Source organism: Coffea arabica, chromosome 2e, assembly GCF_036785885.1.
Source record: "Coffea arabica cultivar ET-39 chromosome 2e, Coffea Arabica ET-39 HiFi, whole genome shotgun sequence".
Classification (NCBI taxonomy): domain Eukaryota; kingdom Viridiplantae; phylum Streptophyta; class Magnoliopsida; order Gentianales; family Rubiaceae; genus Coffea; species Coffea arabica.
This window is the reverse complement of record NC_092313.1, coordinates 52150632-52222720: the sequence shown is the minus strand read 5'-3', so window position 1 is coordinate 52222720 and position 72089 is coordinate 52150632. Positions and strand designations below refer to the sequence as shown.

The 72089-nt window shown below is 38.3% G+C and overlaps 2 protein-coding genes across 2 annotated transcripts; both read right to left on the bottom strand.

The window, feature by feature from the left end:
* Positions 1-32691: 32691 nt before the first annotated feature.
* LOC140036334 (protein ANTI-SILENCING 1-like) lies at positions 32692-40229 on the bottom strand. Its single transcript, XM_072077699.1, has 11 exons — positions 39845-40229; positions 38360-38528; positions 37688-37870; positions 37375-37541; positions 35048-35074; positions 34016-34108; positions 33817-33895; positions 33620-33710; positions 33161-33269; positions 32925-33041; positions 32692-32799 (listed from the first exon to the last, which is right to left on the bottom strand). Exons 1-11 carry the CDS (start codon positions 40196-40198, stop codon positions 32692-32694), a joined length of 1497 nt encoding a protein of 498 aa, XP_071933800.1. The 5' UTR covers positions 40199-40229.
* Positions 40230-58867: 18638 nt separating this feature from the next.
* On the bottom strand, positions 58868-69191 carry LOC140036333 (protein ANTI-SILENCING 1-like). The gene is made up of 13 exons (XM_072077698.1): positions 69175-69191; positions 68929-68984; positions 66021-66383; positions 64536-64704; positions 63864-64046; positions 63551-63717; positions 61224-61250; positions 60192-60284; positions 59993-60071; positions 59796-59886; positions 59337-59445; positions 59101-59217; positions 58868-58975 (listed from the first exon to the last, which is right to left on the bottom strand). The coding sequence occupies exons 3-13, from the start codon at positions 66372-66374 to the stop codon at positions 58868-58870; spliced, it is 1497 nt and encodes a 498-aa protein (XP_071933799.1). The 5' UTR covers positions 66375-66383; positions 68929-68984; positions 69175-69191.
* Positions 69192-72089: the final 2898 nt, after the last annotated feature.

The following is a 72089-nucleotide window of genomic DNA, read 5'->3' as shown; positions in this document are numbered from 1 at the left end:
TACGCTTGGGACCGGCCGGCTCGAGTTGTGAATTATCTTAAATGGGATTCTTGTGCCCGGATACGAAAGAGATGAGAGTTTAGGTTAGAAAGAATTGGGTGAACTAGAAATTGCGATTCTATGGATGACTTTGTATGTACCTGACTGACTGTTCGGTATACTTGTTGATCCTGTTATGTGTTCTCTGTATATGTGTTATGTGTTTAAATGCTCTACGAGAAAGTTGAGTAGTTAGTTGTTCTTGTTTACTTGTTCCTGTTTAGTACTGCAAAAAAGAGGGGTTAGGTGCCCTTTAACAGTATATTTATTTTGTGACCTAGATCGACTTAGATTGTATGGAAGGCACACGTAGTGGACGGGGGCGTGGGCACGGGAATAGGCAATCTACGCCAGACCGGGGTGTTGGGGAAACCTCCTCTGGACCCCATCCTGAACCTACAGATAGCTGCCGCTATGCAGCAAATGACAAACCTGCTGGCACAAGTGCTGCAGCAACAAGGCCAGAATCCAAACCCTAATCCGGGAAACCCTGGAAACCCTGGCAATCATGTCGAGAGCGAAGACAGAGCTCTCGAACGTTTTCAAAAGTTTGCTCCACCCAAGTTTATTGGGGGGCCAGATCCGGATGTTGCCGAGAGATGGCTCGAAAAGATGATCGATATTTTCGCTGCCCTGCACTATACCGAAGAACGGCAGGTGACTTTTTCCGTTTTCCAGCTGGAAGGGGCGGCCCGCTCCTGGTGGAATGTCATTCGGCAAAAATGGGAGCGGGAACAAATGCCCAGGACTTGGGTAAATTTTATGAGAGAGTTTAACGCGAAATTCTTCCCTCCTCTGGTTCAGGAGAGGAAGGAAGATGAGTTCATCCGACTCCGCCAAGGAGCTCAATCGGTGGCGGAATACGAGAGCCAGTTCACCCGCCTGTCCAAATTTGCGCCTGAGTTGATTGTGACGGAGCAACGGCGAATTAGGCGTTTTATCCAGGGCCTAAACGTGGAGATTCAGAAGGACCTCGCAGTTGCTCAAATCAATGCTTTTAGCGAGGCCGTTGAGAAGGCCCAACGGGTAGAGAGTGCCAGATTGCAAGTAAGAAACTTCCAGGCGAAAAAGCGAGGATTTCCTGGAAGTAGTTCGGGGCAGGAGAATGAGAGTACCCCTTCCAAGTTTGGGCGAGGAACTGCAGAAGAAAGGATGCTGGGAGTGTCACGAGAGAGCCCGTCACGAGGCGACCAAGTGGGGAGAGGCCAGAGAGGAGGCTCGGCTTCTGCAGTACGCGGAACCTGCGGGTATTGCGAAAAGTCAAACCACTCGGAGGACAACTACTGGAAGAAGGAGGGAAAATGTTTGCGCTGTGGAAGTGCAAACCATCAGCTCGCCACTTGTCCAGTCCTATCACGAGATGGAAAGGGGAGGCAGCAATCGACGAAAACTACTCCCGAACCGGCCAAGGTGGAAGGGACCAAATCCAAGGTAGCGGCTTGAGTGTATTCACTGGAGCCACAACAGGTCCCCGATTCTCCTGAAATTGAGGAAGGTATGATTTTGGTATTCCACCGATTTTGCAAAAATCTGAGTAGATCCCGGTGTTACTCATTCATTTGTCAACCCCAATTTTGATGGACGAAATAGATACCACGCCTGCTTGGCTACCCTACGACCTGAAAGTAGTATTCCTATGGGGAATCATCGTTTGAGCATTGGTATGGTTTGTAAGGATCGCAGCGTTTGGGTAGAAGGGAGAATAGTGTTCACGCGAAAAAAAAAAAAAAAAGAAGAAGAAGAAGTGGAGAAATCATGGGATAGAAGAGGCTACCTGGGAGGTGACAAAAGGAATACCCTGAACTGTTTGTGAGTTAAGGTGAGAAATTTCGAGGTCGAAATTCTTTTAAGGGGGAGAGAGTGTGAGAACCCGTAATTTGTTATTTTCTAGGTTTTAGTAATTTTCATGGCTTGTTTTCTGCATTTTCGTGATTAGAAACATTTCGAGATAATTTTAAGGAGCAGATATAGGTTTTAGATGATTTTTCTAGTATCAAATAGATTTTGAGAAATTAAGAGCGTATACCGTTTTGATGGACGAAATAGATACCACGCCTGCTTGGCTACCCTACGACCTGAAAGTAGTATTCCTATGGGAAATCATCGTTTGAGCATTGGTATGATTTGTAAGGATCGCAGCGTTTGGGTAGAAGGGAGAATAGTGTTCACGCGAAAAAAAAAAAAAAAAAAAAGAAGAAGAAGAAGAAGAAGTGGAGAAATCATGGGATAGAAGAGGCTACCTGGGAGGTGAAAAAGGAATACCCTGAACTGTTTGTGAGTTAAGGTGAGAAATTTCGAGGTCGAAATTCTTTTAAGGGGGAGAGAGTGTGAGAACCCGTAATTTGTTATTTTCTAGGTTTTAGTAATTTTCATGGCTTGTTTTCTGCATTTTCGTGATTAGAAACATTTCGAGATAATTTTAAGGAGCAGATATAGGTTTTAGATGATTTTTCTAGTATCAAATAGATTTTGAGAAATTAAGAGCGTATACCGGACGTGGGACCCACTAGTGCGAGAAGTTCGGAAAAAATTCGGCCAACTAGGTTAAGTTTTGAATGCTGGAATTAATTTACCGGGTGTTAAGAGATAAGTAGAGGGTGCTAAGTGGATTGGTATAAGAGAGACAAGTTAGGTAAGTATTTAATAAAAGGTGACAAGTGTCACCATTTGAGTGGGTTTACCTTTAAGACCACTATTCATGGTCTTACCAATTGACTAAATAAATCAAAAAATAACCAAAATTTCTCCATTTTGCTCTTCATTGTGGCCGGCTCTTTCTCTCAAAAAGAAAGGAAGAAACTCTTCAAGTTTTGCTTCCATTTAGCTCAAATCCATCCAACCAACCATTGAAACTTGCAATTTCTCCATAAAACCTCTTCCATTAGTGTTAGTGAGTTGATTTGTGAAGTTATTTGGAAAGTTAGGAGGACCTATTGCTCTCTCTCTCTTGTTTCTAAGGTGAGTTGTGAAGAACTACTCTCCTCTCTTAATTGATGCTTAAATCATGCTTAGTGGTAGTATGAGATGCAAGTTTATGGATTATTTCTTGATTTGTGGTTGTAGTGATGAAGTTTTATTATTTTTGGGGATTTTTCTGTTTTAATATGAGCATGATTGTGTGGCTATCTATGATGATTGGAAATGGTATATAATGACTCTAAGAGGTGGAAAAAGTTGTTAATTGCAAACAATTGCTGAATTGGAAGAAATTTTGGAAAGTTAGGTTTTGGTTAGGGAACATTCTGCCCGAATTTTTAGCTCCTAGTTAGAGGCCAAATTGGCCTTGGCTTAAAACATGAAAGTTGTAGGGAATGACATTTTAGAGGTGCCTACAAAATTTCAGGTCAATCGGAGTAGCGTAGAATGATAAAATTTGAAATTACCCTTGCTGTTCTGGTTTTACCCGAATGTAAGAATTGCGCCTGTAATTGATTGTTTTGGTTAGGAATGCTTCCGAATTGGTTGTTGAGGCCTTCTGATGAAATGTATCCCTGTTTCTTAGCTTTCAGATGGTTTTGGAATTTCTGGATTTGGACTTGGATAGCCCGATTTATGATGTTTCCGCTAGAATGCGTTCTGTGAATCTGTTTTTGTGATTCTGGTGTAGTATTTTGCATTTTTGACCTGGTTGCACTCAAAAATGGGTTGAGTGACCTTCTGTAATGTTGTATCCCTGTCTTTTAGCTTCGAAACGGTGGGTCTTTCACCTTCATCCGGTAATCGTAGTGCCTTGGGTGCCATTACCGCAAAAAGAGGTCAAAAACTATTTTTTTCAGGGCAAAGCTAATTCTATTTCCGGATTTTCTGGTTTCCTCTATTGCTTTTGTATGTTTAGGAAACCCTGTTTTGGTGGTATGTAGAATTGGTTTATGACTTGTAATCGAGTCTTATTGTGTTTATTTGAATAGTTTAGGGCTTGACTTTCATATCCGGTCATTTCCTAGCTAAATTTTGTACTTGAATGCCATTAAGCCTAGTGAACGGCTTTTGGGAATGAGATTATTTTTGTACGAACTGTTGGGACTGATTTGAGGAAATAATGAAGCCATGATGGCTGAAAAATAGGTAAACACAAGGGATATGCTGCCGAAATTTTTCTTGAAGGCTAGTTGGATTTACTTGTGATTTGAACGAAGGGCTTTTGGGTTGTTTGAGCCTAGGTCTTCATGTTACCTTTTCATTACCAAAAATCATGTTTTGCACCCTTGCTTTAGTAATTATTTGGCGAGGCATACGACTGGTAGTCGAGCCTCACATGTGCATTCTGTATACTCGACTTTGAAAGTGGAACCTTCAATTGTTTTCCTTGGATTATTTTAGGGTTTCTTGGTAATTAAAGCTCTCTTTTGGGAGGTATCTGCACTGACCCTGGTGAGTGTACTACTCACTTGTGAGTTACTAGATGGCTTTGATATTTGAACTTGATGAGTTAAATGTTTATTGTATCATTGATATTGATTGAAGTGAGGGTGTACTTTATCACTCTCACCTATTTCTCATGTTATTGGAATGTTACATGAAATGAAAAGTACTTGACTTGGTGGTTTGGACGAGTATCCAACGACCATGCTTGTTACCATTGAGCTCAACCCCATTGGTAATTGATTGAATCGAGCCGGCAAGGGCTTGGTCGTGACAATTAATGAGCCTTGGGTAAAGTTATAAGGAATCTTGTAGTATGAGAGACTCTCGATTCCGGTATACTCGAGTAATAGCACAGTGCAAGTGTTTGGAGTTCGGGTCCGGTAGGGGGATGTTAGGTGGAAGGAGTGGGAGTTAAGTGAAGTCTACGGTTGGTTACTTTTAAACATTGACGGAGAGTCAATGAGAAGATGATCTGATCAAGAATGCAAACGAGGAAAAAGGGCTCTTGAGAGCCGTCCGTATCCTTTTATCACCACCATTATTGTGTGCCTTTGTTCACTTTTGACGAATTGAAATGAAAGCTTTATGCTTACATGAACTTGGTTGCTTGAGTGATAGTCTCTCACTGGGCAAATAGCTCACCCCGTTCCTTTTGTTTTCCTTACAGGAATCTGACTGCTTTTGGAATGACTTTTGAATTGGTTGCCGAATGAACTAGATGAATATAGCTTTTGAAATGTATAGCTTATGAATTGAAACCCTAAATGTGCCTTTGAGGCCGTTTTCACTTTTATTATGGCAACCGTACATGTATTAATTTTTGAGTACCTTTCATATTCCATTTTGGCTTGTAAACGCTGAATTTGATGTTGTATATATATATCTTTGATGTATGGTTGGGTTCTGACAGGTCGGTTACTATTCATGGCCGACTCCGAATTTTATTTTATTTTTTTATTTTGGGTTATTTTGCCATTGTGACTTGTTTACGCGCGTTATAAGTTCCGGAACGCGATAGACCGCTCTAAACTGCACCGTTAGTCCTGGCGAGAGTTGGGCAGGCAGTCCGCTAACCCTTTGGTTCGCCTTAGGGGAAGGTGGGGCTGTCACAGGGAATCTGTCTCTGAATCTCTAAATACATTTTATTCTGGAATCCGGTATACTCGAGTATTACCCCCTCTATTTGCTGTTCGGACCCATAAGGGGTATGAATGGTGAACGGATAATATTATTTGTTCTTGAAACATTGTCAGAGTGTCAATGGGATTGGATCAATCTACTGCGACTGGAAATTTGGCTCCTGAGAGCCAACTGTATCCTTTTACTCTGTAAATTGTGGCACTCGTTTATCTCTCTAAGTGTTACTTACATGTGATTTTGCTTTCCATTTTATTGCTAACTGCGTGTCTTTGTGGTATCTCATTGGGCGAAAGCTCATTCCATTATCCTTGTTTTCCTATCAGGGGCGAAGACTTAGGCTGGTGATTTTGGGAAAGAGTTAAGCTAGGTTTAGATCTTAGGCGTTTTGTTTAAACTCCTCTGTATTAGTAAACCTCATATGTATTAGTATAAGATTGAATACTTTGACTTGTACTTTAAGATTGAATTGTTAATGACTCCATTGCATATAATTTTGGGTTGCAGTGTTTTAAAATTATGTTGTTCATTTTTGTGCCTATTAAGAATTTTGGATTAGTTAGTTTTGATAAGAGTTGGGCAGCCAGTCCGCTAACCTTTGGGGTACACCTTAAGGGAAGGTGGGACTGTTACATAGCCAACTACCGATTCAACCGATCGGACTAGCTAATTTAAAAACATAGCATACAAGTGTGAGTTCCAAACGGAATAACACCCTTCTCCAAATGAACAAAGATATACAATAACTGTAACAGAATGAATGCAGAGACAATACGCAATTAGAAGTGGTTAGTCAGAAACTACTGCACTAAACTGCAAAGGTAGAGCTTTCTCCCAAGAAATTTGAAAACAAATTTGCATAATATATATATATTGTGAAAACCTGAAAATTATTTTCATATCTTGTATTTTAACTTTCTTGTCTTGAATTCTTGATTGATTTAATGGTTGAGTAATGATTTTGTATCGTATTACCTCATTCAACTTGTTTGCATGTTGAGTTTCATAGTACGTTATACAAATGTGACCAACTAGTACGGTGTGTGCAATAATTTTAATGGAAAAGAGGGAGTTTTGAGCAAAAAAGATTTTATGGAAAAGAGGTGTTAAAAGACAATTGGAGAAAGAGACATATTTGGGGTGAATTAGATAGACATTATTTGCTTTCTTGTCATTTGTCAACCATCCACCTAAATTTTACCAAAATCAAGATTATTTCTTTTCACAACCAAGTTTCCATTTCATCAAAATTTTCTCTCTTTTTTTTCTAGGGCTGGCCAAAATTTAGGGAGAAAGAAAGAGTGAGAGAAAACAAATTCTGACCTTGATTTTTTGTCCAAATTTGTGAGAAAACAAAAGAGGAAAAATGTACCTCACTCCTTCAACCTTTGAAGCAAATTTGGAAGGGAGTTCTTGGAAGAAAAAATCCGTGAGTACTTTATTTTTTCTATCTTAGGTTTTGTGGGAAAGAAGATAAATTTGCTAGAAAACCTATCTTACTTCTCTTATTCTTGAGTCTACTTGATGTACGATACTCTATAAGCTTAAAGGAAAGACTTTTATGGAAGATTTCACTTCTTCTCAAGCCATGTGTAAAATTTTTAGCTTTGGTGCATTTAGTAAATAGCCTCAAATTGCTCCACATTATGTTTGAAACATTGATCTAACATGCACGTGATTTTTTCCCTTGATTTGAATAAGAAAACTTCGTGATTTTGGAAGCTATGTTAAAGGTTAAAATCTAACGATTTGTGTAATTTCTAAAGTGGGGGCTTTGAAACTCACATTTTCTCATTTAAAGTGGTTTGGAGATAGATTGTTGATGTACTGTATGATCACAGGACTCGAGAGTGACCAAGAGGGAAAACATGTGATTGAAGCGGAAAGATCGTGATAAGTTGGTGAGTGTTTCAATTGCATGTTAGGACTTGTTGCTTGATTAACATGTTATCTTGATGAAATTGTTGAATACTTGAAATGCTATCTTGATTTGATCGTTGATTGATTGAATACTAGTGAAATGCTAAACTCTCTTGAATTGATTTTGGTTGGACGAATGCATACTTTATCGCACTTACTCTAACTTGATTAAATTACTATAACATTGTTTACAAATAAAATGGTGTTCATGTGCATGACTTAAAAGTCGTTTGAATATGATATCCCATCAATTATACTGAGTGCTTTGGATCCCAAACCCCATTAGTTAGTTGGTCGAATTGAACCAATAAAGATTTGGTCGAGTAGATTAACCAACCATGGATGGTGTTTACTGTTTATTACACTGGTTTCGATATACTCGAATATTTTCCCTTCTATTGTTTTACATATGGTGTTCGGATCCGATAGGTGGATGATCGGTGGACAGAAACTAAAATTAAACAGTGATCCACAGGATATTGTTACTACATTTCTAAGGTTAACAGAATGTCAACGAATCCTTGATAAACTACCATTAAATTTGTTCGTGTGAACAAACTGTGTCCTTATACATGAAAGTGCTATTTGTTTATTTGAAATGTTTAGAACTTGTCTTGTTATCATTCACTTTCTTCGCTTTGAGATTTTTATTCATGTGATTGTTATCTTACCACTTTGATTTATGTTTTTTTCGAATCTTATTGGACGAAAACTCACCCCACCAATTTGTTTTCTTTACAGAGGGCGAGAACTTGAGAGTGTGAATCTGAGAAAGCAGGAGATACACAGTTGAATCTTTTGTTGTGTCTTTATATATATATACATACATATAATATATATATATATATATATATATATATATATTGAAGCTTTTGAATCTGTTGTTGAATCTTTCGAATGGACAATTGAGGTTAATGTGTGTGTGTATATATTATTGTTTTGCTATTGAGATTTGTGAACGAGTCCTGGCGAGAGCCAGATAGACGGCCTCTAAATCCTGGGCTACGCCCTAGGGGAGGTGGAGTCGTCACATATACAGCATGTACAAAAAAGTTATAGTTGCTTCCTTAAGATAGAGCTATGTATATTTGCTCGAAATTATATGCATAGATGCAGCCCGATCTACATTGACCAAAAATAGGTACATCTTCTAAGCACTTGTATATAACTTTGCTTCCTAAAGCCTGAACTATGTGACCAACTCTATGCGTGGGTGTAACCTCATATACTGTGCAAAAAAAAGGTACACCCATGTATGCTTTCCTATATACGGTAGCTGAAACAAATCTACCTGCAACGTTTAATGCACGTGTCATTAATGCTACTGCAATACATGAACCAGATAAATGCATGGTAATCAAAATCTGATAAATAGAACCTGGAAAGGGTGATAATTGTCCCTTAAGAAGTAAAAAGTTGTAAAAACTTAATGGAAACACTAGGTACCCTTGCTCGTTGGGATGATGAATGTGAGGCCCCAGTCCGTTCTACGTTGATATATTCATTAGCTGGGCGGTAACGTTTGGTTTTAGGAGTATTTCGAAAACCCTATGTAGGGATTAAGATTTAAAGCCCTACTATCCAATTATTCCATAATAAGTGCAAGTGAGCCTAGAAAGTAGGGTTTCACTCTTCGGTTTCAGCATTGGAGCAAAATTAGGGTTTTTGTGATTTTCGCCGGATGAAATTTTGGTACGGAAAAAGGATCAAATTTGGTGATTAAAAGTGACTTTTAAGTGAGAAATAATATGTAATTAGGAGCAATAAGATAAGATTAGTGAATAGGAAGTAAAAACCCTAGTACGTGTGTTTTAAGAAAAAACGGCGCGAACCGGCGGGTCCCGCGCATTACCGATTAAACGCACCAATTGACCACCACTTACTTGCCATGCAAGTTTACCACTAATAGAGCAAAATATCTTCCCCCCCTCTTAGCTTCTTATTGGCCGAAAATTAGTGGTTCAAAATGCAATAAGAGAGAGAAAATTGTGTGGTTGTGATTCAACCAAGTGTTAACCAAACTTGTGGCTAGAATTAATTCTTATTTTTTCCAACCTTCTTATAAGACAAATGAAGCTTAATCTTCCTCATTCTTTTCTCTCTCTTGGCCGAAATTCTCTCCAAAGGAAGAAAGAAAAATCTCTCTCAATTCCTTGTCCTAATCTTGCTCAATCTCATAAACTAACCGGTTAATCTTGAATTCCTTCCATAAAACCTCTTCATTTGGTATTAGTAAGTTGATTGGTGAAGTGTTTGTGGAAGCTAAGGTGACAAGCAACTCCCTCTCTCTTGTTTTACTAGGTGAGTAATGAATGAACTCTCTCCTTCACCTAATGAAGCTTAATTCATGCTTAGTGGTGTTAAGAGATGAAAAATTATGGTTTATATCTTGATTTGTGGATGATTTAGTGAAGTTTTATATTTATTGGGATTTTTCCTGTTTTAATATAAGCATGATTGTGTGGCTATATATGATGGTTGGAAATGGTATGTAATGATGCTAGATGGTGGAAAAAGTGGAAGATTGCAAGTGATTTCTGTTTTGAATGAAATCTGGAAAATTGGGGTTTCTTGGTTCTTCATTCTGTCCGAATATTTTGGTCCTAGATAGAGGCCGAATTGGCCTTGGCTTAAAACATGAAAGTTGTAGGAAATGACATTTTATAGGTGCCTGTAAAATTTCAGGTCAATCGGAGTAGCGTAGAGTGAGAAAAGTCGAAAATACCCTTGCTGTTCTGGTTTTGTCCGAATGTAAGAACTGCACTTGTAATTGGTGATTTTGGATAGGATTACTTCAGAATTGGTTGTTCTAGTCTTCTGATGAAATGTAGCCCTGTTTCTAAGCTTTCGTATGCCTTTGAAATTTCTGAATTTGGACTTAAGTAGGCTGAGTTATGCTGTTTGCACCAGGTTGCGGTTTGTTCACCTGTTTTACGATTCTGGTTTAGTATCTTACAGTTTTGACCTAGTTACACTCGAAACTGGGTTAAGTGGCCTTCTTCAACGTTGTAGCCTTTTAAGTGCTGAATCTACCTGTAAAATTACAGGTCAAACGGATTAATGTATTCCGAGTTATACACAAAACCCTCAGACCTGTTTTAGACGTCCGTTTGTGTACGTTTTGCATTTCAGTTTCTGCCGTGCATTTTTCCGTTCTGATTCCATACGATCTGGGTGTCGACTCCTTCATAAGAAATTTAGATCTTGGTCTCAGCTTCGAAACGGTATAAAGTACGTCGAAAACCGAGTTCCGTAGCTCCTGTTATGATCAAAACAATAACGCTCGTCAGAACTGCCTTGTATTTGGACAGTTCTGACGGGTACGTTGACACTCGATTTTCGTTTTGTTCTGAGTGGATTCAGGTCTTGGCCAAAACATCAAAATTTTAGCCTTATGTCTCAGCTTTCTAACGCCTTTGGAATTTCTTGATTTCGATTTCTGAGCCGTGAGTTACGGCCTTGCAAACAGGGCATGTTTGGTAACTTGCCATGAAACAGCTGGCACTATTTCGTGCCTTTTTGACCTATACCTATTGAGATCTGGGTTGAGATGTCTTCATGAGAATTGTAGCCCTTCCTCTTAGCTTCGAAACAGTATCTCGCTCACCTTGATCCGACACTCCTAGCCTAACTTTCGACCAAAACGGTTTAAGATGGCCGATTTGGCCGTCCCGTTTGCCGTTCCGCGCGTGCGCGTGTGCCCCTTTTTGCCGTTTTCGCACTTGCGCGTGCCAATTTTGCCGTTTTGCTTGTTTTACGTGTGTGAGTAGCTGTTTGTGATATATTGTGACACAATCTTCGATTTCAGACGGTGGTGAACTAGACGGAGCCGGTGGGGCCCACTACTAGCCAACCAACGAAGTGATTTCCGCTTTTGTACTACTTTTGTATTTGGAGTAAGTATTCAGGCCGCTTTTGTATGTTAGTTTCTTATGTGTTTCGATATGTATGAAGAGGGTACTTAGACGAGGGTGTACTTTATCGCACTCGCTCTAAACCCTAATTTGCACACATATTTGTACATGGCTTATGTATATGAGCAATTTTGGAACTAAAACCCTTGAGCTGGTGGCTCAGGGTGACTTTTGAATAATTTTGTGAATTTTGTGAGTTTGAGGTTGAACTCAATACCTAGATGGACTATTCGAGCCGGTTAGGGCTTGGTCGAAGTCAGTCCAACTTGGTTTGAGGTCACCAAGTTTGTGAACCCGGTTCGCTGAGTATGTGAACCAATTTTGTGACCCGAGCTTGTGACTCAAGCTCAAGTTTGTGATTTCGTTCGCCTGGGCAAGTTTGTGAGGTGACTGGCCAGTGAGGGTGATAAGGTGTTCGTTGGGTGTACAAGTGGAGTTCTACGGACCTTATGTATGGTCGACGGAGTGTCGACAGGAGGTCACGCATGGCAACGACTTGGCTTTGGAGCCACCTGTATCCTTATTATGTGATGTTACTTTTCTGCTTTTGCTTTACTCTTATTGAGTAACTGTGGTTACGTGACATTTACGCTTTTGCCCCTGTTTACTTACTAAGCATATAGCTTACCCCGTTCCTTTTGTTTTCCTTAGCAGGGGCCGACGCGGGGACTTATGGGCACTTACACTAGTATTGGTTTGTCATAGTTGGACAATTAGGATGTTTGTTTTTATTGTGGTGGTTTGTATAAGGACCCTCCTTAGGGTCTACCTTTTAGTTTTGGTTGTAATTATAAGGGTGTAATAGTTTGAGCAGGTACTTTTGGAGAATGTAATTATAACCTTTTTGGGATTTGTATATAGTATGTAAGGTACTCTTTTGGATTTTTTGGTTTTTATCGCTTTAAGGTTTGAGTCCTGACGCGAGCTAGGCAGGCGGCCCGCCGATACCCTTGGGTTCGCCCTTGGGAGAAGTGGGGTCGTCACAGTTGGTATCAGAGCTTAGGCTTCAGATCTCTGTAGTGTATCCTAGGCTTGAAGTTTAGGATGCCGGACTGTGGGATTTGATTTGATATGAAAGTTAAGTAATTGAGGGATAAAATATATAGCTGCTTCGCGTGGTCTCTGCGCGGAGTGAGCCTGGACTAAGTGGTGAATAAATATGAAGGACTAAGTGCTCGTTCGAGCATAAGCTGTGAATTGCAAATGTTATGGGCCTTTAATCTTTTCCGTGGTATTTGAGGATCATAAATAGGTACGTCGGGTAGGAATTTCGATTGTAGATAGTTTACTCTTGGGACTGGCCAGCTCGAGATGTGAATTATCTTATTAAGTATTTAATAAAAGGTGACAAGTGTCACCATTTGAGTGGGTTTACCTTTAAGACCACTATTCATGGTCTTACCAATTGACTAAATAAATCAAAAAATAACCAAAATTTCTCCATTTTGCTCTTCATTGTGGCCGCTCTTTCTCTCAAAAAGAAAGCAAGAAACTCTTCAAGTTTTGCTTCCATTTAGCTCAAATCCATCCAACCAACCATTGAAACTTGCAATTTCTCCATAAAACCTCTTCAATTAGTGTTAGTGAGTTGATTTGTGAAGTTATTTGAAAAATTAGGAGGACCTATTACTCTCTCTCTCTCTTGTTTCTAAGGTGAGTTGAGAAGAACTACTCTCCTCTCTTAATTGATGCTTAAATCATGCTTAGTGGTAGTATGAGATGCAAGTTTATGGATTATTTCTTGATTTGTGGTTGTAGTCATGAAGTTTTATTATTTTTGGGGATTTTTCTGTTTTAATATGAGCATGATTGTGTGGCTATCTATGATGATTGGAAATGGTATATAATGACTCTAAGAGGTGGAAAAAGTGGTTAATTGTAAACAATTGCTGAATTGGAAGAAATTTTGGAAAGTTAGGTTTTGGTTAGGGAACATTCTGCCCGAATTTTTAGCTCCTAGTTAGAGGCCGAATTGGCCTTAAAACATGAAAGTTATAGGGAATGACATTTTAGAGGTGCCTACAAAATTTCAGGTCAATCGGAGTAGCGTAGAATGAGAAAAGTCGAAATTACCCTTACTGTTCTGGTTTTACCCTAATGTAAGAATTGCGCCTGTAATTGATTGTTTTGGTTAGGAATGCTTCCGAATTGGTTGTTGAGGCCTTCTGATGAAATGTAGCCCTGTTTCTTAGCTTTCAGATGGTTTTGGAATTTCTGGATTTGGACTTGGATAGCCTGATTTATGATGTTTCCGCTAGAATACGTTCTGTGAATCTGTTTTTGTGATTCTGGTGTAGTATTTTGCATTTTTGACCTGGTTGCACTCAAAACTGGGTTGAGTGACCTTCTGTAATGTTGTATCCCTGTCTTTTAGCTTCGAAACGGTGGGTCTTTCACCTTCATCCGGTAATCGTAGTGCCTTGGGTGCCATTACCGCAAAAAGAGGTCAAAAACTATTTTTTTCAGGGCAATGCTAATTCTATTTCCGGATTTTCTGGTTTCCTCTATTGCTTGTGTATGTTTAGGAAACCCTATTTTGGTGGTATGTAGAATTGGTTTATGACTTGTAATCGAGTCTTATTGTGTTTATTTGAATAGTTTAGGGCTTGACTTTCATATCCGGTCATTTCCTAGCTAAATTTTGTACTTGAATGCCATTAAGCCTAGTGAACGGCTTTTGGGAATGAGATTATTTTTGTACGAACTGTTGGGACTGATTTGAGGAAATAATGAAGCCATGATGGCTGAAAAATAGGTAAACACAAGGGATATGCTGCCGAAATTTTTCTTGAAGGCTAGTTGGATTTACTTGTGATTTGAACGAAGGGTTTTTGGGTTGTTTGAGCCTAGGTCTTCATGTTACCTTTTCATTACCAAAAATCATGTTTTGCACCCTTGCTTTAGTAATTATTTGGCGAGGCATACGACTGGTAGTCGAGCCTCACATGTGCATTCTGTATACTCGATTTTGAAAGTGGAACCTTCAATTGTTAGGTGGAAGGAGTGGGAGTTAAGTGAAGTCTACGGTTGGTTACTTTTAAACATTGACGAAGAGTCAATGAGAAAATGATCTGATCAAGAATGCAAACGAGGAAAAAGGGCTCTTGAGAGCCGTCCGTATCCTTTTATCACCACCATTATTTTGTGCCTTTGTTCACTTTTGACGAATTGAAATGAAAGCTTTATGCTTACATGAACTTGGTTGCTTGAGTGATAGTCTCTCACTGGGCAAATAGCTCACCCCATTTCTTTTGTTTTCCTTACAGGAATCTGTCTGCTTTTGGAATGACTTTTGAATTGGTTGCCGAATGAACTAGATGAATATAGCTTTTGAAATGTATAGCTTATGAATTGAAACCCTAAATGTGACTTTGAGGCCGTTTTCACTTTTATTATGGCAACCGTACATGTATTAATTTTTGAGTACCTTTCATATTCCATTTTGGCTTGTAAACGCTGAATTTGATGTTGTATATATATCTTTGATGTATGGTTGGGTTCTGACGGGTCGGTTACTATTCATGGCCGACTCCGAATTTCATTTTTTTTTTATTTTGGGTTATTTTGCCATTGTGACTTGTTTACGCGCTATAAGTTCCGGAACGCGATTGACCGCTCTAAACTGCACCGTTAGTCCTGGCGAGAGCTGGGCAGGCAGTCCGCTAACCCTTTGGTTCGCCTTAGGGGAAGGTGGGGCTGTCACAGGTGGTATCAGAGCCACTTCGCGTGATCTCTGCGCGGAGTGAGCTTGGGCTAAGTGGTGTTATGGTCCTGCTTTTGGTGAAGGTGTCTAAAAGGGTTAAGTGCTCTTTTGAGCATAAGTTATGAACGGGGCATGTTATAAGTCTAAAACTCTTTATCATGAAACTTGAGGAGGATAGATAAGTATGTCGGGTAGGAATCTTGAATATGGATGATTTACGCTTGGGACCGGCCGGCTCGAGTTGTGAATTATCTTAAATGGGATTCTTGTGCCCGGATACGAAAGAGATGAGAGTTTAGGTTAGAAAGAATTGGGTGAACTAGAAATTGCGATTCTATGGATGACTTTGTATGTACCTGACTGACTGTTCGGTATACTTGTTGATCCTGTTATGTGTTCTCTGTATATGTGTTATGTGTTTAAATGCTCTACGAGAAAGTTGAGTAGTTAGTTGTTCTTGTTTACTTGTTCCTGTTTAGTACTGCAAAAAAGAGGGGTTAGGTGCCCTTTAACAGTATATTTATTTTGTGACCTAGATCGACTTAGATTGTATGGAAGGCACACGTAGTGGACGGGGGCGTGGGCACGGGAATAGGCAATCTACGCCAGACCGGGGTGTTGGGGAAACCTCCTCTGGACCCCATCCTGAACCTACAGATAGCTGCCGCTATGCAGCAAATGACAAACCTGCTGGCACAAGTGCTGCAGCAACAAGGCCAGAATCCAAACCCTAATCCGGGAAACCCTGGAAACCCTGGCAATCATGTCGAGAGCGAAGACAGAGCTCTCGAACGTTTTCAAAAGTTTGCTCCACCCAAGTTTATTGGGGGGCCAGATCCGGATGTTGCCGAGAGATGGCTCGAAAAGATGATCGATATTTTCGCTGCCCTGCACTATACCGAAGAACGGCAGGTGACTTTTTCCGTTTTCCAGCTGGAAGGGGCGGCCCGCTCCTGGTGGAATGTCATTCGGCAAAAATGGGAGCGGGAACAAATGCCCAGGACTTGGGTAAATTTTATGAGAGAGTTTAACGCGAAATTCTTCCCTCCTCTGGTTCAGGAGAGGAAGGAAGATGAGTTCATCCGACTCCGCCAAGGAGCTCAATCGGTGGCGGAATACGAGAGCCAGTTCACCCGCCTGTCCAAATTTGCGCCTGAGTTGATTGTGACGGAGCAACGGCGAATTAGGCGTTTTATCCAGGGCCTAAACGTGGAGATTCAGAAGGACCTCGCAGTTGCTCAAATCAATGCTTTTAGCGAGGCCGTTGAGAAGGCCCAACGGGTAGAGAGTGCCAGATTGCAAGTAAGAAACTTCCAGGCGAAAAAGCGAGGATTTCCTGGAAGTAGTTCGGGGCAGGAGAATGAGAGTACCCCTTCCAAGTTTGGGCGAGGAACTGCAGAAGAAAGGATGCTGGGAGTGTCACGAGAGAGCCCGTCACGAGGCGACCAAGTGGGGAGAGGCCAGAGAGGAGGCTCGGCTTCTGCAGTACGCGGAACCTGCGGGTATTGCGAAAAGTCAAACCACTCGGAGGACAACTACTGGAAGAAGGAGGGAAAATGTTTGCGCTGTGGAAGTGCAAACCATCAGCTCGCCACTTGTCCAGTCCTATCACGAGATGGAAAGGGGAGGCAGCAATCGACGAAAACTACTCCCGAACCGGCCAAGGTGGAAGGGACCAAATCCAAGGTAGCGGCTTGAGTGTATTCACTGGAGCCACAACAGGTCCCCGATTCTCCTGAAATTGAGGAAGGTATGATTTTGGTATTCCACCGATTTTGCAAAAATCTGAGTAGATCCCGGTGTTACTCATTCATTTGTCAACCCCAATTTTGATGGACGAAATAGATACCACGCCTGCTTGGCTACCCTACGACCTGAAAGTAGTATTCCTATGGGGAATCATCGTTTGAGCATTGGTATGGTTTGTAAGGATCGCAGCGTTTGGGTAGAAGGGAGAATAGTGTTCACGCGAAAAAAAAAAAAAAAAGAAGAAGAAGAAGTGGAGAAATCATGGGATAGAAGAGGCTACCTGGGAGGTGACAAAAGGAATACCCTGAACTGTTTGTGAGTTAAGGTGAGAAATTTCGAGGTCGAAATTCTTTTAAGGGGGAGAGAGTGTGAGAACCCGTAATTTGTTATTTTCTAGGTTTTAGTAATTTTCATGGCTTGTTTTCTGCATTTTCGTGATTAGAAACATTTCGAGATAATTTTAAGGAGCAGATATAGGTTTTAGATGATTTTTCTAGTATCAAATAGATTTTGAGAAATTAAGAGCGTATACCGTTTTGATGGACGAAATAGATACCACGCCTGCTTGGCTACCCTACGACCTGAAAGTAGTATTCCTATGGGAAATCATCGTTTGAGCATTGGTATGATTTGTAAGGATCGCAGCGTTTGGGTAGAAGGGAGAATAGTGTTCACGCGAAAAAAAAAAAAAAAAAAAAGAAGAAGAAGAAGAAGAAGTGGAGAAATCATGGGATAGAAGAGGCTACCTGGGAGGTGAAAAAGGAATACCCTGAACTGTTTGTGAGTTAAGGTGAGAAATTTCGAGGTCGAAATTCTTTTAAGGGGGAGAGAGTGTGAGAACCCGTAATTTGTTATTTTCTAGGTTTTAGTAATTTTCATGGCTTGTTTTCTGCATTTTCGTGATTAGAAACATTTCGAGATAATTTTAAGGAGCAGATATAGGTTTTAGATGATTTTTCTAGTATCAAATAGATTTTGAGAAATTAAGAGCGTATACCGGACGTGGGACCCACTAGTGCGAGAAGTTCGGAAAAAATTCGGCCAACTAGGTTAAGTTTTGAATGCTGGAATTAATTTACCGGGTGTTAAGAGATAAGTAGAGGGTGCTAAGTGGATTGGTATAAGAGAGACAAGTTAGGTAAGTATTTAATAAAAGGTGACAAGTGTCACCATTTGAGTGGGTTTACCTTTAAGACCACTATTCATGGTCTTACCAATTGACTAAATAAATCAAAAAATAACCAAAATTTCTCCATTTTGCTCTTCATTGTGGCCGGCTCTTTCTCTCAAAAAGAAAGGAAGAAACTCTTCAAGTTTTGCTTCCATTTAGCTCAAATCCATCCAACCAACCATTGAAACTTGCAATTTCTCCATAAAACCTCTTCCATTAGTGTTAGTGAGTTGATTTGTGAAGTTATTTGGAAAGTTAGGAGGACCTATTGCTCTCTCTCTCTTGTTTCTAAGGTGAGTTGTGAAGAACTACTCTCCTCTCTTAATTGATGCTTAAATCATGCTTAGTGGTAGTATGAGATGCAAGTTTATGGATTATTTCTTGATTTGTGGTTGTAGTGATGAAGTTTTATTATTTTTGGGGATTTTTCTGTTTTAATATGAGCATGATTGTGTGGCTATCTATGATGATTGGAAATGGTATATAATGACTCTAAGAGGTGGAAAAAGTTGTTAATTGCAAACAATTGCTGAATTGGAAGAAATTTTGGAAAGTTAGGTTTTGGTTAGGGAACATTCTGCCCGAATTTTTAGCTCCTAGTTAGAGGCCAAATTGGCCTTGGCTTAAAACATGAAAGTTGTAGGGAATGACATTTTAGAGGTGCCTACAAAATTTCAGGTCAATCGGAGTAGCGTAGAATGATAAAATTTGAAATTACCCTTGCTGTTCTGGTTTTACCCGAATGTAAGAATTGCGCCTGTAATTGATTGTTTTGGTTAGGAATGCTTCCGAATTGGTTGTTGAGGCCTTCTGATGAAATGTATCCCTGTTTCTTAGCTTTCAGATGGTTTTGGAATTTCTGGATTTGGACTTGGATAGCCCGATTTATGATGTTTCCGCTAGAATGCGTTCTGTGAATCTGTTTTTGTGATTCTGGTGTAGTATTTTGCATTTTTGACCTGGTTGCACTCAAAAATGGGTTGAGTGACCTTCTGTAATGTTGTATCCCTGTCTTTTAGCTTCGAAACGGTGGGTCTTTCACCTTCATCCGGTAATCGTAGTGCCTTGGGTGCCATTACCGCAAAAAGAGGTCAAAAACTATTTTTTTCAGGGCAAAGCTAATTCTATTTCCGGATTTTCTGGTTTCCTCTATTGCTTTTGTATGTTTAGGAAACCCTGTTTTGGTGGTATGTAGAATTGGTTTATGACTTGTAATCGAGTCTTATTGTGTTTATTTGAATAGTTTAGGGCTTGACTTTCATATCCGGTCATTTCCTAGCTAAATTTTGTACTTGAATGCCATTAAGCCTAGTGAACGGCTTTTGGGAATGAGATTATTTTTGTACGAACTGTTGGGACTGATTTGAGGAAATAATGAAGCCATGATGGCTGAAAAATAGGTAAACACAAGGGATATGCTGCCGAAATTTTTCTTGAAGGCTAGTTGGATTTACTTGTGATTTGAACGAAGGGCTTTTGGGTTGTTTGAGCCTAGGTCTTCATGTTACCTTTTCATTACCAAAAATCATGTTTTGCACCCTTGCTTTAGTAATTATTTGGCGAGGCATACGACTGGTAGTCGAGCCTCACATGTGCATTCTGTATACTCGACTTTGAAAGTGGAACCTTCAATTGTTTTCCTTGGATTATTTTAGGGTTTCTTGGTAATTAAAGCTCTCTTTTGGGAGGTATCTGCACTGACCCTGGTGAGTGTACTACTCACTTGTGAGTTACTAGATGGCTTTGATATTTGAACTTGATGAGTTAAATGTTTATTGTATCATTGATATTGATTGAAGTGAGGGTGTACTTTATCACTCTCACCTATTTCTCATGTTATTGGAATGTTACATGAAATGAAAAGTACTTGACTTGGTGGTTTGGACGAGTATCCAACGACCATGCTTGTTACCATTGAGCTCAACCCCATTGGTAATTGATTGAATCGAGCCGGCAAGGGCTTGGTCGTGACAATTAATGAGCCTTGGGTAAAGTTATAAGGAATCTTGTAGTATGAGAGACTCTCGATTCCGGTATACTCGAGTAATAGCACAGTGCAAGTGTTTGGAGTTCGGGTCCGGTAGGGGGATGTTAGGTGGAAGGAGTGGGAGTTAAGTGAAGTCTACGGTTGGTTACTTTTAAACATTGACGGAGAGTCAATGAGAAGATGATCTGATCAAGAATGCAAACGAGGAAAAAGGGCTCTTGAGAGCCGTCCGTATCCTTTTATCACCACCATTATTGTGTGCCTTTGTTCACTTTTGACGAATTGAAATGAAAGCTTTATGCTTACATGAACTTGGTTGCTTGAGTGATAGTCTCTCACTGGGCAAATAGCTCACCCCGTTCCTTTTGTTTTCCTTACAGGAATCTGACTGCTTTTGGAATGACTTTTGAATTGGTTGCCGAATGAACTAGATGAATATAGCTTTTGAAATGTATAGCTTATGAATTGAAACCCTAAATGTGCCTTTGAGGCCGTTTTCACTTTTATTATGGCAACCGTACATGTATTAATTTTTGAGTACCTTTCATATTCCATTTTGGCTTGTAAACGCTGAATTTGATGTTGTATATATATATCTTTGATGTATGGTTGGGTTCTGACAGGTCGGTTACTATTCATGGCCGACTCCGAATTTTATTTTATTTTTTTATTTTGGGTTATTTTGCCATTGTGACTTGTTTACGCGCGTTATAAGTTCCGGAACGCGATAGACCGCTCTAAACTGCACCGTTAGTCCTGGCGAGAGTTGGGCAGGCAGTCCGCTAACCCTTTGGTTCGCCTTAGGGGAAGGTGGGGCTGTCACAGGGAATCTGTCTCTGAATCTCTAAATACATTTTATTCTGGAATCCGGTATACTCGAGTATTACCCCCTCTATTTGCTGTTCGGACCCATAAGGGGTATGAATGGTGAACGGATAATATTATTTGTTCTTGAAACATTGTCAGAGTGTCAATGGGATTGGATCAATCTACTGCGACTGGAAATTTGGCTCCTGAGAGCCAACTGTATCCTTTTACTCTGTAAATTGTGGCACTCGTTTATCTCTCTAAGTGTTACTTACATGTGATTTTGCTTTCCATTTTATTGCTAACTGCGTGTCTTTGTGGTATCTCATTGGGCGAAAGCTCATTCCATTATCCTTGTTTTCCTATCAGGGGCGAAGACTTAGGCTGGTGATTTTGGGAAAGAGTTAAGCTAGGTTTAGATCTTAGGCGTTTTGTTTAAACTCCTCTGTATTAGTAAACCTCATATGTATTAGTATAAGATTGAATACTTTGACTTGTACTTTAAGATTGAATTGTTAATGACTCCATTGCATATAATTTTGGGTTGCAGTGTTTTAAAATTATGTTGTTCATTTTTGTGCCTATTAAGAATTTTGGATTAGTTAGTTTTGATAAGAGTTGGGCAGCCAGTCCGCTAACCTTTGGGGTACACCTTAAGGGAAGGTGGGACTGTTACATAGCCAACTACCGATTCAACCGATCGGACTAGCTAATTTAAAAACATAGCATACAAGTGTGAGTTCCAAACGGAATAACACCCTTCTCCAAATGAACAAAGATATACAATAACTGTAACAGAATGAATGCAGAGACAATACGCAATTAGAAGTGGTTAGTCAGAAACTACTGCACTAAACTGCAAAGGTAGAGCTTTCTCCCAAGAAATTTGAAAACAAATTTGCATAATATATATATATTGTGAAAACCTGAAAATTATTTTCATATCTTGTATTTTAACTTTCTTGTCTTGAATTCTTGATTGATTTAATGGTTGAGTAATGATTTTGTATCGTATTACCTCATTCAACTTGTTTGCATGTTGAGTTTCATAGTACGTTATACAAATGTGACCAACTAGTACGGTGTGTGCAATAATTTTAATGGAAAAGAGGGAGTTTTGAGCAAAAAAGATTTTATGGAAAAGAGGTGTTAAAAGACAATTGGAGAAAGAGACATATTTGGGGTGAATTAGATAGACATTATTTGCTTTCTTGTCATTTGTCAACCATCCACCTAAATTTTACCAAAATCAAGATTATTTCTTTTCACAACCAAGTTTCCATTTCATCAAAATTTTCTCTCTTTTTTTTCTAGGGCTGGCCAAAATTTAGGGAGAAAGAAAGAGTGAGAGAAAACAAATTCTGACCTTGATTTTTTGTCCAAATTTGTGAGAAAACAAAAGAGGAAAAATGTACCTCACTCCTTCAACCTTTGAAGCAAATTTGGAAGGGAGTTCTTGGAAGAAAAAATCCGTGAGTACTTTATTTTTTCTATCTTAGGTTTTGTGGGAAAGAAGATAAATTTGCTAGAAAACCTATCTTACTTCTCTTATTCTTGAGTCTACTTGATGTACGATACTCTATAAGCTTAAAGGAAAGACTTTTATGGAAGATTTCACTTCTTCTCAAGCCATGTGTAAAATTTTTAGCTTTGGTGCATTTAGTAAATAGCCTCAAATTGCTCCACATTATGTTTGAAACATTGATCTAACATGCACGTGATTTTTTCCCTTGATTTGAATAAGAAAACTTCGTGATTTTGGAAGCTATGTTAAAGGTTAAAATCTAACGATTTGTGTAATTTCTAAAGTGGGGGCTTTGAAACTCACATTTTCTCATTTAAAGTGGTTTGGAGATAGATTGTTGATGTACTGTATGATCACAGGACTCGAGAGTGACCAAGAGGGAAAACATGTGATTGAAGCGGAAAGATCGTGATAAGTTGGTGAGTGTTTCAATTGCATGTTAGGACTTGTTGCTTGATTAACATGTTATCTTGATGAAATTGTTGAATACTTGAAATGCTATCTTGATTTGATCGTTGATTGATTGAATACTAGTGAAATGCTAAACTCTCTTGAATTGATTTTGGTTGGACGAATGCATACTTTATCGCACTTACTCTAACTTGATTAAATTACTATAACATTGTTTACAAATAAAATGGTGTTCATGTGCATGACTTAAAAGTCGTTTGAATATGATATCCCATCAATTATACTGAGTGCTTTGGATCCCAAACCCCATTAGTTAGTTGGTCGAATTGAACCAATAAAGATTTGGTCGAGTAGATTAACCAACCATGGATGGTGTTTACTGTTTATTACACTGGTTTCGATATACTCGAATATTTTCCCTTCTATTGTTTTACATATGGTGTTCGGATCCGATAGGTGGATGATCGGTGGACAGAAACTAAAATTAAACAGTGATCCACAGGATATTGTTACTACATTTCTAAGGTTAACAGAATGTCAACGAATCCTTGATAAACTACCATTAAATTTGTTCGTGTGAACAAACTGTGTCCTTATACATGAAAGTGCTATTTGTTTATTTGAAATGTTTAGAACTTGTCTTGTTATCATTCACTTTCTTCGCTTTGAGATTTTTATTCATGTGATTGTTATCTTACCACTTTGATTTATGTTTTTTTCGAATCTTATTGGACGAAAACTCACCCCACCAATTTGTTTTCTTTACAGAGGGCGAGAACTTGAGAGTGTGAATCTGAGAAAGCAGGAGATACACAGTTGAATCTTTTGTTGTGTCTTTATATATATATACATACATATAATATATATATATATATATATATATATATATATTGAAGCTTTTGAATCTGTTGTTGAATCTTTCGAATGGACAATTGAGGTTAATGTGTGTGTGTATATATTATTGTTTTGCTATTGAGATTTGTGAACGAGTCCTGGCGAGAGCCAGATAGACGGCCTCTAAATCCTGGGCTACGCCCTAGGGGAGGTGGAGTCGTCACATATACAGCATGTACAAAAAAGTTATAGTTGCTTCCTTAAGATAGAGCTATGTATATTTGCTCGAAATTATATGCATAGATGCAGCCCGATCTACATTGACCAAAAATAGGTACATCTTCTAAGCACTTGTATATAACTTTGCTTCCTAAAGCCTGAACTATGTGACCAACTCTATGCGTGGGTGTAACCTCATATACTGTGCAAAAAAAAGGTACACCCATGTATGCTTTCCTATATACGGTAGCTGAAACAAATCTACCTGCAACGTTTAATGCACGTGTCATTAATGCTACTGCAATACATGAACCAGATAAATGCATGGTAATCAAAATCTGATAAATAGAACCTGGAAAGGGTGATAATTGTCCCTTAAGAAGTAAAAAGTTGTAAAAACTTAATGGAAACACTAGGTACCCTTGCTCGTTGGGATGATGAATGTGAGGCCCCAGTCCGTTCTACGTTGATATATTCATTAGCTGGGCGGTAACGTTTGGTTTTAGGAGTATTTCGAAAACCCTATGTAGGGATTAAGATTTAAAGCCCTACTATCCAATTATTCCATAATAAGTGCAAGTGAGCCTAGAAAGTAGGGTTTCACTCTTCGGTTTCAGCATTGGAGCAAAATTAGGGTTTTTGTGATTTTCGCCGGATGAAATTTTGGTACGGAAAAAGGATCAAATTTGGTGATTAAAAGTGACTTTTAAGTGAGAAATAATATGTAATTAGGAGCAATAAGATAAGATTAGTGAATAGGAAGTAAAAACCCTAGTACGTGTGTTTTAAGAAAAAACGGCGCGAACCGGCGGGTCCCGCGCATTACCGATTAAACGCACCAATTGACCACCACTTACTTGCCATGCAAGTTTACCACTAATAGAGCAAAATATCTTCCCCCCCTCTTAGCTTCTTATTGGCCGAAAATTAGTGGTTCAAAATGCAATAAGAGAGAGAAAATTGTGTGGTTGTGATTCAACCAAGTGTTAACCAAACTTGTGGCTAGAATTAATTCTTATTTTTTCCAACCTTCTTATAAGACAAATGAAGCTTAATCTTCCTCATTCTTTTCTCTCTCTTGGCCGAAATTCTCTCCAAAGGAAGAAAGAAAAATCTCTCTCAATTCCTTGTCCTAATCTTGCTCAATCTCATAAACTAACCGGTTAATCTTGAATTCCTTCCATAAAACCTCTTCATTTGGTATTAGTAAGTTGATTGGTGAAGTGTTTGTGGAAGCTAAGGTGACAAGCAACTCCCTCTCTCTTGTTTTACTAGGTGAGTAATGAATGAACTCTCTCCTTCACCTAATGAAGCTTAATTCATGCTTAGTGGTGTTAAGAGATGAAAAATTATGGTTTATATCTTGATTTGTGGATGATTTAGTGAAGTTTTATATTTATTGGGATTTTTCCTGTTTTAATATAAGCATGATTGTGTGGCTATATATGATGGTTGGAAATGGTATGTAATGATGCTAGATGGTGGAAAAAGTGGAAGATTGCAAGTGATTTCTGTTTTGAATGAAATCTGGAAAATTGGGGTTTCTTGGTTCTTCATTCTGTCCGAATATTTTGGTCCTAGATAGAGGCCGAATTGGCCTTGGCTTAAAACATGAAAGTTGTAGGAAATGACATTTTATAGGTGCCTGTAAAATTTCAGGTCAATCGGAGTAGCGTAGAGTGAGAAAAGTCGAAAATACCCTTGCTGTTCTGGTTTTGTCCGAATGTAAGAACTGCACTTGTAATTGGTGATTTTGGATAGGATTACTTCAGAATTGGTTGTTCTAGTCTTCTGATGAAATGTAGCCCTGTTTCTAAGCTTTCGTATGCCTTTGAAATTTCTGAATTTGGACTTAAGTAGGCTGAGTTATGCTGTTTGCACCAGGTTGCGGTTTGTTCACCTGTTTTACGATTCTGGTTTAGTATCTTACAGTTTTGACCTAGTTACACTCGAAACTGGGTTAAGTGGCCTTCTTCAACGTTGTAGCCTTTTAAGTGCTGAATCTACCTGTAAAATTACAGGTCAAACGGATTAATGTATTCCGAGTTATACACAAAACCCTCAGACCTGTTTTAGACGTCCGTTTGTGTACGTTTTGCATTTCAGTTTCTGCCGTGCATTTTTCCGTTCTGATTCCATACGATCTGGGTGTCGACTCCTTCATAAGAAATTTAGATCTTGGTCTCAGCTTCGAAACGGTATAAAGTACGTCGAAAACCGAGTTCCGTAGCTCCTGTTATGATCAAAACAATAACGCTCGTCAGAACTGCCTTGTATTTGGACAGTTCTGACGGGTACGTTGACACTCGATTTTCGTTTTGTTCTGAGTGGATTCAGGTCTTGGCCAAAACATCAAAATTTTAGCCTTATGTCTCAGCTTTCTAACGCCTTTGGAATTTCTTGATTTCGATTTCTGAGCCGTGAGTTACGGCCTTGCAAACAGGGCATGTTTGGTAACTTGCCATGAAACAGCTGGCACTATTTCGTGCCTTTTTGACCTATACCTATTGAGATCTGGGTTGAGATGTCTTCATGAGAATTGTAGCCCTTCCTCTTAGCTTCGAAACAGTATCTCGCTCACCTTGATCCGACACTCCTAGCCTAACTTTCGACCAAAACGGTTTAAGATGGCCGATTTGGCCGTCCCGTTTGCCGTTCCGCGCGTGCGCGTGTGCCCCTTTTTGCCGTTTTCGCACTTGCGCGTGCCAATTTTGCCGTTTTGCTTGTTTTACGTGTGTGAGTAGCTGTTTGTGATATATTGTGACACAATCTTCGATTTCAGACGGTGGTGAACTAGACGGAGCCGGTGGGGCCCACTACTAGCCAACCAACGAAGTGATTTCCGCTTTTGTACTACTTTTGTATTTGGAGTAAGTATTCAGGCCGCTTTTGTATGTTAGTTTCTTATGTGTTTCGATATGTATGAAGAGGGTACTTAGACGAGGGTGTACTTTATCGCACTCGCTCTAAACCCTAATTTGCACACATATTTGTACATGGCTTATGTATATGAGCAATTTTGGAACTAAAACCCTTGAGCTGGTGGCTCAGGGTGACTTTTGAATAATTTTGTGAATTTTGTGAGTTTGAGGTTGAACTCAATACCTAGATGGACTATTCGAGCCGGTTAGGGCTTGGTCGAAGTCAGTCCAACTTGGTTTGAGGTCACCAAGTTTGTGAACCCGGTTCGCTGAGTATGTGAACCAATTTTGTGACCCGAGCTTGTGACTCAAGCTCAAGTTTGTGATTTCGTTCGCCTGGGCAAGTTTGTGAGGTGACTGGCCAGTGAGGGTGATAAGGTGTTCGTTGGGTGTACAAGTGGAGTTCTACGGACCTTATGTATGGTCGACGGAGTGTCGACAGGAGGTCACGCATGGCAACGACTTGGCTTTGGAGCCACCTGTATCCTTATTATGTGATGTTACTTTTCTGCTTTTGCTTTACTCTTATTGAGTAACTGTGGTTACGTGACATTTACGCTTTTGCCCCTGTTTACTTACTAAGCATATAGCTTACCCCGTTCCTTTTGTTTTCCTTAGCAGGGGCCGACGCGGGGACTTATGGGCACTTACACTAGTATTGGTTTGTCATAGTTGGACAATTAGGATGTTTGTTTTTATTGTGGTGGTTTGTATAAGGACCCTCCTTAGGGTCTACCTTTTAGTTTTGGTTGTAATTATAAGGGTGTAATAGTTTGAGCAGGTACTTTTGGAGAATGTAATTATAACCTTTTTGGGATTTGTATATAGTATGTAAGGTACTCTTTTGGATTTTTTGGTTTTTATCGCTTTAAGGTTTGAGTCCTGACGCGAGCTAGGCAGGCGGCCCGCCGATACCCTTGGGTTCGCCCTTGGGAGAAGTGGGGTCGTCACAGTTGGTATCAGAGCTTAGGCTTCAGATCTCTGTAGTGTATCCTAGGCTTGAAGTTTAGGATGCCGGACTGTGGGATTTGATTTGATATGAAAGTTAAGTAATTGAGGGATAAAATATATAGCTGCTTCGCGTGGTCTCTGCGCGGAGTGAGCCTGGACTAAGTGGTGAATAAATATGAAGGACTAAGTGCTCGTTCGAGCATAAGCTGTGAATTGCAAATGTTATGGGCCTTTAATCTTTTCCGTGGTATTTGAGGATCATAAATAGGTACGTCGGGTAGGAATTTCGATTGTAGATAGTTTACTCTTGGGACTGGCCAGCTCGAGATGTGAATTATCTTATTTCGGATTCTCGTGCCCGAGTACTCTAAAGTTGAGGCAGCGTTAAGTACTTGAAATTTCATTTTGGAAACATGAACAGGTTTTGTCTGACTAGAATGAGCACAAGAGGTCAATGGACGTCTAGTTTGGATAGAAAGTAACGTGATAGATCGGACGGGGTTATTTATTTGAGACTGGGACGATTTCACCTTTTCTTTTGACTCGCCCGTATATAGTTACTACATGATGTTAGTATGTGTGTGTGTGTACATGATTATCTGTCCAATTTGATATGTATTTGTGTAATTGATTATCTGTCTCCTTAATATGGCGTGTTATGTGCGTATAAGTTTATTTGCGTATTTCATTTATTAAAGTACCCTTTGGAAGAAAAAAAAAACATAGAGGGAAGACGTAGTCGCGGACATGGTCGTGGCCGTGGAGCCAAGCGGGGCCAAGAGTCAAGAAAAAGGGGAAACAACCACTGAACAAAACCAGGGACCGAGAGTGTCATTGGTATTTAGGAATTTATTATGACCCATTGTTTTGGCCAGCAGGCTACTATCGAAGGTCCAGCAACTCCGTGAGATGGCACATTGGGTCGAGATGTATAAGAAAATCGCAGTTCTTCGAGACGAAATAGAGGTCCAAAGGAGACTAGCCGCATACTGGGAAGGGCGATGGAAGCACGAGTATTCAGAAAAGATTGAGCTCTTGCACCAGAACTTGGAGGTAAAAAGGAAATACGAAGGGATTTCTGAGGAGGCCTTAACAATGGCACAAAACACTACTGCTATGGGGTTTCCAGAGGAAGCTCAAAGGACAGGAATTGCAAGGCCACAAGTAAATATCTTCCATGCAAAGAAAAGAGGTAAAAGGCCAGAACAGTGTAAGCGAGGTAGGCCAGTCGCTAAGAAGGGTTGTGGAGTAAGGGGTGTGAAAATTTTGGAGACACTTAAGGAGGATACTCCGGGAGGAAACCCAAGCGGAGAAGGACCACTGCATGATGTCTCACAAGAGGATCAGACCCCAATCGCTCTCTCATTTTGTGGCTACTGTAGAAAATCCAACCATATGGAGGTAGATTGCTGGAAAAAGGATGGAAGGTGTCTGCGTTGCGGGAGCACCGAGCATCGGATTGCTAATTGCCCTAGTTTATTGCGTGAAAAGAAAGGAACCCAGCAGCCAACCCAAACCGACCCTGGACCGTCAAATAGAGAAGGGACTGGAATGAAAAGCCTCGTTTCTTCTGAGGATGAAGAAGGTACAGGCCACTGGTTACTTTAGATTCGATAGGTTCCGTTCATAGAAAAATTTCGAGGACGAAATTGTTCTAAGTGGGGGAGATTGTGAGGCCCCAGTCCGTTCTACGTTGATATATTCATTAGCTGGGCGGTAACGTTTGGTTTTAGGAGTATTTCGAAAACCCTATGTAGGGATTAAGATTTAAAACCCTACTATCCAATTATTCCATAATAAGTGCAAGTGAGCCTAGAAAGTAGGGTTTCACTCTTCGGTTTCAGCATTGGAGCAAAATTAGGGTTTTTGTGATTTTCGCCGGATGAAATTTTGGTACGGAAAAAGGATCAAATTTGGTGATTAAAAGTGACTTTTAAGTGAGAAATAATATGTAATTAGGAGCAATAAGATAAGATTAGTGAATAGGAAGTAAAAACCCTAGTACGTGTGTTTTAAGAAAAAACGGCGCGAACCGGCGGGTCCCGCGCATTACCGATTGAACGCACCAATTGACCACCACTTACTTGCCATGCAAGTTTACCACTAATAGAGCAAAATATCTTCCCCCCCTCTTAGCTTCTTATTGGCCGAAAATTAGTGGTTCAAAATGCAATAAGAGAGAGAAAATTGTGTGGTTGTGATTCAACCAAGTGTTAACCAAACTTGTGGCTAGAATTAATTCTTATTTTTTCCAACCTTCTTATAAGACAAATGAAGCTTAATCTTCCTCATTCTTTTCTCTCTCTTGGCCGAAATTCTCTCCAAAGGAAGAAAGAAAAATCTCTCTCAATTCCTTGTCCTAATCTTGCTCAATCTCATAAACTAACCGGTTAATCTTGAATTCCTTCCATAAAACCTCTTCATTTGGTATTAGTAAGTTGATTGGTGAAGTGTTTGTGGAAGCTAAGGTGACAAGCAACTCCCTCTCTCTTGTTTTACTAGGTGAGTAATGAATAAACTCTCTCCTTCACCTAATGGAGCTTAATTCATGCTTAGTGGTGTTAAGAGATGAAAAATTATGGTTTATATCTTGATTTGTGGATGATTTAGTGAAGTTTTATATTTATTAGGATTTTTCCTGTTTTAATATAAGCATGATTGTGTGGCTATATATGATGGTTGGAAATGGTATGTAATGATGCTAGATGGTGGAAAAAGTGGAAGATTGCAAGTGATTTCTGTTTTGAATGAAATCTGGAAAATTGGGGTTTCTTGGTTCTTCATTCTGTCCGAATATTTTGGTCCTAGATAGAGGCCGAATTGGCCTTGGCTTAAAACATGAAAGTTGTAGGAAATGACATTTTATAGGTGCCTGTAAAATTTCAGGTCAATCGGAGTAGCGTAGAGTGAGAAAAGTCGAAAATACCCTTGCTGTTCTGGTTTTGTCCGAATGTAAGAACTGCACTTGTAATTGGTGATTTTGGATAGGATTACTTCAGAATTGGTTGTTCTAGTCTTCTGATGAAATGTAGCCCTGTTTCTAAGCTTTCGTATGCCTTTGAAATTTCTGAATTTGGACTTAAGTAGGCTGAGTTATGCTGTTTGCACCAGGTTGCGGTTTGTTCACCTGTTTTACGATTCTGGTTTAGTATCTTACAGTTTTGACCTAGTTACACTCGAAACTGGGTTAAGTGGCCTTCTTCAACGTTGTAGCCTTTTAAGTGCTGAATCTACCTGTAAAATTACAGGTCAAACGGATTAATGTATTCCGAGTTATACACAAAACCCTCAGACCTGTTTTAGACGTCCGTTTGTGTACGTTTTGCATTTCAGTTTCTGCCGTGCATTTTTCCGTTCTGATTCCATACGATCTGGGTGTCGACTCCTTCATAAGAAATTTAGATCTTGGTCTCAGCTTCGAAACGGTATAAAGTACGTCGAAAACCGAGTTCCGTAGCTCCTGTTATGATCAAAACAATAACGCTCGTCAGAACTGCTTTGTATTTGGACAGTTCTGACGGGTACGTTGACACTCGATTTTCGTTCTGTTCTGAGTGGATTCAGGTCTTGGCCAAAACATCAAAATTTTAGCCTTATGTCTCAGCTTTCTAACGCCTTTGGAATTTCTTGATTTCGATTTCTGAGCCGTGAGTTACGGCCTTGCAAACAGGGCATGTTTGGTAACTTGCCATGAAACAGCTGGCACTATTTCGTGCCTTTTTGACCTATACCTATTGAGATCTGGATTGAGATGTCTTCATGAGAATTGTAGCCCTTCCTCTTAGCTTCGAAACGGTATCTCGCTCACCTTGATCCGACACTCCTAGCCTAACTTTCGACCAAAACGGTTTAAGATGGCCGATTTGACCGTCCCGTTTGCCGTTCCGCGCGTGCGCGTGTGCCCCTTTTTGCCGTTTTCGCACTTGCGCGTGCCAATTTTGCCGTTTTGCTTGTTTTACGTGTGAGTAGCTGTTTGTGATATATTGTGACACAATCTTCGATTTCAGACGGTGGTGAACTAGGCGGAGCCGGTGGGGCCCACTACTAGCCAACCAACGAAGTGATTTCCGCTTTTGTACTACTTTTGTATTTGGAGTAAGTATTCAGGCCGCTTTTGTATGTTAGTTTCTTATGTGTTTCGATATGTATGAAGAGGGTACTTAGACGAGGGTGTACTTTATCGCACTCGCTCTAAACCCTAATTTGCACACATATTTGTACATGGCTTATGTATATGAGCAATTTTGGAACTAAAACCCTTGAGCTGGTGGCTCAGGGTGACTTTTGAATAATTTTGTGAATTTTGTGAGTTTGAGGTTGAACTCAATACCTAGATGGACTATTCGAGCCGGTTAGGGCTTGGTCGAAGTCAGTCCAACTTGGTTTGAGGTCACCAAGTTTGTGAACCCGGTTCGCTGAGTATGTGAACCAATTTTGTGACCCGAGCTTGTGACTCAAGCTCAAGTTTGTGATTTCGTTCGCCTGGGCAAGTTTGTGAGGTGACTGGCCAGTGAGGGTGATAAGGTGTTCGGTGGGTGTACAAGTGGAGTTCTACGGACCTTATGTATAGTCGACGGAGTGTCGACAGGAGGTCACGCATGGCAACGACTTGGCTTTGGAGCCACCTGTATCCTTATTATGTGATGTTACTTTTCTGCTTTTGCTTTACTCTTATTGAGTAACTGTGGTTACGTGACATTTACGCTTTTGCCCCTGTTTACTTACTAAGCATATAGCTTACCCCGTTCCTTTTGTTTTCCTTAGCAGGGGCCGACGCGGGGACTTATGGGCACTTACACTAGTATTGGTTTGTCATAGTTGGACAATTAGGATGTTTGTTTTTATTGTGGTGGTTTGTATAAGGACCCTCCTTAGGGTCTACCTTTTAGTTTTGGTTGTAATTATAAGGGTGTAATAGTTTGAGCAGGTACTTTTGGAGAATGTAATTATAACCTTTTTGGGATTTGTATATAGTATGTAAGGTACTCTTTTGGATTTTTTGGTTTTTATCGCTTTAAGGTTTGAGTCCTGGCGCGAGCTAGGCAGGCGGCCCGCCGATACCCTTGGGTTCGCCCTTGGGAGAAGTGGGGTCGTCACAATGAATCTTGATCTCGTTTCTTAGAGCTTCAGTCTCCTTTGCTTGTTCCTGGAAATAAGAAAGATTCACCTTCAATTGAAGATAATGCAGAGGCACTAATAATGGTAAATGGTGCAGACTACTAACATAAAGCTACAAACAATAAGAAAAATTTTCAGAGAAGTTAGTTGCACCTGATGCAAAGCTTCCCACCATAGTTTTGATCGTCCATAGAGTGAACACCATTCCATGGCCATATCAAATTCAACGGTATTGCTCTGAGAGTAATGTGGTGTTGAAACTGCATTTCTCTTTGAGCACCAAGAAAGAGAGCCAGAATTGGGGAGGTGGTATCGTGCAAAAGGTCAGTACATGGCACACAAATATATATATCTCTGAGAATTTGAGAATTGACAAAGAATCGAATTACCATATCTTCATGCTGCTTCTGTAGCCGAAGTTTGGGAATAGAAATATGGCCAAAAAACTTTGGTGGATTACGAGGATCTGTCGGTTTTGCTCGACAACCCACAACAGGTCTATAGCAACAAGCAAAAACTGAATCACCAAAACTAAAATCCTTTGAAATTAAAGAAAATCTTAATCTCCCAGTGAAGTATCAGAAAATCAGATCCATCTTTAAGTGTTTGATATTTTCAATTCCACTTTTGTGAGTAATAACCCATGGCAGTCTAGTCTATTTTTAATTCCACTTCTGTGATTAATAACTATGGTACCTCTTCATTCTTTTAAAGTCCACATAACTAAATCTGTTTTGAGAGCAGAATAAATATCGTACAAAAGGTGATGATAGAAATATGACAGAAACAGGAAATAATATTGTCAACCCAATGCAGAAATTGTTAACTAGTGGAAGGGAAACAATAACCTTCGATCACCCAACATAAGACATCTCCTTTTTAGCTGAGAGATGACAACATCTGCAGCATCTCTTGTTTTGAATATGACAAATGCTTGTCCTGTTAGTCCATTAACCATGAAAAAAAAAGAGCACGTCATAAGCACTCAAATTATGCTTTAGTAACAAGTGAATTTTCCAAAATTAAAAATGATAATATGTCATACCATAATTTGGTCTGGAAAATGGGCTGTGTTGTATCATCTTTGCACTAACTTGTTGGTTGAATACATGAAACACAATATCCTGGAAGACAGTGATTTGACTAGTCAATAATTACAGTTAAAAGCTTATAAGTTCTCGGTTAAGCTGCCGAAATGATAGAAATTATATAATGCATGTTCAATGATCTTAAAAGAATTATACCTCGACTTCTGTGGACGTATAGGATGGGTCCAGATTCTCAAATAAGACAAGTGTGCCCTTCTCATGAGCTGCATTCATTCTGTCATCCCAAGACTGAAAAAGATGGGGTTGAAACAGATAAATGCTATAATACAATCGGCAATAAATAATGTAGATAGAATTTTCTCATCACAATAGCAAATCCTCTAAACATGCAAGCATCTCTTGCTATGAAAAAATTATTTTGAAAAGAAAAGAGCCAGCATCTTAGGAAATAAACTATGAGATCTGAAGGCAAGGAATAAGTACAATTCCAAAGGATCTAAAACAAGATTGGATATTAAATTTATGCAGAAACTAACTGCATGAAGGACATAAAATAGAGTCAATTTAGGGATAAATAGGAGTGTCAAACTATCATTTTGCACATCACAAAATAGGAAAACACAGAAATTGAAAAACAAGGTTCGGCAGAATAAGAAAAATTTAGAACTTCCAATTACAACTCAAGCAAAACTTACATCCAATCTAGCACATAGAGATGAGAAAAGAATTAGGCACACAGTCATTGGCAGAGGAGGTGTCTGCTTAAGCATCTGCAGGGGATATATATATATATATAGACAGAGAGAGACAGAGACAGAGACAGTGCGACAAAAGATTTTGTGTAGTAAAAAGGCGCTTCATATTCTGCATAAGCATGTTGGAGAGAGAATGAGAATGTGTGTATACACAACTGCATTTCCTGTAGAGTAGGAAATGAATCGCATTGACATTGAATACCAAAGATCAGAAAATGAATGAGGAATATTATCCCTCACTTTGGTAGAGGATGCAATTGTTCACATGAAAATTGGCGGCAAAAGATTACATAAACAATTAAGGAGTGGCATACCTTGCCAATTTATTGCTTTTTCACAATTTTTCAAACTATCATCTCCTCGGAAACTTGAACAGGTAATACCGACTTTCAAATGAAATAATCTCAAACATAACTTATTTTGTCCCTTACAACAAAGACACTTATAGCCATAAATGGCAAAAGGTACTCACTTGGATCTTGAACCATTTGCTTGAATCCTGCAAGCACGAAATAGATGTATCATTCCCAAGCATCCCACCTTATTATAATTAACAAGATTTGTCTATAGATGGAAAAGATGCCTGTAATCAGCTCAAATCAACCAAGGAAAACAGGAGCAAGGAAAAAAACATAAAAAGCAAAGAAAGTTCTAAGTTCACATCTTTAAACCCCAACCCCCATTTCAAGAAGCCTTTATGCACTCACCAAATAAATAAAGGTAGGGCAAAGACTAATCTACATCATAAATACTGCTATAGAACAAAGTTGATATAGTTCTATACAAACATGTTTAAAGATATTTTGGGCACGCATGACCAGTAACAAATCTGAATGTATAACTATAATATCCAAATATCAATCACATTGATGTAACATGTTTTTGTGCATAGTTGTCCCATAGTAAGAAGTCAAGTTTGCCAACAAGCACACAGAAAGGACGATTTGTACTTCCATTTACAAATCCTACTCCTCCTGCCTGGTGGTCTTGTAATCTAGAGGTGAACAAATCACTTTTATATTTTTCATTTATCCAAGGGCAGGAGCACAAGATCATCAAATTCAAATCTGCAATAACATTATAGTCTACCATCATTAATCAATCCCAGATGCATTATTATCTAAGACTGCAACTTTGAAGGTCAGGACTGCAGCCCTAACCATTACCCTATCAGCATCTTCAAATTTGATAAGTTCCAGTGCGTCTCTTTAGTCCATTCCTCACGTGGATCCAATGGTCTTGGCCTCTAGTTCAGGTAGAAAAGTGGTCAATCTAACAATTCCAAGCTGTATAGGTCCCTGTTGATGGTCACACTAAATCTTTCTTTCAACATCTCATTTTAATGGAAAATTTCTTTGGAGTTCTGAAATATTCCAAGGAAAAAAAAAAGCCATATGGAGCATGAGCAAATTTATTACTTATCTTTTTATTTTTTTTCCTTTCTAATTGTACGAAAATTAGTAAACAAAAATACCTAAACTCTCATGAAAACAAGAACTTCCTACCTTGCTGATCACCCTTCCATGTTGTAACCCCTGATCCACTAAGATTTTTGAAGATCAGGATGCAGCTTCCTACCTAAACATTGTTTCTAAGTAGCTAGTACATTTAAAATCCAATCTCGACATGTAGATAGGAAAAACCAAAAAAATAAATATGGCCTCAAAGTTTTTCCATCCTAAATTTGATGAAAAACTTTCATGCAAGATTTTGTGAGTTAATAAATCAATTTCTTTCAGCTTACCTAGTAAAAATAACTTAACATCCATTTGCTTCAGAGTATTATGTATGTACCATGCCTTTCTATTGAATACAAATTAGACCTGAACTTACTTTCTACACTGTTTAGGAGCACATTACTATCCAGAGAGTACCTGACACCTATTGCCTTTTTGTGTGGTACAAAAATAAATCTAGATTATTCAAAATGCTGAACACTTTCCCTGATGACAAACAGTGAAATACTACAATCCACTTGTGTACAATGCATTCAAAAATCGACTATTAGAGTTAAAGAAAGGGTAGTTTAAAAAATCTATGTAAGATAAGGTGATCTGCCTGTTGGTTCTATAAATTTGAATTCTGAAACATAAAACATAATGCTGAGGATATATATAATGCCAGTGCTTGTCTAACTGATACCCTACAAATAAATAAGATAAAACAAACTAAAAAATCAACTTCATAAGACATTTGATTTATTTTAGGCTTCATAGCTACTCAGAGAGGTGCAACATTATAAAAGTAGTAGTAAAAAAGAAACTCCTTTTTCTTCACTATTTCACTAGCAATATATCACAAATATCCCACTCCACTCAAATTAAGAAAAGTTTAACCTAAATGTGATATCATGTATAAACCATTTTCTACAGAACCTACAGATCGATGTAAGCTTGGCACTTAGCATCTCAAATTCTCAATCAGCACATTTTCAAAAACTAGATGCCCCCAAACTTAATTGGGTTAAGCTAAATATGGATGGTGCCATGGCAGAGAACCCAATGTGCTTAGCCCGCACCACATTATATTCTACATATACATGTGGAATTCAGTCTTTAGATGTCAAGTTCTCTCTATTTCAATCTTTAGATCAAAACCTTCTAACAGGAAAAAAAAATCAAAACATTAAAATATTTATGAAAGTCACATGAGGTATGAGGATAATGAGAAATGTCAATCAACTAAAGCAAGAAAAGTTACGAATTTAGATAACTTCTGTGAATCACAACATGGAGATAAGATTAGTTTCTTTACTACACAAGCTTAGGAGATTATAGTCCCTTTTAGGCAAGTGTTTACCGTATCCAGCCTGCTTGTTACTTCCATAACTTGGCTATCGCTCTTCATGCCTTTGTTTTGTCCAAGTTGGTGAGGGTCCTTGCTAGCTTTGTCATTGGTATTAACTCCTTTCGACATACTTATATTCTTCCCGAAAGGATCCTTGACATCCAATTTTTCCTTGTACCCTGATGATCAGTGTAGATTTTCAGCACCTGTAGCTTCATCTTTGGATCATACGACTTCAACATGATACTAGGTGTCCATTCTAGGCCCATAATTCATTTAATAGACAGGGAAGAGTAAAAAAAAAAAAAAACTCTAGGACAGCTACCTAAAGAGCCTTCAACTTTCCTCCTCTTCTGTGCCTGAATCTCAGGCACATCAGTAGATGCAGAAGTATCTGAAAACTTCATTTTAACTCTAGCAGGTGTCCCATCCTTCACAGGAAAATTTGCTACGTTTTCAGTATCAAGGATTGACTTTTGAACCTTTCTTGAATTGAAGTAATGCTTCACTGCAGGGTTATTACAATAAGTCAAAAGATTTTGAGCGCCAGAATTATTTCTACCGATACAAATTTATATGGAAACAACCAGAAAGACATGTAGATACTAGGAAAATTTATAGCAACTCAATTAGTTAAAATGTTTGATGATAACTCAAGTAGATGATGACAACACTCTTCCTGAGTTATTAATCAAATAGCAAGATTCTCAAAGTATAAGACACACGAAAAGAGAGAAAACAAAGATACCGATAATCCCATCAAGTCAAGGGATCATGCAAAAGAACTACAATAATCAAATAGCATAGCTCTGGGCTTGCTAAATGCAGATGGCACTGCTATAGAAATCTCAAGAAAACAAAGTTCATGTTAAACAAATAAAGGGCAAAAAGGAAAAAAAAAAAAAAGAAAATAACAGGCCATGCAAAAGTGCACATAATGCTAGATGCAAACAATTTAAACGACCAGAAACTAAACAACACTAGGAATTATTGTAACCTTCAATGCCAGCAACTTGGTCAGCAAAAGCAGTCGACACCTTGCAGCTTCCCACGTCGAAAGTACGGTAAAATATGTAATCAGCATTCCTCAAATCGTCTTCCGTTGGTTGAGCATTTCTTGGGTCTTTTGACACACAAACAACTTTGCACTTCCCAGAAATTGCTTCCTGAAGTAAAGGATTCAATTATGCCATAACTTTAGATGAAGAATAGCTCAAGCAAAATGATCCTTCTTAAGAGTCTGAGACAATGACATTCTGATAAAATTATGGTCACTACAGAAAAGTTTCGACTGGAGAAAGCAATTTCTGATAATCAGAAAAGTAAATTTTTCAAAACAAAGAAAAGACAAGTAAGCATTGACTATTTGCATTGAAGTAGGATTTCATAATATCTTAGAGCAACCTATACTTCTACACCAGAGAAAAGAAGCAAAACATCTCTCCTGGCATGAAACCAAAAGCTTCAAGTTTGCCAGCCAAAGCCTCCCAGTTTAACCAAATCACTTATGAAGAGCATCTCATGTGTTCTAATTTTTTTAAAAAAGTCATGGTTAGCAACAATAGACAGTTACTGATGAATAACAGGGAGCACAAGTCCGAGTTGCTCATTCATATTTCATGAGATGCCAAAGAGTTAGATGAAAGCAGCAACTTTTATCACTCCTAGACTCCTTTCTCTCAAGTGGTATATAAACAATCCACCAAGATATGTCAGTGTATACAGAGGGAAATTTCATTAGAACTCTTGCGATTATGGTCTCGATTTGTCAACTCCAGCATTTTCTATCAATGATATACTAACTTCCACTTGAACCTTTTAAGTTGATTCACAGATTTCTTTATGTAGCATCCAATATTGTTGGCATGACATCTTTCAGCACGGAAGATTTTGTCACCAATTACTTGAACATAGTTCAAAAAATTTGAAAAAAAAAAAAAAAGTTTCAAATTGATGGTGCCAAAAAATTCAATGGTTTGATTCATTATGGATTCCAAATCCTCCATGACAAGCATAAAGGCTTCAGCAGCCATATTTGGCTTACATCTCGTTATCAATAATTGATTTTAACAATAATCATCCTTCAGATTACTAATCAGAAGCTGTATTTGCCAGTCTACAGTGGTTTTAAAACAAGTGATTCAAAACCTGCTTTAATTCTTTTGTTATTCGAACAGAATAACAATTTAAATCCAATATTAAGTGGATCCTCCACTAAATCAATTAACCCCATTATATACAGCTTAAATTACTGATCAATGCATTTTGATGCCTAACTTTACACTGCAAGTAAATGCAAAAGAACAAAAAATCCTTCAAGGATGACATTTCATTGTTGACAAGGCATTGCATCATATGACAAAAGTTTTCTAAAACAAAAAGGCAATCCTTCAAGGATGGCGTTCTAATTGTTGACAAAGCATTGCATCATATGACAATATAAATCAAATAGATAACAAAAGGAAGCAACAAAAGTACTTACCAAAGGATTGAGATTGAAAAGGCCTTTTCCCTCCCCAGTAGCTAAGAATATCTCAGTCTTGAGTGGCTTGATATCTCCTAACCAATGTGCTATCTCAATGGGACGGAAAAACCACACAACTTTCACTTTCTTTTTGTGGCTTGCCGTCTCCCATATTTTAACAAGCTTACCAATGTAAGGTTCACGTTGATCATCAGCCCACATGTAGACACAATCATAAAGAGAGTACTCGATGCCATCATAAGTGAATGAATCATAAAACTGGACACCATTGTAAGTGCCACCAAGACACCTTTTGTGACCCCAACTAAATTCAAGAGCCTCTTCCTCTTTTAACTCCAGAAAGTTCGGCATACGTAAGAACTGTCAAAGTAGTTGTGTGGCACTTAAGTCTTGAATAAATAGTTGAGAAACAAAAAGTGAAACAAATCACAACTAAAATGCTCATAAAAGATGTTAAATGACTTTCAACCAAGATACTTCTATTGATCACCCAAATCACAGCTAAAATAATTTTAAAAGATGTTACATAACTTTCGACCAAGACACTTCATCACCTGATAGATAAGATAGTCTAGTGCACAATGATTAGGCTAAGATTCTTTCGCAGCAGGAACATGCAAGCAAGAAGAAAGGGTCCGTTTGGGTAGCAAGATTTGCCAAAAAAAAAAAAATCCAAATTTTGTTCTACTTGTATCATAAACACAATTTCCAACAATCTTTCTTATCTCAGATACATCACATCACAAAAAAGTGCTACAGTAATTTTTCCAAATAATCTCCTATCCAAGTGGATCCAAATTTAGTTCAAACATATTCAATAGTAAAAACAACCAGTCAGACCAAATCCGTGCGCATACAATTCAATTAATGTCAAGCAATTGATCTTGGATGGCATGAAAATCAAAGTCTTCATTTATTTCATCAGTAATAGAACAAATTGCATCGGCAATATATCTAATTAAGAGAAATGATAAAAATTAAAACAAACACAAAGGTCCAGGACAAAGGAAAAGAAAAAGAAAAGTGACTTCAAATATTGTTAATGTGTCCAAAACATGTCTTAAAAAGGGAAAGACTAAGGGCATAGTGAGGTAGTCCCTTCCATTAAGGTGTCCATAACTAGGATCGCTCTAACTTTTGAAATTATATCTTTCTTGACCATGCTTCCTATGCCTTGTCTTCTTAATCATCTAGCTTATTCTGTGATGCAATAGATATTTGTAGACAACATTAGGAAGCCAAAGAAACTTAACACAAAAGACACATTTCCGGCACAAAATTTACATGTATCCGTGATGTCTAAGGTCAATATAACTGCATGACATGGACATGATACTCCAGTTATTTAAATATGAAAATAATGGAAAGTAGTTTTGTTACTTGAAAGCAAGTTGGTTAAAGCACAGTCACAGTTTTCTTCTTCACAATTCATGTTACCTGATTTTTATTTGGAACACAGAACACACAAAATTTTAGAACAATTAGAACTATAAGTTGATTTTAACAGTCCATTGTTAAAGTACCAGCACTAAGGTAGTTTAGTCCAGAATGCGCAGAGCAAAAACAACAAAATTATCAGTAACAGGAAAAAAACTTCAAGTTAGTATGTTCTCAAATAACACATGCAATTCCGCTTAATATAACAGCACATCCTTGAAAGCTTTTGTAGTTTTTTTTTTAACTTATGTCACAGTTACTTTCTACTTATTAATTGACACAAGTCTTCCCCCAATTTTACTGGCTCCAGAAATTAAGCTGAGAAACCTGGTTTAATCAAATTTAATCTCAGCTCAAAATGCCAACAACTCTGGATATTGCTTAAAGAAACATTAAGAAAATATAATCACCACACTAAAAACTATAAAGTTAACTTTGCCTTCAAAACTTATAAAATGCGTACTTTCAATAACGTCCAAAAATGACAAACTGTTATCTTTGTACCAAAAATAACACCCCTCTCTTTCGCTAGGATTAAACTAAAAGACATTATGTGTCGACCATATACACTCATTCACATATAGAACCTCTTAATACAAATTAAGTGGGAAAATTAAGAAGGGAAATTGGACTTCAAAGGTGAAAGACATGTCCTATCAGGGTTGCTGTCACAATCAAATCAAGACCCAGGCAAAAGTTATGTGCACTAAACATTAATGTCAATTTATTTCAAGAGGAGAATATGGACAATGAGACAGAGTCCAGGGGCCAATGTTGTAAATATGGTCTTTTATTGGGGGGCCAGATCCGGATGTTGCCGAGAGATGGCTCGAAAAGATGATCGATATTTTCGCTGCCCTGCACTATACCGAAGAACGGCAGGTGACTTTTTCCGTTTTCCAGCTGGAAGGGGCGGCCCGCTCCTGGTGGAATGTCATTCGGCAAAAATGGGAGCGGGAACAAATGCCCAGGACTTGGGTAAATTTTATGAGAGAGTTTAACGCGAAATTCTTCCCTCCTCTGGTTCAGGAGAGGAAGGAAGATGAGTTCATCCGACTCCGCCAAGGAGCTCAATCGGTGGCGGAATACGAGAGCCAGTTCACCCGCCTGTCCAAATTTGCGCCTGAGTTGATTGTGACGGAGCAACGGCGAATTAGGCGTTTTATCCAGGGCCTAAACGTGGAGATTCAGAAGGACCTCGCAGTTGCTCAAATCAATGCTTTTAGCGAGGCCGTTGAGAAGGCCCAACGGGTAGAGAGTGCCAGATTGCAAGTAAGAAACTTCCAGGCGAAAAAGCGAGGATTTCCTGGAAGTAGTTCGGGGCAGGAGAATGAGAGTACCCCTTCCAAGTTTGGGCGAGGAACTGCAGAAGAAAGGATGCTGGGAGTGTCACGAGAGAGCCCGTCACGAGGCGACCAAGTGGGGAGAGGCCAGAGAGGAGGCTCGGCTTCTGCAGTACGCGGAACCTGCGGGTATTGCGAAAAGTCAAACCACTCGGAGGACAACTACTGGAAGAAGGAGGGAAAATGTTTGCGCTGTGGAAGTGCAAACCATCAGCTCGCCACTTGTCCAGTCCTATCACGAGATGGAAAGGGGAGGCAGCAATCGACGAAAACTACTCCCGAACCGGCCAAGGTGGAAGGGACCAAATCCAAGGTAGCGGCTTGAGTGTATTCACTGGAGCCACAACAGGTCCCCGATTCTCCTGAAATTGAGGAAGGTATGATTTTGGTATTCCACCGATTTTGCAAAAATCTGAGTAGATCCCGGTGTTACTCATTCATTTGTCAACCCCAATTTTGATGGACGAAATAGATACCACGCCTGCTTGGCTACCCTACGACCTGAAAGTAGTATTCCTATGGGGAATCATCGTTTGAGCATTGGTATGGTTTGTAAGGATCGCAGCGTTTGGGTAGAAGGGAGAATAGTGTTCACGCGAAAAAAAAAAAAAAAAGAAGAAGAAGAAGTGGAGAAATCATGGGATAGAAGAGGCTACCTGGGAGGTGACAAAAGGAATACCCTGAACTGTTTGTGAGTTAAGGTGAGAAATTTCGAGGTCGAAATTCTTTTAAGGGGGAGAGAGTGTGAGAACCCGTAATTTGTTATTTTCTAGGTTTTAGTAATTTTCATGGCTTGTTTTCTGCATTTTCGTGATTAGAAACATTTCGAGATAATTTTAAGGAGCAGATATAGGTTTTAGATGATTTTTCTAGTATCAAATAGATTTTGAGAAATTAAGAGCGTATACCGTTTTGATGGACGAAATAGATACCACGCCTGCTTGGCTACCCTACGACCTGAAAGTAGTATTCCTATGGGAAATCATCGTTTGAGCATTGGTATGATTTGTAAGGATCGCAGCGTTTGGGTAGAAGGGAGAATAGTGTTCACGCGAAAAAAAAAAAAAAAAAAAAGAAGAAGAAGAAGAAGAAGTGGAGAAATCATGGGATAGAAGAGGCTACCTGGGAGGTGAAAAAGGAATACCCTGAACTGTTTGTGAGTTAAGGTGAGAAATTTCGAGGTCGAAATTCTTTTAAGGGGGAGAGAGTGTGAGAACCCGTAATTTGTTATTTTCTAGGTTTTAGTAATTTTCATGGCTTGTTTTCTGCATTTTCGTGATTAGAAACATTTCGAGATAATTTTAAGGAGCAGATATAGGTTTTAGATGATTTTTCTAGTATCAAATAGATTTTGAGAAATTAAGAGCGTATACCGGACGTGGGACCCACTAGTGCGAGAAGTTCGGAAAAAATTCGGCCAACTAGGTTAAGTTTTGAATGCTGGAATTAATTTACCGGGTGTTAAGAGATAAGTAGAGGGTGCTAAGTGGATTGGTATAAGAGAGACAAGTTAGGTAAGTATTTAATAAAAGGTGACAAGTGTCACCATTTGAGTGGGTTTACCTTTAAGACCACTATTCATGGTCTTACCAATTGACTAAATAAATCAAAAAATAACCAAAATTTCTCCATTTTGCTCTTCATTGTGGCCGGCTCTTTCTCTCAAAAAGAAAGGAAGAAACTCTTCAAGTTTTGCTTCCATTTAGCTCAAATCCATCCAACCAACCATTGAAACTTGCAATTTCTCCATAAAACCTCTTCCATTAGTGTTAGTGAGTTGATTTGTGAAGTTATTTGGAAAGTTAGGAGGACCTATTGCTCTCTCTCTCTTGTTTCTAAGGTGAGTTGTGAAGAACTACTCTCCTCTCTTAATTGATGCTTAAATCATGCTTAGTGGTAGTATGAGATGCAAGTTTATGGATTATTTCTTGATTTGTGGTTGTAGTGATGAAGTTTTATTATTTTTGGGGATTTTTCTGTTTTAATATGAGCATGATTGTGTGGCTATCTATGATGATTGGAAATGGTATATAATGACTCTAAGAGGTGGAAAAAGTTGTTAATTGCAAACAATTGCTGAATTGGAAGAAATTTTGGAAAGTTAGGTTTTGGTTAGGGAACATTCTGCCCGAATTTTTAGCTCCTAGTTAGAGGCCAAATTGGCCTTGGCTTAAAACATGAAAGTTGTAGGGAATGACATTTTAGAGGTGCCTACAAAATTTCAGGTCAATCGGAGTAGCGTAGAATGATAAAATTTGAAATTACCCTTGCTGTTCTGGTTTTACCCGAATGTAAGAATTGCGCCTGTAATTGATTGTTTTGGTTAGGAATGCTTCCGAATTGGTTGTTGAGGCCTTCTGATGAAATGTATCCCTGTTTCTTAGCTTTCAGATGGTTTTGGAATTTCTGGATTTGGACTTGGATAGCCCGATTTATGATGTTTCCGCTAGAATGCGTTCTGTGAATCTGTTTTTGTGATTCTGGTGTAGTATTTTGCATTTTTGACCTGGTTGCACTCAAAAATGGGTTGAGTGACCTTCTGTAATGTTGTATCCCTGTCTTTTAGCTTCGAAACGGTGGGTCTTTCACCTTCATCCGGTAATCGTAGTGCCTTGGGTGCCATTACCGCAAAAAGAGGTCAAAAACTATTTTTTTCAGGGCAAAGCTAATTCTATTTCCGGATTTTCTGGTTTCCTCTATTGCTTTTGTATGTTTAGGAAACCCTGTTTTGGTGGTATGTAGAATTGGTTTATGACTTGTAATCGAGTCTTATTGTGTTTATTTGAATAGTTTAGGGCTTGACTTTCATATCCGGTCATTTCCTAGCTAAATTTTGTACTTGAATGCCATTAAGCCTAGTGAACGGCTTTTGGGAATGAGATTATTTTTGTACGAACTGTTGGGACTGATTTGAGGAAATAATGAAGCCATGATGGCTGAAAAATAGGTAAACACAAGGGATATGCTGCCGAAATTTTTCTTGAAGGCTAGTTGGATTTACTTGTGATTTGAACGAAGGGCTTTTGGGTTGTTTGAGCCTAGGTCTTCATGTTACCTTTTCATTACCAAAAATCATGTTTTGCACCCTTGCTTTAGTAATTATTTGGCGAGGCATACGACTGGTAGTCGAGCCTCACATGTGCATTCTGTATACTCGACTTTGAAAGTGGAACCTTCAATTGTTTTCCTTGGATTATTTTAGGGTTTCTTGGTAATTAAAGCTCTCTTTTGGGAGGTATCTGCACTGACCCTGGTGAGTGTACTACTCACTTGTGAGTTACTAGATGGCTTTGATATTTGAACTTGATGAGTTAAATGTTTATTGTATCATTGATATTGATTGAAGTGAGGGTGTACTTTATCACTCTCACCTATTTCTCATGTTATTGGAATGTTACATGAAATGAAAAGTACTTGACTTGGTGGTTTGGACGAGTATCCAACGACCATGCTTGTTACCATTGAGCTCAACCCCATTGGTAATTGATTGAATCGAGCCGGCAAGGGCTTGGTCGTGACAATTAATGAGCCTTGGGTAAAGTTATAAGGAATCTTGTAGTATGAGAGACTCTCGATTCCGGTATACTCGAGTAATAGCACAGTGCAAGTGTTTGGAGTTCGGGTCCGGTAGGGGGATGTTAGGTGGAAGGAGTGGGAGTTAAGTGAAGTCTACGGTTGGTTACTTTTAAACATTGACGGAGAGTCAATGAGAAGATGATCTGATCAAGAATGCAAACGAGGAAAAAGGGCTCTTGAGAGCCGTCCGTATCCTTTTATCACCACCATTATTGTGTGCCTTTGTTCACTTTTGACGAATTGAAATGAAAGCTTTATGCTTACATGAACTTGGTTGCTTGAGTGATAGTCTCTCACTGGGCAAATAGCTCACCCCGTTCCTTTTGTTTTCCTTACAGGAATCTGACTGCTTTTGGAATGACTTTTGAATTGGTTGCCGAATGAACTAGATGAATATAGCTTTTGAAATGTATAGCTTATGAATTGAAACCCTAAATGTGCCTTTGAGGCCGTTTTCACTTTTATTATGGCAACCGTACATGTATTAATTTTTGAGTACCTTTCATATTCCATTTTGGCTTGTAAACGCTGAATTTGATGTTGTATATATATATCTTTGATGTATGGTTGGGTTCTGACAGGTCGGTTACTATTCATGGCCGACTCCGAATTTTATTTTATTTTTTTATTTTGGGTTATTTTGCCATTGTGACTTGTTTACGCGCGTTATAAGTTCCGGAACGCGATAGACCGCTCTAAACTGCACCGTTAGTCCTGGCGAGAGTTGGGCAGGCAGTCCGCTAACCCTTTGGTTCGCCTTAGGGGAAGGTGGGGCTGTCACAGGGAATCTGTCTCTGAATCTCTAAATACATTTTATTCTGGAATCCGGTATACTCGAGTATTACCCCCTCTATTTGCTGTTCGGACCCATAAGGGGTATGAATGGTGAACGGATAATATTATTTGTTCTTGAAACATTGTCAGAGTGTCAATGGGATTGGATCAATCTACTGCGACTGGAAATTTGGCTCCTGAGAGCCAACTGTATCCTTTTACTCTGTAAATTGTGGCACTCGTTTATCTCTCTAAGTGTTACTTACATGTGATTTTGCTTTCCATTTTATTGCTAACTGCGTGTCTTTGTGGTATCTCATTGGGCGAAAGCTCATTCCATTATCCTTGTTTTCCTATCAGGGGCGAAGACTTAGGCTGGTGATTTTGGGAAAGAGTTAAGCTAGGTTTAGATCTTAGGCGTTTTGTTTAAACTCCTCTGTATTAGTAAACCTCATATGTATTAGTATAAGATTGAATACTTTGACTTGTACTTTAAGATTGAATTGTTAATGACTCCATTGCATATAATTTTGGGTTGCAGTGTTTTAAAATTATGTTGTTCATTTTTGTGCCTATTAAGAATTTTGGATTAGTTAGTTTTGATAAGAGTTGGGCAGCCAGTCCGCTAACCTTTGGGGTACACCTTAAGGGAAGGTGGGACTGTTACATAGCCAACTACCGATTCAACCGATCGGACTAGCTAATTTAAAAACATAGCATACAAGTGTGAGTTCCAAACGGAATAACACCCTTCTCCAAATGAACAAAGATATACAATAACTGTAACAGAATGAATGCAGAGACAATACGCAATTAGAAGTGGTTAGTCAGAAACTACTGCACTAAACTGCAAAGGTAGAGCTTTCTCCCAAGAAATTTGAAAACAAATTTGCATAATATATATATATTGTGAAAACCTGAAAATTATTTTCATATCTTGTATTTTAACTTTCTTGTCTTGAATTCTTGATTGATTTAATGGTTGAGTAATGATTTTGTATCGTATTACCTCATTCAACTTGTTTGCATGTTGAGTTTCATAGTACGTTATACAAATGTGACCAACTAGTACGGTGTGTGCAATAATTTTAATGGAAAAGAGGGAGTTTTGAGCAAAAAAGATTTTATGGAAAAGAGGTGTTAAAAGACAATTGGAGAAAGAGACATATTTGGGGTGAATTAGATAGACATTATTTGCTTTCTTGTCATTTGTCAACCATCCACCTAAATTTTACCAAAATCAAGATTATTTCTTTTCACAACCAAGTTTCCATTTCATCAAAATTTTCTCTCTTTTTTTTCTAGGGCTGGCCAAAATTTAGGGAGAAAGAAAGAGTGAGAGAAAACAAATTCTGACCTTGATTTTTTGTCCAAATTTGTGAGAAAACAAAAGAGGAAAAATGTACCTCACTCCTTCAACCTTTGAAGCAAATTTGGAAGGGAGTTCTTGGAAGAAAAAATCCGTGAGTACTTTATTTTTTCTATCTTAGGTTTTGTGGGAAAGAAGATAAATTTGCTAGAAAACCTATCTTACTTCTCTTATTCTTGAGTCTACTTGATGTACGATACTCTATAAGCTTAAAGGAAAGACTTTTATGGAAGATTTCACTTCTTCTCAAGCCATGTGTAAAATTTTTAGCTTTGGTGCATTTAGTAAATAGCCTCAAATTGCTCCACATTATGTTTGAAACATTGATCTAACATGCACGTGATTTTTTCCCTTGATTTGAATAAGAAAACTTCGTGATTTTGGAAGCTATGTTAAAGGTTAAAATCTAACGATTTGTGTAATTTCTAAAGTGGGGGCTTTGAAACTCACATTTTCTCATTTAAAGTGGTTTGGAGATAGATTGTTGATGTACTGTATGATCACAGGACTCGAGAGTGACCAAGAGGGAAAACATGTGATTGAAGCGGAAAGATCGTGATAAGTTGGTGAGTGTTTCAATTGCATGTTAGGACTTGTTGCTTGATTAACATGTTATCTTGATGAAATTGTTGAATACTTGAAATGCTATCTTGATTTGATCGTTGATTGATTGAATACTAGTGAAATGCTAAACTCTCTTGAATTGATTTTGGTTGGACGAATGCATACTTTATCGCACTTACTCTAACTTGATTAAATTACTATAACATTGTTTACAAATAAAATGGTGTTCATGTGCATGACTTAAAAGTCGTTTGAATATGATATCCCATCAATTATACTGAGTGCTTTGGATCCCAAACCCCATTAGTTAGTTGGTCGAATTGAACCAATAAAGATTTGGTCGAGTAGATTAACCAACCATGGATGGTGTTTACTGTTTATTACACTGGTTTCGATATACTCGAATATTTTCCCTTCTATTGTTTTACATATGGTGTTCGGATCCGATAGGTGGATGATCGGTGGACAGAAACTAAAATTAAACAGTGATCCACAGGATATTGTTACTACATTTCTAAGGTTAACAGAATGTCAACGAATCCTTGATAAACTACCATTAAATTTGTTCGTGTGAACAAACTGTGTCCTTATACATGAAAGTGCTATTTGTTTATTTGAAATGTTTAGAACTTGTCTTGTTATCATTCACTTTCTTCGCTTTGAGATTTTTATTCATGTGATTGTTATCTTACCACTTTGATTTATGTTTTTTTCGAATCTTATTGGACGAAAACTCACCCCACCAATTTGTTTTCTTTACAGAGGGCGAGAACTTGAGAGTGTGAATCTGAGAAAGCAGGAGATACACAGTTGAATCTTTTGTTGTGTCTTTATATATATATACATACATATAATATATATATATATATATATATATATATATATTGAAGCTTTTGAATCTGTTGTTGAATCTTTCGAATGGACAATTGAGGTTAATGTGTGTGTGTATATATTATTGTTTTGCTATTGAGATTTGTGAACGAGTCCTGGCGAGAGCCAGATAGACGGCCTCTAAATCCTGGGCTACGCCCTAGGGGAGGTGGAGTCGTCACATATACAGCATGTACAAAAAAGTTATAGTTGCTTCCTTAAGATAGAGCTATGTATATTTGCTCGAAATTATATGCATAGATGCAGCCCGATCTACATTGACCAAAAATAGGTACATCTTCTAAGCACTTGTATATAACTTTGCTTCCTAAAGCCTGAACTATGTGACCAACTCTATGCGTGGGTGTAACCTCATATACTGTGCAAAAAAAAGGTACACCCATGTATGCTTTCCTATATACGGTAGCTGAAACAAATCTACCTGCAACGTTTAATGCACGTGTCATTAATGCTACTGCAATACATGAACCAGATAAATGCATGGTAATCAAAATCTGATAAATAGAACCTGGAAAGGGTGATAATTGTCCCTTAAGAAGTAAAAAGTTGTAAAAACTTAATGGAAACACTAGGTACCCTTGCTCGTTGGGATGATGAATGTGAGGCCCCAGTCCGTTCTACGTTGATATATTCATTAGCTGGGCGGTAACGTTTGGTTTTAGGAGTATTTCGAAAACCCTATGTAGGGATTAAGATTTAAAGCCCTACTATCCAATTATTCCATAATAAGTGCAAGTGAGCCTAGAAAGTAGGGTTTCACTCTTCGGTTTCAGCATTGGAGCAAAATTAGGGTTTTTGTGATTTTCGCCGGATGAAATTTTGGTACGGAAAAAGGATCAAATTTGGTGATTAAAAGTGACTTTTAAGTGAGAAATAATATGTAATTAGGAGCAATAAGATAAGATTAGTGAATAGGAAGTAAAAACCCTAGTACGTGTGTTTTAAGAAAAAACGGCGCGAACCGGCGGGTCCCGCGCATTACCGATTAAACGCACCAATTGACCACCACTTACTTGCCATGCAAGTTTACCACTAATAGAGCAAAATATCTTCCCCCCCTCTTAGCTTCTTATTGGCCGAAAATTAGTGGTTCAAAATGCAATAAGAGAGAGAAAATTGTGTGGTTGTGATTCAACCAAGTGTTAACCAAACTTGTGGCTAGAATTAATTCTTATTTTTTCCAACCTTCTTATAAGACAAATGAAGCTTAATCTTCCTCATTCTTTTCTCTCTCTTGGCCGAAATTCTCTCCAAAGGAAGAAAGAAAAATCTCTCTCAATTCCTTGTCCTAATCTTGCTCAATCTCATAAACTAACCGGTTAATCTTGAATTCCTTCCATAAAACCTCTTCATTTGGTATTAGTAAGTTGATTGGTGAAGTGTTTGTGGAAGCTAAGGTGACAAGCAACTCCCTCTCTCTTGTTTTACTAGGTGAGTAATGAATGAACTCTCTCCTTCACCTAATGAAGCTTAATTCATGCTTAGTGGTGTTAAGAGATGAAAAATTATGGTTTATATCTTGATTTGTGGATGATTTAGTGAAGTTTTATATTTATTGGGATTTTTCCTGTTTTAATATAAGCATGATTGTGTGGCTATATATGATGGTTGGAAATGGTATGTAATGATGCTAGATGGTGGAAAAAGTGGAAGATTGCAAGTGATTTCTGTTTTGAATGAAATCTGGAAAATTGGGGTTTCTTGGTTCTTCATTCTGTCCGAATATTTTGGTCCTAGATAGAGGCCGAATTGGCCTTGGCTTAAAACATGAAAGTTGTAGGAAATGACATTTTATAGGTGCCTGTAAAATTTCAGGTCAATCGGAGTAGCGTAGAGTGAGAAAAGTCGAAAATACCCTTGCTGTTCTGGTTTTGTCCGAATGTAAGAACTGCACTTGTAATTGGTGATTTTGGATAGGATTACTTCAGAATTGGTTGTTCTAGTCTTCTGATGAAATGTAGCCCTGTTTCTAAGCTTTCGTATGCCTTTGAAATTTCTGAATTTGGACTTAAGTAGGCTGAGTTATGCTGTTTGCACCAGGTTGCGGTTTGTTCACCTGTTTTACGATTCTGGTTTAGTATCTTACAGTTTTGACCTAGTTACACTCGAAACTGGGTTAAGTGGCCTTCTTCAACGTTGTAGCCTTTTAAGTGCTGAATCTACCTGTAAAATTACAGGTCAAACGGATTAATGTATTCCGAGTTATACACAAAACCCTCAGACCTGTTTTAGACGTCCGTTTGTGTACGTTTTGCATTTCAGTTTCTGCCGTGCATTTTTCCGTTCTGATTCCATACGATCTGGGTGTCGACTCCTTCATAAGAAATTTAGATCTTGGTCTCAGCTTCGAAACGGTATAAAGTACGTCGAAAACCGAGTTCCGTAGCTCCTGTTATGATCAAAACAATAACGCTCGTCAGAACTGCCTTGTATTTGGACAGTTCTGACGGGTACGTTGACACTCGATTTTCGTTTTGTTCTGAGTGGATTCAGGTCTTGGCCAAAACATCAAAATTTTAGCCTTATGTCTCAGCTTTCTAACGCCTTTGGAATTTCTTGATTTCGATTTCTGAGCCGTGAGTTACGGCCTTGCAAACAGGGCATGTTTGGTAACTTGCCATGAAACAGCTGGCACTATTTCGTGCCTTTTTGACCTATACCTATTGAGATCTGGGTTGAGATGTCTTCATGAGAATTGTAGCCCTTCCTCTTAGCTTCGAAACAGTATCTCGCTCACCTTGATCCGACACTCCTAGCCTAACTTTCGACCAAAACGGTTTAAGATGGCCGATTTGGCCGTCCCGTTTGCCGTTCCGCGCGTGCGCGTGTGCCCCTTTTTGCCGTTTTCGCACTTGCGCGTGCCAATTTTGCCGTTTTGCTTGTTTTACGTGTGTGAGTAGCTGTTTGTGATATATTGTGACACAATCTTCGATTTCAGACGGTGGTGAACTAGACGGAGCCGGTGGGGCCCACTACTAGCCAACCAACGAAGTGATTTCCGCTTTTGTACTACTTTTGTATTTGGAGTAAGTATTCAGGCCGCTTTTGTATGTTAGTTTCTTATGTGTTTCGATATGTATGAAGAGGGTACTTAGACGAGGGTGTACTTTATCGCACTCGCTCTAAACCCTAATTTGCACACATATTTGTACATGGCTTATGTATATGAGCAATTTTGGAACTAAAACCCTTGAGCTGGTGGCTCAGGGTGACTTTTGAATAATTTTGTGAATTTTGTGAGTTTGAGGTTGAACTCAATACCTAGATGGACTATTCGAGCCGGTTAGGGCTTGGTCGAAGTCAGTCCAACTTGGTTTGAGGTCACCAAGTTTGTGAACCCGGTTCGCTGAGTATGTGAACCAATTTTGTGACCCGAGCTTGTGACTCAAGCTCAAGTTTGTGATTTCGTTCGCCTGGGCAAGTTTGTGAGGTGACTGGCCAGTGAGGGTGATAAGGTGTTCGTTGGGTGTACAAGTGGAGTTCTACGGACCTTATGTATGGTCGACGGAGTGTCGACAGGAGGTCACGCATGGCAACGACTTGGCTTTGGAGCCACCTGTATCCTTATTATGTGATGTTACTTTTCTGCTTTTGCTTTACTCTTATTGAGTAACTGTGGTTACGTGACATTTACGCTTTTGCCCCTGTTTACTTACTAAGCATATAGCTTACCCCGTTCCTTTTGTTTTCCTTAGCAGGGGCCGACGCGGGGACTTATGGGCACTTACACTAGTATTGGTTTGTCATAGTTGGACAATTAGGATGTTTGTTTTTATTGTGGTGGTTTGTATAAGGACCCTCCTTAGGGTCTACCTTTTAGTTTTGGTTGTAATTATAAGGGTGTAATAGTTTGAGCAGGTACTTTTGGAGAATGTAATTATAACCTTTTTGGGATTTGTATATAGTATGTAAGGTACTCTTTTGGATTTTTTGGTTTTTATCGCTTTAAGGTTTGAGTCCTGACGCGAGCTAGGCAGGCGGCCCGCCGATACCCTTGGGTTCGCCCTTGGGAGAAGTGGGGTCGTCACAGTTGGTATCAGAGCTTAGGCTTCAGATCTCTGTAGTGTATCCTAGGCTTGAAGTTTAGGATGCCGGACTGTGGGATTTGATTTGATATGAAAGTTAAGTAATTGAGGGATAAAATATATAGCTGCTTCGCGTGGTCTCTGCGCGGAGTGAGCCTGGACTAAGTGGTGAATAAATATGAAGGACTAAGTGCTCGTTCGAGCATAAGCTGTGAATTGCAAATGTTATGGGCCTTTAATCTTTTCCGTGGTATTTGAGGATCATAAATAGGTACGTCGGGTAGGAATTTCGATTGTAGATAGTTTACTCTTGGGACTGGCCAGCTCGAGATGTGAATTATCTTATTTCGGATTCTCGTGCCCGAGTACTCTAAAGTTGAGGCAGCGTTAAGTACTTGAAATTTCATTTTGGAAACATGAACAGGTTTTGTCTGACTAGAATGAGCACAAGAGGTCAATGGACGTCTAGTTTGGATAGAAAGTAACGTGATAGATCGGACGGGGTTATTTATTTGAGACTGGGACGATTTCACCTTTTCTTTTGACTCGCCCGTATATAGTTACTACATGATGTTAGTATGTGTGTGTGTGTACATGATTATCTGTCCAATTTGATATGTATTTGTGTAATTGATTATCTGTCTCCTTAATATGGCGTGTTATGTGCGTATAAGTTTATTTGCGTATTTCATTTATTAAAGTACCCTTTGGAAGAAAAAAAAAACATAGAGGGAAGACGTAGTCGCGGACATGGTCGTGGCCGTGGAGCCAAGCGGGGCCAAGAGTCAAGAAAAAGGGGAAACAACCACTGAACAAAACCAGGGACCGAGAGTGTCATTGGTATTTAGGAATTTATTATGACCCATTGTTTTGGCCAGCAGGCTACTATCGAAGGTCCAGCAACTCCGTGAGATGGCACATTGGGTCGAGATGTATAAGAAAATCGCAGTTCTTCGAGACGAAATAGAGGTCCAAAGGAGACTAGCCGCATACTGGGAAGGGCGATGGAAGCACGAGTATTCAGAAAAGATTGAGCTCTTGCACCAGAACTTGGAGGTAAAAAGGAAATACGAAGGGATTTCTGAGGAGGCCTTAACAATGGCACAAAACACTACTGCTATGGGGTTTCCAGAGGAAGCTCAAAGGACAGGAATTGCAAGGCCACAAGTAAATATCTTCCATGCAAAGAAAAGAGGTAAAAGGCCAGAACAGTGTAAGCGAGGTAGGCCAGTCGCTAAGAAGGGTTGTGGAGTAAGGGGTGTGAAAATTTTGGAGACACTTAAGGAGGATACTCCGGGAGGAAACCCAAGCGGAGAAGGACCACTGCATGATGTCTCACAAGAGGATCAGACCCCAATCGCTCTCTCATTTTGTGGCTACTGTAGAAAATCCAACCATATGGAGGTAGATTGCTGGAAAAAGGATGGAAGGTGTCTGCGTTGCGGGAGCACCGAGCATCGGATTGCTAATTGCCCTAGTTTATTGCGTGAAAAGAAAGGAACCCAGCAGCCAACCCAAACCGACCCTGGACCGTCAAATAGAGAAGGGACTGGAATGAAAAGCCTCGTTTCTTCTGAGGATGAAGAAGGTACAGGCCACTGGTTACTTTAGATTCGATAGGTTCCGTTCATAGAAAAATTTCGAGGACGAAATTGTTCTAAGTGGGGGAGATTGTGAGGCCCCAGTCCGTTCTACGTTGATATATTCATTAGCTGGGCGGTAACGTTTGGTTTTAGGAGTATTTCGAAAACCCTATGTAGGGATTAAGATTTAAAACCCTACTATCCAATTATTCCATAATAAGTGCAAGTGAGCCTAGAAAGTAGGGTTTCACTCTTCGGTTTCAGCATTGGAGCAAAATTAGGGTTTTTGTGATTTTCGCCGGATGAAATTTTGGTACGGAAAAAGGATCAAATTTGGTGATTAAAAGTGACTTTTAAGTGAGAAATAATATGTAATTAGGAGCAATAAGATAAGATTAGTGAATAGGAAGTAAAAACCCTAGTACGTGTGTTTTAAGAAAAAACGGCGCGAACCGGCGGGTCCCGCGCATTACCGATTGAACGCACCAATTGACCACCACTTACTTGCCATGCAAGTTTACCACTAATAGAGCAAAATATCTTCCCCCCCTCTTAGCTTCTTATTGGCCGAAAATTAGTGGTTCAAAATGCAATAAGAGAGAGAAAATTGTGTGGTTGTGATTCAACCAAGTGTTAACCAAACTTGTGGCTAGAATTAATTCTTATTTTTTCCAACCTTCTTATAAGACAAATGAAGCTTAATCTTCCTCATTCTTTTCTCTCTCTTGGCCGAAATTCTCTCCAAAGGAAGAAAGAAAAATCTCTCTCAATTCCTTGTCCTAATCTTGCTCAATCTCATAAACTAACCGGTTAATCTTGAATTCCTTCCATAAAACCTCTTCATTTGGTATTAGTAAGTTGATTGGTGAAGTGTTTGTGGAAGCTAAGGTGACAAGCAACTCCCTCTCTCTTGTTTTACTAGGTGAGTAATGAATAAACTCTCTCCTTCACCTAATGGAGCTTAATTCATGCTTAGTGGTGTTAAGAGATGAAAAATTATGGTTTATATCTTGATTTGTGGATGATTTAGTGAAGTTTTATATTTATTAGGATTTTTCCTGTTTTAATATAAGCATGATTGTGTGGCTATATATGATGGTTGGAAATGGTATGTAATGATGCTAGATGGTGGAAAAAGTGGAAGATTGCAAGTGATTTCTGTTTTGAATGAAATCTGGAAAATTGGGGTTTCTTGGTTCTTCATTCTGTCCGAATATTTTGGTCCTAGATAGAGGCCGAATTGGCCTTGGCTTAAAACATGAAAGTTGTAGGAAATGACATTTTATAGGTGCCTGTAAAATTTCAGGTCAATCGGAGTAGCGTAGAGTGAGAAAAGTCGAAAATACCCTTGCTGTTCTGGTTTTGTCCGAATGTAAGAACTGCACTTGTAATTGGTGATTTTGGATAGGATTACTTCAGAATTGGTTGTTCTAGTCTTCTGATGAAATGTAGCCCTGTTTCTAAGCTTTCGTATGCCTTTGAAATTTCTGAATTTGGACTTAAGTAGGCTGAGTTATGCTGTTTGCACCAGGTTGCGGTTTGTTCACCTGTTTTACGATTCTGGTTTAGTATCTTACAGTTTTGACCTAGTTACACTCGAAACTGGGTTAAGTGGCCTTCTTCAACGTTGTAGCCTTTTAAGTGCTGAATCTACCTGTAAAATTACAGGTCAAACGGATTAATGTATTCCGAGTTATACACAAAACCCTCAGACCTGTTTTAGACGTCCGTTTGTGTACGTTTTGCATTTCAGTTTCTGCCGTGCATTTTTCCGTTCTGATTCCATACGATCTGGGTGTCGACTCCTTCATAAGAAATTTAGATCTTGGTCTCAGCTTCGAAACGGTATAAAGTACGTCGAAAACCGAGTTCCGTAGCTCCTGTTATGATCAAAACAATAACGCTCGTCAGAACTGCTTTGTATTTGGACAGTTCTGACGGGTACGTTGACACTCGATTTTCGTTCTGTTCTGAGTGGATTCAGGTCTTGGCCAAAACATCAAAATTTTAGCCTTATGTCTCAGCTTTCTAACGCCTTTGGAATTTCTTGATTTCGATTTCTGAGCCGTGAGTTACGGCCTTGCAAACAGGGCATGTTTGGTAACTTGCCATGAAACAGCTGGCACTATTTCGTGCCTTTTTGACCTATACCTATTGAGATCTGGATTGAGATGTCTTCATGAGAATTGTAGCCCTTCCTCTTAGCTTCGAAACGGTATCTCGCTCACCTTGATCCGACACTCCTAGCCTAACTTTCGACCAAAACGGTTTAAGATGGCCGATTTGACCGTCCCGTTTGCCGTTCCGCGCGTGCGCGTGTGCCCCTTTTTGCCGTTTTCGCACTTGCGCGTGCCAATTTTGCCGTTTTGCTTGTTTTACGTGTGAGTAGCTGTTTGTGATATATTGTGACACAATCTTCGATTTCAGACGGTGGTGAACTAGGCGGAGCCGGTGGGGCCCACTACTAGCCAACCAACGAAGTGATTTCCGCTTTTGTACTACTTTTGTATTTGGAGTAAGTATTCAGGCCGCTTTTGTATGTTAGTTTCTTATGTGTTTCGATATGTATGAAGAGGGTACTTAGACGAGGGTGTACTTTATCGCACTCGCTCTAAACCCTAATTTGCACACATATTTGTACATGGCTTATGTATATGAGCAATTTTGGAACTAAAACCCTTGAGCTGGTGGCTCAGGGTGACTTTTGAATAATTTTGTGAATTTTGTGAGTTTGAGGTTGAACTCAATACCTAGATGGACTATTCGAGCCGGTTAGGGCTTGGTCGAAGTCAGTCCAACTTGGTTTGAGGTCACCAAGTTTGTGAACCCGGTTCGCTGAGTATGTGAACCAATTTTGTGACCCGAGCTTGTGACTCAAGCTCAAGTTTGTGATTTCGTTCGCCTGGGCAAGTTTGTGAGGTGACTGGCCAGTGAGGGTGATAAGGTGTTCGGTGGGTGTACAAGTGGAGTTCTACGGACCTTATGTATAGTCGACGGAGTGTCGACAGGAGGTCACGCATGGCAACGACTTGGCTTTGGAGCCACCTGTATCCTTATTATGTGATGTTACTTTTCTGCTTTTGCTTTACTCTTATTGAGTAACTGTGGTTACGTGACATTTACGCTTTTGCCCCTGTTTACTTACTAAGCATATAGCTTACCCCGTTCCTTTTGTTTTCCTTAGCAGGGGCCGACGCGGGGACTTATGGGCACTTACACTAGTATTGGTTTGTCATAGTTGGACAATTAGGATGTTTGTTTTTATTGTGGTGGTTTGTATAAGGACCCTCCTTAGGGTCTACCTTTTAGTTTTGGTTGTAATTATAAGGGTGTAATAGTTTGAGCAGGTACTTTTGGAGAATGTAATTATAACCTTTTTGGGATTTGTATATAGTATGTAAGGTACTCTTTTGGATTTTTTGGTTTTTATCGCTTTAAGGTTTGAGTCCTGGCGCGAGCTAGGCAGGCGGCCCGCCGATACCCTTGGGTTCGCCCTTGGGAGAAGTGGGGTCGTCACAATGAATCTTGATCTCGTTTCTTAGAGCTTCAGTCTCCTTTGCTTGTTCCTGGAAATAAGAAAGATTCACCTTCAATTGAAGATAATGCAGAGGCACTAATAATGGTAAATGGTGCAGACTACTAACATAAAGCTACAAACAATAAGAAAAATTTTCAGAGAAGTTAGTTGCACCTGATGCAAAGCTTCCCACCATAGTTTTGATCGTCCATAGAGTGAACACCATTCCATGGCCATATCAAATTCAACGGTATTGCTCTGAGAGTAATGTGGTGTTGAAACTGCATTTCTCTTTGAGCACCAAGAAAGAGAGCCAGAATTGGGGAGGTGGTATCGTGCAAAAGGTCAGTACATGGCACACAAATATATATATCTCTGAGAATTTGAGAATTGACAAAGAATCGAATTACCATATCTTCATGCTGCTTCTGTAGCCGAAGTTTGGGAATAGAAATATGGCCAAAAAACTTTGGTGGATTACGAGGATCTGTCGGTTTTGCTCGACAACCCACAACAGGTCTATAGCAACAAGCAAAAACTGAATCACCAAAACTAAAATCCTTTGAAATTAAAGAAAATCTTAATCTCCCAGTGAAGTATCAGAAAATCAGATCCATCTTTAAGTGTTTGATATTTTCAATTCCACTTTTGTGAGTAATAACCCATGGCAGTCTAGTCTATTTTTAATTCCACTTCTGTGATTAATAACTATGGTACCTCTTCATTCTTTTAAAGTCCACATAACTAAATCTGTTTTGAGAGCAGAATAAATATCGTACAAAAGGTGATGATAGAAATATGACAGAAACAGGAAATAATATTGTCAACCCAATGCAGAAATTGTTAACTAGTGGAAGGGAAACAATAACCTTCGATCACCCAACATAAGACATCTCCTTTTTAGCTGAGAGATGACAACATCTGCAGCATCTCTTGTTTTGAATATGACAAATGCTTGTCCTGTTAGTCCATTAACCATGAAAAAAAAAGAGCACGTCATAAGCACTCAAATTATGCTTTAGTAACAAGTGAATTTTCCAAAATTAAAAATGATAATATGTCATACCATAATTTGGTCTGGAAAATGGGCTGTGTTGTATCATCTTTGCACTAACTTGTTGGTTGAATACATGAAACACAATATCCTGGAAGACAGTGATTTGACTAGTCAATAATTACAGTTAAAAGCTTATAAGTTCTCGGTTAAGCTGCCGAAATGATAGAAATTATATAATGCATGTTCAATGATCTTAAAAGAATTATACCTCGACTTCTGTGGACGTATAGGATGGGTCCAGATTCTCAAATAAGACAAGTGTGCCCTTCTCATGAGCTGCATTCATTCTGTCATCCCAAGACTGAAAAAGATGGGGTTGAAACAGATAAATGCTATAATACAATCGGCAATAAATAATGTAGATAGAATTTTCTCATCACAATAGCAAATCCTCTAAACATGCAAGCATCTCTTGCTATGAAAAAATTATTTTGAAAAGAAAAGAGCCAGCATCTTAGGAAATAAACTATGAGATCTGAAGGCAAGGAATAAGTACAATTCCAAAGGATCTAAAACAAGATTGGATATTAAATTTATGCAGAAACTAACTGCATGAAGGACATAAAATAGAGTCAATTTAGGGATAAATAGGAGTGTCAAACTATCATTTTGCACATCACAAAATAGGAAAACACAGAAATTGAAAAACAAGGTTCGGCAGAATAAGAAAAATTTAGAACTTCCAATTACAACTCAAGCAAAACTTACATCCAATCTAGCACATAGAGATGAGAAAAGAATTAGGCACACAGTCATTGGCAGAGGAGGTGTCTGCTTAAGCATCTGCAGGGGATATATATATATATATAGACAGAGAGAGACAGAGACAGAGACAGTGCGACAAAAGATTTTGTGTAGTAAAAAGGCGCTTCATATTCTGCATAAGCATGTTGGAGAGAGAATGAGAATGTGTGTATACACAACTGCATTTCCTGTAGAGTAGGAAATGAATCGCATTGACATTGAATACCAAAGATCAGAAAATGAATGAGGAATATTATCCCTCACTTTGGTAGAGGATGCAATTGTTCACATGAAAATTGGCGGCAAAAGATTACATAAACAATTAAGGAGTGGCATACCTTGCCAATTTATTGCTTTTTCACAATTTTTCAAACTATCATCTCCTCGGAAACTTGAACAGGTAATACCGACTTTCAAATGAAATAATCTCAAACATAACTTATTTTGTCCCTTACAACAAAGACACTTATAGCCATAAATGGCAAAAGGTACTCACTTGGATCTTGAACCATTTGCTTGAATCCTGCAAGCACGAAATAGATGTATCATTCCCAAGCATCCCACCTTATTATAATTAACAAGATTTGTCTATAGATGGAAAAGATGCCTGTAATCAGCTCAAATCAACCAAGGAAAACAGGAGCAAGGAAAAAAACATAAAAAGCAAAGAAAGTTCTAAGTTCACATCTTTAAACCCCAACCCCCATTTCAAGAAGCCTTTATGCACTCACCAAATAAATAAAGGTAGGGCAAAGACTAATCTACATCATAAATACTGCTATAGAACAAAGTTGATATAGTTCTATACAAACATGTTTAAAGATATTTTGGGCACGCATGACCAGTAACAAATCTGAATGTATAACTATAATATCCAAATATCAATCACATTGATGTAACATGTTTTTGTGCATAGTTGTCCCATAGTAAGAAGTCAAGTTTGCCAACAAGCACACAGAAAGGACGATTTGTACTTCCATTTACAAATCCTACTCCTCCTGCCTGGTGGTCTTGTAATCTAGAGGTGAACAAATCACTTTTATATTTTTCATTTATCCAAGGGCAGGAGCACAAGATCATCAAATTCAAATCTGCAATAACATTATAGTCTACCATCATTAATCAATCCCAGATGCATTATTATCTAAGACTGCAACTTTGAAGGTCAGGACTGCAGCCCTAACCATTACCCTATCAGCATCTTCAAATTTGATAAGTTCCAGTGCGTCTCTTTAGTCCATTCCTCACGTGGATCCAATGGTCTTGGCCTCTAGTTCAGGTAGAAAAGTGGTCAATCTAACAATTCCAAGCTGTATAGGTCCCTGTTGATGGTCACACTAAATCTTTCTTTCAACATCTCATTTTAATGGAAAATTTCTTTGGAGTTCTGAAATATTCCAAGGAAAAAAAAAAGCCATATGGAGCATGAGCAAATTTATTACTTATCTTTTTATTTTTTTTCCTTTCTAATTGTACGAAAATTAGTAAACAAAAATACCTAAACTCTCATGAAAACAAGAACTTCCTACCTTGCTGATCACCCTTCCATGTTGTAACCCCTGATCCACTAAGATTTTTGAAGATCAGGATGCAGCTTCCTACCTAAACATTGTTTCTAAGTAGCTAGTACATTTAAAATCCAATCTCGACATGTAGATAGGAAAAACCAAAAAAATAAATATGGCCTCAAAGTTTTTCCATCCTAAATTTGATGAAAAACTTTCATGCAAGATTTTGTGAGTTAATAAATCAATTTCTTTCAGCTTACCTAGTAAAAATAACTTAACATCCATTTGCTTCAGAGTATTATGTATGTACCATGCCTTTCTATTGAATACAAATTAGACCTGAACTTACTTTCTACACTGTTTAGGAGCACATTACTATCCAGAGAGTACCTGACACCTATTGCCTTTTTGTGTGGTACAAAAATAAATCTAGATTATTCAAAATGCTGAACACTTTCCCTGATGACAAACAGTGAAATACTACAATCCACTTGTGTACAATGCATTCAAAAATCGACTATTAGAGTTAAAGAAAGGGTAGTTTAAAAAATCTATGTAAGATAAGGTGATCTGCCTGTTGGTTCTATAAATTTGAATTCTGAAACATAAAACATAATGCTGAGGATATATATAATGCCAGTGCTTGTCTAACTGATACCCTACAAATAAATAAGATAAAACAAACTAAAAAATCAACTTCATAAGACATTTGATTTATTTTAGGCTTCATAGCTACTCAGAGAGGTGCAACATTATAAAAGTAGTAGTAAAAAAGAAACTCCTTTTTCTTCACTATTTCACTAGCAATATATCACAAATATCCCACTCCACTCAAATTAAGAAAAGTTTAACCTAAATGTGATATCATGTATAAACCATTTTCTACAGAACCTACAGATCGATGTAAGCTTGGCACTTAGCATCTCAAATTCTCAATCAGCACATTTTCAAAAACTAGATGCCCCCAAACTTAATTGGGTTAAGCTAAATATGGATGGTGCCATGGCAGAGAACCCAATGTGCTTAGCCCGCACCACATTATATTCTACATATACATGTGGAATTCAGTCTTTAGATGTCAAGTTCTCTCTATTTCAATCTTTAGATCAAAACCTTCTAACAGGAAAAAAAAATCAAAACATTAAAATATTTATGAAAGTCACATGAGGTATGAGGATAATGAGAAATGTCAATCAACTAAAGCAAGAAAAGTTACGAATTTAGATAACTTCTGTGAATCACAACATGGAGATAAGATTAGTTTCTTTACTACACAAGCTTAGGAGATTATAGTCCCTTTTAGGCAAGTGTTTACCGTATCCAGCCTGCTTGTTACTTCCATAACTTGGCTATCGCTCTTCATGCCTTTGTTTTGTCCAAGTTGGTGAGGGTCCTTGCTAGCTTTGTCATTGGTATTAACTCCTTTCGACATACTTATATTCTTCCCGAAAGGATCCTTGACATCCAATTTTTCCTTGTACCCTGATGATCAGTGTAGATTTTCAGCACCTGTAGCTTCATCTTTGGATCATACGACTTCAACATGATACTAGGTGTCCATTCTAGGCCCATAATTCATTTAATAGACAGGGAAGAGTAAAAAAAAAAAAAAACTCTAGGACAGCTACCTAAAGAGCCTTCAACTTTCCTCCTCTTCTGTGCCTGAATCTCAGGCACATCAGTAGATGCAGAAGTATCTGAAAACTTCATTTTAACTCTAGCAGGTGTCCCATCCTTCACAGGAAAATTTGCTACGTTTTCAGTATCAAGGATTGACTTTTGAACCTTTCTTGAATTGAAGTAATGCTTCACTGCAGGGTTATTACAATAAGTCAAAAGATTTTGAGCGCCAGAATTATTTCTACCGATACAAATTTATATGGAAACAACCAGAAAGACATGTAGATACTAGGAAAATTTATAGCAACTCAATTAGTTAAAATGTTTGATGATAACTCAAGTAGATGATGACAACACTCTTCCTGAGTTATTAATCAAATAGCAAGATTCTCAAAGTATAAGACACACGAAAAGAGAGAAAACAAAGATACCGATAATCCCATCAAGTCAAGGGATCATGCAAAAGAACTACAATAATCAAATAGCATAGCTCTGGGCTTGCTAAATGCAGATGGCACTGCTATAGAAATCTCAAGAAAACAAAGTTCATGTTAAACAAATAAAGGGCAAAAAGGAAAAAAAAAAAAAAGAAAATAACAGGCCATGCAAAAGTGCACATAATGCTAGATGCAAACAATTTAAACGACCAGAAACTAAACAACACTAGGAATTATTGTAACCTTCAATGCCAGCAACTTGGTCAGCAAAAGCAGTCGACACCTTGCAGCTTCCCACGTCGAAAGTACGGTAAAATATGTAATCAGCATTCCTCAAATCGTCTTCCGTTGGTTGAGCATTTCTTGGGTCTTTTGACACACAAACAACTTTGCACTTCCCAGAAATTGCTTCCTGAAGTAAAGGATTCAATTATGCCATAACTTTAGATGAAGAATAGCTCAAGCAAAATGATCCTTCTTAAGAGTCTGAGACAATGACATTCTGATAAAATTATGGTCACTACAGAAAAGTTTCGACTGGAGAAAGCAATTTCTGATAATCAGAAAAGTAAATTTTTCAAAACAAAGAAAAGACAAGTAAGCATTGACTATTTGCATTGAAGTAGGATTTCATAATATCTTAGAGCAACCTATACTTCTACACCAGAGAAAAGAAGCAAAACATCTCTCCTGGCATGAAACCAAAAGCTTCAAGTTTGCCAGCCAAAGCCTCCCAGTTTAACCAAATCACTTATGAAGAGCATCTCATGTGTTCTAATTTTTTTAAAAAAGTCATGGTTAGCAACAATAGACAGTTACTGATGAATAACAGGGAGCACAAGTCCGAGTTGCTCATTCATATTTCATGAGATGCCAAAGAGTTAGATGAAAGCAGCAACTTTTATCACTCCTAGACTCCTTTCTCTCAAGTGGTATATAAACAATCCACCAAGATATGTCAGTGTATACAGAGGGAAATTTCATTAGAACTCTTGCGATTATGGTCTCGATTTGTCAACTCCAGCATTTTCTATCAATGATATACTAACTTCCACTTGAACCTTTTAAGTTGATTCACAGATTTCTTTATGTAGCATCCAATATTGTTGGCATGACATCTTTCAGCACGGAAGATTTTGTCACCAATTACTTGAACATAGTTCAAAAAATTTGAAAAAAAAAAAAAAAGTTTCAAATTGATGGTGCCAAAAAATTCAATGGTTTGATTCATTATGGATTCCAAATCCTCCATGACAAGCATAAAGGCTTCAGCAGCCATATTTGGCTTACATCTCGTTATCAATAATTGATTTTAACAATAATCATCCTTCAGATTACTAATCAGAAGCTGTATTTGCCAGTCTACAGTGGTTTTAAAACAAGTGATTCAAAACCTGCTTTAATTCTTTTGTTATTCGAACAGAATAACAATTTAAATCCAATATTAAGTGGATCCTCCACTAAATCAATTAACCCCATTATATACAGCTTAAATTACTGATCAATGCATTTTGATGCCTAACTTTACACTGCAAGTAAATGCAAAAGAACAAAAAATCCTTCAAGGATGACATTTCATTGTTGACAAGGCATTGCATCATATGACAAAAGTTTTCTAAAACAAAAAGGCAATCCTTCAAGGATGGCGTTCTAATTGTTGACAAAGCATTGCATCATATGACAATATAAATCAAATAGATAACAAAAGGAAGCAACAAAAGTACTTACCAAAGGATTGAGATTGAAAAGGCCTTTTCCCTCCCCAGTAGCTAAGAATATCTCAGTCTTGAGTGGCTTGATATCTCCTAACCAATGTGCTATCTCAATGGGACGGAAAAACCACACAACTTTCACTTTCTTTTTGTGGCTTGCCGTCTCCCATATTTTAACAAGCTTACCAATGTAAGGTTCACGTTGATCATCAGCCCACATGTAGACACAATCATAAAGAGAGTACTCGATGCCATCATAAGTGAATGAATCATAAAACTGGACACCATTGTAAGTGCCACCAAGACACCTTTTGTGACCCCAACTAAATTCAAGAGCCTCTTCCTCTTTTAACTCCAGAAAGTTCGGCATACGTAAGAACTGTCAAAGTAGTTGTGTGGCACTTAAGTCTTGAATAAATAGTTGAGAAACAAAAAGTGAAACAAATCACAACTAAAATGCTCATAAAAGATGTTAAATGACTTTCAACCAAGATACTTCTATTGATCACCCAAATCACAGCTAAAATAATTTTAAAAGATGTTACATAACTTTCGACCAAGACACTTCATCACCTGATAGATAAGATAGTCTAGTGCACAATGATTAGGCTAAGATTCTTTCGCAGCAGGAACATGCAAGCAAGAAGAAAGGGTCCGTTTGGGTAGCAAGATTTGCCAAAAAAAAAAAAATCCAAATTTTGTTCTACTTGTATCATAAACACAATTTCCAACAATCTTTCTTATCTCAGATACATCACATCACAAAAAAGTGCTACAGTAATTTTTCCAAATAATCTCCTATCCAAGTGGATCCAAATTTAGTTCAAACATATTCAATAGTAAAAACAACCAGTCAGACCAAATCCGTGCGCATACAATTCAATTAATGTCAAGCAATTGATCTTGGATGGCATGAAAATCAAAGTCTTCATTTATTTCATCAGTAATAGAACAAATTGCATCGGCAATATATCTAATTAAGAGAAATGATAAAAATTAAAACAAACACAAAGGTCCAGGACAAAGGAAAAGAAAAAGAAAAGTGACTTCAAATATTGTTAATGTGTCCAAAACATGTCTTAAAAAGGGAAAGACTAAGGGCATAGTGAGGTAGTCCCTTCCATTAAGGTGTCCATAACTAGGATCGCTCTAACTTTTGAAATTATATCTTTCTTGACCATGCTTCCTATGCCTTGTCTTCTTAATCATCTAGCTTATTCTGTGATGCAATAGATATTTGTAGACAACATTAGGAAGCCAAAGAAACTTAACACAAAAGACACATTTCCGGCACAAAATTTACATGTATCCGTGATGTCTAAGGTCAATATAACTGCATGACATGGACATGATACTCCAGTTATTTAAATATGAAAATAATGGAAAGTAGTTTTGTTACTTGAAAGCAAGTTGGTTAAAGCACAGTCACAGTTTTCTTCTTCACAATTCATGTTACCTGATTTTTATTTGGAACACAGAACACACAAAATTTTAGAACAATTAGAACTATAAGTTGATTTTAACAGTCCATTGTTAAAGTACCAGCACTAAGGTAGTTTAGTCCAGAATGCGCAGAGCAAAAACAACAAAATTATCAGTAACAGGAAAAAAACTTCAAGTTAGTATGTTCTCAAATAACACATGCAATTCCGCTTAATATAACAGCACATCCTTGAAAGCTTTTGTAGTTTTTTTTTTAACTTATGTCACAGTTACTTTCTACTTATTAATTGACACAAGTCTTCCCCCAATTTTACTGGCTCCAGAAATTAAGCTGAGAAACCTGGTTTAATCAAATTTAATCTCAGCTCAAAATGCCAACAACTCTGGATATTGCTTAAAGAAACATTAAGAAAATATAATCACCACACTAAAAACTATAAAGTTAACTTTGCCTTCAAAACTTATAAAATGCGTACTTTCAATAACGTCCAAAAATGACAAACTGTTATCTTTGTACCAAAAATAACACCCCTCTCTTTCGCTAGGATTAAACTAAAAGACATTATGTGTCGACCATATACACTCATTCACATATAGAACCTCTTAATACAAATTAAGTGGGAAAATTAAGAAGGGAAATTGGACTTCAAAGGTGAAAGACATGTCCTATCAGGGTTGCTGTCACAATCAAATCAAGACCCAGGCAAAAGTTATGTGCACTAAACATTAGGTAAAATCATTTAAACCTAAAATTTAGACAAAGCTCCCCTAATTTTTCAACATTATACAGAGTTGAGGAGTCAAGCCAAAATGTCAATTTATTTCAAGAGGAGAATATGGACAATGAGACAGAGTCCAGGGGCCAATGTTGTAAATATGGTCTTTATTCTTCATGTACTCTGTAAACTACCTGGACCTGTAAACTGAAAAAAAAAAAAGGCTCTCAGCAGTCAGCAACAACATCACTTATTCAACACTGGAAGCAAATACGTATCAACTTCTCAACAACATTAAAAAAGAAAAAAATCAAATGCCACAAAAATCCCAGCAGAAAAGTTCAAAGGAGAAACAAAATAACGTCAACATCGAAGTTCAAGTTAATCCTGGGATCCACAACAATCTTCTCCAATGGGCCCCACCCAAAGTAGAAAACGGGTACCCATTTCAATCAGATACGACCCGTCATGTCATAATAACTTTCCCATCAACAAGTTCTTCACCCAAATAATAAAAGCAAAAAAAAAAAAAAAAAAAAGTAAGCACTAATTTTGACGACTACTACTTGTACCCCAAAAAAAAAAAAATGATTAGTATGATTTCCCGTTTTCCGTCTTTTCTTCACTTCTATTCTACATTTTCTGTTCAGAATCGGAAAAAATTCGAAATAAACCCTTGTGGAAAAATCTTAGTCTCAAACCAGAAAAAAATCAAGAAAAATCGGAACAAGCAAAAGAGGTTAAACCACAGTGATCCTTACTAACAATGCTGAAGCTTGCAATCAGTTGTCGTCCCCACTCAGGAACATCAGCAATCAAGCCTGAACCCAAATCCCAAAAAATAAAAATAAAAAAAGGGAAAAGAGTCAGGACCAAATAGGATTCCAAAATCCATTACAACACAATAATGTAACGCATATAGACTGTTAAATTGTGGGTTAGAATGTGATTAATGGAAAAACAAAAAGAGGAAAAATCAAAGAAAGCGAGAGAGAGAGAGAGAGAGAGGACCACTACATATTAGAGAAAAATGCTTGGAGAGAGAGAGAGAGAGAGGAGAGGGGTTTGGGTTTAGGGGGTTGTATTTTATGGGAAAAAGGAAACGATATGCAGTTTTTCGGAAAGGGACAAAAATGGAGGTTGTTGATGAGATAGAGTGGTGTGAACCATAAATAGACACCGGAATCGCTATAATGACCGGGGGTGCGTAGGATGAATGAGGTGGTTTTTCTGCACCTTACAGTTGGGGGTTTTCTGGTGACTGAGTGTCAGACTGAACCGCCATGCAGTTCTGGGTGGGGAAGCACTGACCAAAAGGAACGTCGAAGTTCGAAGTCCAACTCACTTTGTTAGAGTGTGGCGTTCACTCTCCTTTTTTTTTTAATTTCCTTTCTTTTATGGAGAAATTGTATTCACTGCGATAGCTTTAGAGAATATATAATTTGATCCAAAAGGGGGTAAAATATTGTTGTGAATCGAAAAGGAAAAAAGGAAAAAGTTAAAAGATTGTTAAAGGTTTTTGATAACTTAATAGAAATTAGGAACTTTTTAATTTAATAGAGGAAATAGCTACGTGATAGATGGAACTAGGGTAAAATGTATAGCAGTAACTACACGTGTCAAAATAGGGATATGGCCTCATTAGAGATGGCAAAATGAGCGGAATGGACGGGATCTACTTGAATTTTAGATGGGACTGAATAATATGAATTTAGGTCCAATCTTATACATATATATTTTAGAACTAATTTGGGGAGATCATTTTGGGATGGGTTTAGATTGATCCCATATAATACCTAAATCTATTCCCTGTATTTTTTTCTTTAATTCTTTTTTATTTTTTTATAACTTTAACATTTTTATTTATTAAATTTCTTTTGGTCTTATTGTGAATTTATATTTTTTAGAATTCTTTTTTTTTTTGAAATTTTATTGATTTATTTTCTATGTATATATTTTTAATCTCTGATTCCAATATTGCTAAATTTAGTTAAGGAAAAACTAAGTCCTATAAAAGCTTAAAAAGACTATATTTATTGTTATAAAGAAATGCTTTAGCCTGAACAAATAAAAAATAACACGATTTCCTTATTTTATTTCACTTAGCGGCCAACAAATTTGTAGAATCATTTTGCCTAGTTAACTAGATGGTCTAATTTGAAACTCAATCTAGAATTACTATCTTAATCTTTCCCTTGCAATATATAAGAGAAACAAGAACAGAATTTGAGGACAAAAGAATTTCTAACCATTTGACCTTGCTTAATTCCACATATCTTTAGTAACAACAACAAAGCCCCGTTTGACAAATGAGTGTTTCGGTGTTCGCTTAAAATTTTACTGTAGAATTTGTAGAAAAAAATTTTTAAGATGACAAACTTTTTTCTTCTTTTCTTTTTGTTTCTTTCTTTTTCTTTTTGTTTCTTTCCTTTTCCTTTTCTTTCCTTTCTTCATCTTTGCCCTTCCTACCGCCATTCTCCCCCTCCCCCTCTCCCTACCTCGCCAGAACCAATAGCAGCAACAACATTTTTTTTTTTTTGCTTTTTTCTCTCTCCCTCTCCCTCTCCCTCTTCCCCTTCCCACTGGCACGATCTGGTCGCACAACTAGATCGCGCCTGTGATCTAGTCTCGCAACCAGATCAGATAGAGAGAGTGGGGGAGGGTGGTGGGGGAGGAAGAGGGGGGAGAGAGAGGTGGCAGGGGAGAGGGAGAAGAGAGAGAAAAAAAAAAGGTGGCCGGCCAGTCTTGGCCGGCGGCGGAGGTGGTGGTGGGTTGAGGTGAGGGAGGATGAAGAACAAAGGTGGACATGAAATTTTTTTTGTGTGTTTTTTGGGTAATTTGAAATGTGTAGCTTAAAAATTTTGAGGAAGATAAAAAACTTGTAGATTGGATAAAAAACTTGCTTTCCAAACAGGGCCAAAGTTTATTCATTTACTTCCAGCATAGATCAAAAATTCTTTAGACTGAATAGTGAACCTCAATGTTGATTAGATAACCACATGAAAATTAATACCGATGCTCTCATCTTCTCATTGAGAAAAATAGAAAGGTAAATAGCAAAAAGATTGGAGCGTAGAAGAAGACACTAATTTAGAACTATACTACTGTCCATACAATGGCAACAAACTAACAAGAAGCTAGACTGGATTTTGAACCAAAGTTACACGAAACACTTATATTCTATTCTTTTTTGTATTCTGCTTCCAAATATTGCTCATCCTCTGAAAACTTCACCAACTGCAGTTGTTGCATAAAACACAAAGAAGAGAGCTTCCCAAGAATTTCCATCAATTGATGGGTATAAATTGGATTAGTCCCATTTCAAATCCAATCTTAAAATTAGAATATTCATCTTGCCCAAAGTTTCTTTAGGTTTGGATAGCCCATTGGGATTTGGGATGTATTGCCATCTCTAGATCTGGTTTAGGAGGTAACAACCGGAAAATAGATGAGAAAATATCTAACCCAAATATATCAAGATATTTTTTGGTGGTTCGGACAAATATATTTGTGTTTGGATTGCATTTTCTAGGATTTTTTGTAGAAAAATTACTGTAGCGATTTGATGTATGTGAGGAAAAAAGGTAATAGGGAAATGTAATCACGGAAAATGACGCAATTTTCCGGCGAAAAATAGCTATCCAAACAAGTATTTGAACCTTGATCAATATGATATGCCCAATAAACAAATAAAACCCTATGATAATATTAGGATTGCATTTAACATAAAATAATTGAGCTGTATAATTTTATTTTGGAGCATTTTTATTTGTTTAAAACTAACTATAAACTTGTCAAGTAATTAGTTTAGAACGAGATAAAATTTCTCCAATTGCAAACTTGTTAGGACGCGTATAAATAGTTATGAGTCACCTATTCATTATGCCCTTACAAATGGCTAAAATTTAAGTTGCTTATTTGAAAGG

Bases quoted from the DNA above. Each gene is read 5' to 3' on its own strand.
- LOC140036334 (XM_072077699.1), bottom strand. From the start codon at position 40,198: ATGCCGAACTTTCTGGAGTTAAAAGAGGAAGAGGCTCTTGAATTTAGT. The intron at 38,529-39,844 runs GTAAGTACTTTT...CCTTTACTTCAG, and splicing joins TTTTCAATCTCAATCCTTTG to GAAGCAATTTCTGGGAAGTG. The intron at 33,711-33,816 runs GTATGACATATT...ATGGACTAACAG, and splicing joins ATTTTCCAGACCAAATTATG to GACAAGCATTTGTCATATTC.
- LOC140036333 (XM_072077698.1), bottom strand. From the start codon at position 66,374: ATGCCGAACTTTCTGGAGTTAAAAGAGGAAGAGGCTCTTGAATTTAGT. The intron at 64,705-66,020 runs GTAAGTACTTTT...CCTTTACTTCAG, and splicing joins TTTTCAATCTCAATCCTTTG to GAAGCAATTTCTGGGAAGTG. The intron at 61,251-63,550 runs GTAAACACTTGC...TCGTGCTTGCAG, and splicing joins TAACAAGCAGGCTGGATACG to GATTCAAGCAAATGGTTCAA.